The 66,324-nt window shown below is 50.6% G+C and overlaps 1 protein-coding gene across 3 annotated transcripts; it reads left to right on the plus strand.

The window, feature by feature from the left end:
• Nucleotides 1–20,910: 20,910 nt before the first annotated feature.
• On the plus strand, nucleotides 20,911–57,916 carry TNFRSF21 (TNF receptor superfamily member 21). Of its 3 annotated transcripts, none has more exons than XM_068402844.1 (7): nucleotides 20,911–21,010; nucleotides 27,808–28,462; nucleotides 30,182–30,679; nucleotides 46,176–46,441; nucleotides 53,059–53,112; nucleotides 55,456–55,675; nucleotides 56,579–57,916. In XM_068402844.1, the coding sequence occupies exons 1-7, from the start codon at nucleotides 20,936–20,938 to the stop codon at nucleotides 56,806–56,808; spliced, it is 1,998 nt and encodes a 665-aa protein (XP_068258945.1). In that variant the 5' UTR covers nucleotides 20,911–20,935; the 3' UTR covers nucleotides 56,809–57,916. The 3 variants fall into 3 exon arrangements, with proteins under 3 accessions (XP_068258945.1, XP_068258954.1, XP_068258963.1); XM_068402862.1 differs by lacking the exon at nucleotides 20,911–21,010 and adding an exon at nucleotides 23,981–24,020; XM_068402853.1 differs by lacking the exon at nucleotides 53,059–53,112.
• Nucleotides 57,917–66,324: the final 8,408 nt, after the last annotated feature.

Genomic DNA, 66,324 nt, shown 5'->3' on the forward strand with positions numbered 1-66,324 from the left:
TGAAGGATCAACGCTCCAGATAACCTGACAAAGGCCTCCTCCATGCTCACTCAGTCCCTTGGGGCTGTTACAGACCCAAGGCCAAGCTCAGATCCATGATGGTTGTGACACAAAAGTCACACGACCTTTTCCTCTACCATCTCCATTAGCCCATTGTGAACCTGATGCATTGCTGTCATCTGACAGTGTCCTCCTGTGCATGGCAGAGGCTCAGCCTCAGGACAGGAACCCTTTTTTTGGGCCAGCTCTTTGGTCCCTCAGCATTTTGTCCTCCGATACTGTCTTCCTCCCTCTCTCTATCACACACATTTTTGGCATTGCTGATGCTCATTCATTTTTAATGCTGAATACAATTTTCCTGCTCAAAGCCTTTCCTAAACATCAGTTAATGAAGCTTTCGTGCCCCCCTCGGAGTCTGGCATCGGGCATGATTATCCCCGTGGCAGGGATTTGCCCAAGAGCATGAAACAGGTCAGCTCCAGAGCTAGACTTGAGCTGGAGAGCCCTAGGGCTGTGCTCAGGCCAACCGTGTACCTCTGGAGCATCCCACCCCCTGGGAAGGGCACAGAGAAACGCTGGATAAGGCCTCCAGCCAGTGATGGGGTACACCTTTGGGCTGATTGCCTCTACAAGCTGAGCTTCACACCCAAACTGCCACAGCAGGTCTAAAGTCATATACAAAATAGGGGATAAGAAGGGTTGTCCTGTCTGTCTGTACCAACCTTGCCAACTACAATCACAGAGATGTTTTGTTCCTAGCAGAAGCCATCAATCGCCCAGTTTAAGGCTATAAACAGCAGTTCCTTGGTGAAGGATGTGTGATATGAGCCCCAAAGCCCCTGTGTCTGAAGGGTAAATTCATCTACCAGCCTGTCCAGGTTCCTGTTGCTGTGGTGTGCCTGGCCCAAGGAGCTTCCCAGAACCAGGAGCTATCTGCATCCCAGCACTAATCGCCTTCAGCAGAATTATTATTATTATTGTTATTATTATGGTCTCCTCTATGTCTGCCTGCAGTTTCCTAGAAATGGCAAGTGATTAAAGCACTGGAGGAACAGCACAAGCGGAGCTGGAGGGGGCGGGGGACCACCTCCGTGCAAAAATGCCTCCTACTTTCCAGACATCAGCTTTGCTCGCAAGTGACAGCCGGATCATGTAAGACAAAGCCAAAGAGCAGGAGCCTCTGCGATCTGCAGTGCAGAGCTGGTGCATCTGGCCACCGCAGCCCGGAGCCTCCCGGGGCCGGCTCAGCACAGAGGGATGCCTGTCTCCTCAGGCTGCCTTGCACACTCGCAGTCAGCCCCGTTGAAGGACGCCTTGCTCTTTATGCCAAGCTATTTCTTAATGTGTTTTCTTTCCTAGGTGGCGTTTCAGGGAATATGCAAATGTCACCGGTGTATTAAATGAAAGATAGAATCACGAATGGTTTGGGTTGGAAGGGACCTTAAAGATCATCTAGTTCCAACCCCCCTGACACAGGCAGGGACATCTTCCACTAGACCAGGTTGCTCAAAGCCCCATCCAACCTGGCCTTGAACACTGCCAGGGAGGGGGCAGCCACAGCTTCTCTGGGCAACCTGGGCCAGTCTCTCACCACCCTCACAGGAAAGAATTTCTTCCTAATATCTAATCTAAACCTCCCCTCTTTCAGTTTAAAACCATTCCCCCTCGTCCTGTCACTCCATGCCCTTGTAAAAAGCCCCTCTCATGCTTTCCTGTAGCTCCTTCAGGTACTGGAAGGCTGCTAGGTCTCCCCAGAGCCTTCTCTTCTACAGGCTGAACAATCCCAACTCTCAGCCTGTCTCTATAGCAGAGGTGCTCCAGCCCTCTGATCATCTTCGTGGCCCTCCTCTGGACTCAATCAAACAGCTAGATGAAATACATTGAAAGGCCCATAAAAATGAGATGTGTGCATGCCTCACCCCCCCTCTTTTCTACTTACATTTTTCTTTATTTACATCTAGGGCAGAGCAGCTACTGTAGGAACAAAAAACCAGTAAGGATGGAACTGGGCAGAGAGTAGGCTGGGAACAGGGCATGTCAAGTCATTTGCCTAAGCCCTAAAACCCCACAAGTTAGAGTGGGAAAATGCTTATTTCAGTGCCAGCACGACCCTGTTATAAGGTATTTTAAGGTTATAAGGTATTATTTGGGCACAAGCCAAAACATGAGAAGTTCCATCTCACTATGAGGAAAAAATTCTTTACTTTGACGGTGACAGAGCACTGGCACAGGCTGCCCAGGGAGGGTGTGGAGTCTTCTTCTCTGGAGACATTCAAAACCCGCCTGGACACAACCCTGTGCAACGTGCTCTGGGTGACCCTGCTTTGGCAGGGGGTTGGACTAGATGATCTCCAGAGGTCCCTTCCAACCCCAACCATTCTGTGTGTGATTCTGTGTGATTTTTAATCAGCAGCAGCAGGCCCAAACTGTCCTCTCCCCTCCGGGGCAGGGTGTGCAGGGCCTGGCCATTCCTGCAGCTCCTTGCCGCAGCCCCATGCACCTCCTGCTCTCCCAGGTGATGTCCACCTGCACCACTGAGGGACCACATCCCCCAGTCCCGTGTGTAACGAGGGGTGGCAGGGATGCACATGTGTTTGCCATGGTCCTCCAGGAGCAGGAAGGCTGTGGCCATCGTTCCTGGTGCTTGTCCCACTGGTTTTGTTTTCCAGGTCAGGAGGAGCAAACCTGCCCCACACCTGAGGCCACAGGGATGCGTGCCAGGGCTTGGGCTGCTTAAAATCCTTCTGAATCGGATGTTGTAGGGCAATATCAGCTCTGACACTGGTGCTCTTACTTATTCCAGAAGTTCTGCCAGTGCCTTGAGTCACACAATTTATTTGGAGCATTGATGAGAAGAAATAATACACATAGGGCCTTCTTTGATAGGGCTGTTTTGGGGATTAAAGCGTATCTATATATAGGCACTGCAGTACCAGGGGATGCTGTAACGGGGAAATGCAGACCCACAACCTTAACTGGCTGTTACCTGAAAACCAAACACACAAACAAAGACGTGCAGCAGATATTTAGTGTTCAGGTGATGTGTAATGATGCGGAGTTGTGTGTGTGCCTGGGGAAGCTGGAGGGGGGTCTGTAGCATTGCTTTCCTAGACCATATGTTACCCCAGATTTGCCAGAGAAACGCAGCAGCACGCAAGAATGGACACGCTTGGAAGACAACATTTATTCCCCAAAACCTACTTCACCCCACAGGATTATGCCCGATAATCCCAGGCTGGTAATGGCAGTGATTTTTGCTTCATCACTTTCTTTGCTTCTGCTTTGCTCGAAGGGGAACAGTTGTGTCACATCCTGACCTCAGCAAAGCAGGAACACTTCTGTTCTCAGTCATTGCCACGGAACTATTTTTCCCAGTTTTTTTTTGCTTTTATTTTCATCTCTTTGGCCTGAGATTTCTCTTACTGCAACGAGTCACTGAGTGCGTGTACAAGAGATAATACTTGGCTAAATTCACAGAGGAGCACAAAGGAACATTAAAATGTACCAGAAATCAATAGATTTACACTAGTTTTCAACCTGATTTCAGCCTGTTCACCAACCCAAACCTGACTTTCTCAATTTTGTACATAAGCATCTATAAAATCGACATGTACAACCTACAAGCAAGTACATGCGAGCGTGTTCCTGTGCCTCCACAATTTAGCACCTTCCTGAAATTGTCCCTCTGCGAGTACAAAACAGATGTCGACATTATACTTCAAATAAATTCATTGACCATCCAGTTTTGCATGCAGATATGCTGCAATTTTTTAGAAATGGGACAGAATACAGAGGACGAAATTAGTTATCAACAACACCTTCCAGAAGGACAGAGTGCGTGAAAAGCCAGAAGGCAAAGCGGAGGTGGGAACCTGGTGCCTTGGAAAGTCTGCAAGCAGTTTTATGTGTGAGTCTCATTTTACTGTCTTGTCCACTGTGACATGAATCTCTCCCCAAATTTGCATGTAAAAATGCCACCGCCAAATTATTAGCTATTAATTATATGCTGGATTCAAGCAAGAATTACCATAATGTGCCACAGCATCCATAAATGGGGCAGAATGGCCTTTTGTTTCCCTCTGCAGAATTATATGCATGACCCAGTTTTTCCTAATACTGCAGCAGCAAGAGAGACATAGCATTGTTTGTTCAACACAAAATGGGGAGGGAGGAAGGGCTCTATTTTGCAATGTACAGTAAATAAACTCTTGGAACTGCAGAATAAGACCAGAGAAAGGATGCTCGAATCTCTTTCTCCAGCCAGCAATATTTGCAGGGGCATCTCACAGTTAATTATAACATTTTCCTGAACTGTTTGTGGCCAACCTCCGACTCCAATTTCCATTTTAAATACCTGTCTCCTACATCCTGGGTCCCTTGTTTGTGATGCAAGTTGGCTTAACCTGCTGGTTTGGGTGGCAGATGAGATCTGTAAGCCCTAGTCCCTGGTGTCCGTGGGGTTTGGAGGGGCTTGGGGCTCCCCGGGTGGCCACAGAAACCAAGAGGGCTCAGTGCGTAGGCTTGGATGCCTCTAGGATATCAAAGCTGGGAGGTGTGTGGTCCTCACGCCACACAAAGAAAATTCAGCCTTCAGCCTGCATGGTCATTGGGACGAGCTCTGGCTGGGGACAAAGATTTTGGTGGCTGAATTTTCACAGCTGAGAACCCCCCGCCCTGGGTAGGGGTGCATAAATATGGGAGACGGGGGAGGATCCAGTTTTCTTGGAGAAATTCCAGTGCTGGGATAAGGGCAACCTGACAAAGGGAAAAGGTCAACACAGCGATTATCTACTATGTCCGTACAATCCCCTCAAGAGTCTAGGAAATAAATAAGTACAACGTGAATTTTTCAGACACAGCCACAACGATGACATGATGCACAACCAACTCACAGCACAGAAACCTACTTATGTCCTTACAGAGGTAACATGGGAAGAGCAGAGGAACAGGAGGCAGTGCTGGGAGGGCAGGCGGCTTTGCCTGGGATGTGGCCATGGCAGGAGACGTGAGGAGGAGGTGGAAGAGGTTCTTCCAATTACCAAGAACTGCCAAAGCAAAGGATGTTATTTTAATTACCCACAACTGGAAATAACAGGCAGGGACAGAGTCCACCATGTCCCTGGGATGCTGGGGATAACGTCTGAGCTCAGGTGGACAAACAGCTACCAGGGTCGGATGGTCACCACGAGGAGCTGCCTGGGAACTGGAGGGGAGAGTGATTTTGGGGAGAGTGATCACAAAGCGTCAGAATTCATTTTCTTCACAAACAAGGAGATGCGAGAGCAAGGGCAGAGGGACACTGGACCCAACCCGGCTGATTTCGACACACGCATGGGGAAGCCGTGGGTTGCTCCTGGGGAAGCAGGAGAGCCAGCACGGTGGCGGAGAGCCCTAAAGGCACCGGGTGGTTTATCCTGCCGGGAGGAAGGCAGCAAACACAACCACCGACCCCAACCCCAGCAGTCCTGCTGCAAATCCAGGGGCAGCAACACAGGGCGGAGGGAGGTGGGAACCGTGGGAGCTCGTTACACATTTGCAGCCAAAACCACCCCATTGCGAAACCACATGGGAAGGGATGAATGAGTTTCAGCTAACAAGGGTGGGAAGGCAACGAGAGGATCTATAAATACGTCAGAAGGAAAAGAAAGAGGAAAAAGAATAACCAAGGGATGACTCAGAACAGGTCAGTGCTGCGTTCACAAAAAAGGCTCCTCGTTGCCAGCTGATTCACTTTAATTACACGTTAATCAAACCAAGGAGCGGAGCAGAAAGAAACCGATGGGAGGGGGTTTAGGTGGGATGGAGGAGATGGAATGAGCACAGGTGGAGGATGGTCCTGCGGGGGGTGAACGGAGGAAGCAATCGCGATGCTCTTCCCAGCCATCTTGGGCTAGGAAAGGTCCCGTGGGGCAGAAACCGGCAGGCACAATATCTCTCTTTAAAAAGAGGGGAATTACACACCAGGAGCCTAACTTTGAGCCTTGGAAACTCCCAGAACAAATTATTAAGAAGAGAAGGTGAATTTTGTCAAGAATAAATTGCCCGAACCAGAGTAATGTTCAGCTCAGGTTCCCTCTTGTGTAGCTGAAACGTGTCTCGATTTAGGTAAAGCTTTTGAAATAGTCCTGTCTGACATTTCACAAATTCTCTCAAATTAAGGAATACGGGAAAGTGAATTTAGGAACAATTGAATGAAAGACACTTGGAGTCACTGCTGATGGTTTTCAGCCAGACGAGGAGGAGATTTTGAGCAGTGTCCTCCTGGATCAGGTGTAAAAGTGCTTCTATTCAATATTTTCATTTACTGACTTGAATGATGGCCCAGGAAACACACTTCTAAAATATGCAGGTGGTGCTGGACCACAAGCACTGGGAGGACCAGGTCAGAATTCAAAATGACCTTGAAAAATTGGAGAAAAAGCTTGAAATGAACAAGATGAAGTCAAATAAAATCCAGCACAAACTGTGGCTCTTAGAAGAGCAATATCAAACGCACGGTACCCACCAGGGAGCTCTTACCAGGTGATGGTATGGCAGAAACGGAGAAGGTAACGGCAAGTCACAACGGATGGGGATGAGAAATCTGCTGTTGGGAAAACACCAACAGAAGCAGCAAATTACTCTCCAGGATGCAATAACAAGACTGTTGTGTGTAAGCCAGAGGAGGTAATTATTCGGCTTTCTTCCATGCTGATGAGGTCTCAGTTGGACCAAGTCTCCTATTTAGGGTACAGTTTGAAAAACACCTTAATTAATTAAAAAAGATTAAGTTATGAAAAAGCAGAAAGGTTGAAGGATTTAACTTTGTTTTGCCAGGAAGGAGAAGCTGTGATAAAAGCTCTAGGACACAGCCAACTGTTACGGGGAGCAGATATTTGAGTGTTGCAAGAGGAAATCACATTAAATTCCAACCAGGCAGCTGCTCCATCCCTGTTAACCATGTAGTTGCCTTTTTCTGTCCCTTCTCCCCCCCGCGCACCCGCTTTAGGGTGCAGAGACTGGAGCAGCACACAGAGCTCACCATGTGGGTGCACCAAGGTTGCATCCAGCAGCAGAACGGTACCTGCTGCCCCATTCTCCATCTCCCTCCTCGGTGCCCTCTCCTGCCCAGGGTTCCCAGGCTCTGGCAGGGACATCTCACCTGGATGGTCTCAACCAGCGGCACAGAATTTGGCATTGCCTAGCACAGAAGCAGGGAAAACCAGTCATGTCTCTTGCAGCAGATGAAGCAGGACAGGGGTCTGGAGATGGATGGTCCAATTGGGATGGTCCAATGGCTGCCCAGGGAGGTTGTGGAGTCTCCTTCTCTGGAGATATTCAAAACCCGCCTGGACACGACCCTGTGCTATGTGCTCTGGGTGAACCTGCTTTGGCAGAGGGTTGGACTAGATGATCTCCAGAGGTCCCTTCCAACCTCAACCATTCTGTGATTCCGTGATTCTGTAATTTAAGCACCGGCTCATGGGTGTGTGGCAACCCTTGGAGTGGGTCTTCTAGCCCCTTGCCTCAGCTCTTTGGACCATAATCTGGGTTCAAGCTGTTGGATACGCATCAGTTGAAAATAAACCCAGCAATAATTAAAACACTGTGCAATGCCTTTCCCTTTGTGGAGGTAGCGGGGGAAGAAAGAAAAAGAAATCTGTTTGTATTTTTGGCTGGGGTTTCCTCATTTTTTTTGACACAGAAAACAATTCTCCTTAATGATGAGTGTTCCACGTACCCGCTCGTGTTCCTCGCTTTTGTTAATGTGAAGATTTAAATGCACCATTTAATGCTGACATGGGCCGATGGACTCGTGGTTACGCTCGCACTCCCAGCCTGCGAGGAGGATGCACGATTCTACGACAGGCAATTAAAAATCCTATTATGGGATCGTGGAATAAGAAGTAGATGATATATTAAAACAAGGAACATGTTTAATTTATAAATCCCAAGTTATTGCATGCTGTGAAGTGCTAGGGAGAGAAATGAATAAAGAAAGGACTTTGTAGTGTTGCTCGCTATTAAGTATAATAAACAGCAATATACGTCTGGCTGTCAGGGCCTCCCAGCAGCTCTGCATCTCAGGCAGCCCTGGCAACTGCCTCCCCGCCCCGGGGAAACTGGCTTCCTGTGTATCCAAATCCAATAAGAATTTTTGTTGCATTAGCCAGAAAAAAACCCCTAACCTCATCATTAGGGACTCTTTGATGCTAGCGACCTCGCCTTGGGGCCGGAATGTAAAGTGGAATTTTACAGTATCTCTATTAAAATTCAGCCCCAGTAATTAAAATTTAATAATAAAGACCAGCTCGGCGCCCAGATGCTGCAGGGATGAGTTTCTCGTGCATGTTCCTGTCCCACGTGTGCCCGGTGTGGTGGCCTGAGGGACCGTTCTTCTGGCAGCCGGCCACCTGGCTGGGAGAGGGTGGGCTGCAGTGGGGGCCCTGCTCCTTGTTTAATTTTCAGAGCGAAAGGGAGAAGTATATCATGCAAAACACACAAGTAATTGCATGGATGGCAATGGCGTGGATGGCTCTGTCCTTCCAAGAAGGGTTGACGCAGTAGAGTGCAGCTCCGGTGTGAAAACCCCTCCAAGCAGGGCTGTCAGGTCGGATTGAGCCAAGCCCCGACGTCCTGGAGAAGTGCCTGACCGCACCTCTCCCTTTTCCACAGAGCTATGCTCCATACGCCCGTGTTGCAGCAGAAAGTTATCCTCTGAAGGGCAACACCTCCAGCCACTGCAGCTCTGGTGACAGAGGGATGTTACAAGGGACACTAGCCTGGGATGACCCAGAGCCCAGCAGCTTGCTGAAGGGGTCAGAGGAAATCCCAGAGAGAAGAAGTCAGGGTGAGAGATAACGTGAGGGCAAGACATCTCTGACCCCACTGGGAGGGCTGGGAGAGGAAATGGTCCATTAGCAGCTCTCCGTCTGCGGGAATCAAAGAGCCATTGTGCATTGGTCTCTGCGTCCAGCTTTCTCAGCATGTTTCCACCTCCCTGGGGACAATGCTCCAGCCTCTCACCTACTTCTTACGTCAATGCATTTCCCAGCAGATTTCCCCATCTGTTTATCATCTCTGGTGGTGAAGGATCTCATGGGGAGCTCTGCCTGCTCTGCATCTGCTCTTGTGACAGGCTCCGTTCTGTCTGCAAGAGATGAATGAGCAGCCCTGGGGCGGCCAAGTCCTGGGAATACATGCTCTGGTCTGGGGAAGAGACCTTTCTATGGTGAGGGTGAGACCCTGCACAGCTGCTGTGGTAAGCTGGGGAAGAATGGGAGCTCCTTGTCAAAGGAGCCAAGGCGTCTTTGTCTTCATCCACAGAAAAGAAATGGTATCTTCCCACATGTCTCACTTCATATGGCCTTTAAAGATACTGTCACTCCTTGGCTAATTAGTGGAGAAGAATGTTATTCTGCCTTCCCTCTACCAAATGCAATGACCATCTTCCAACATACTTGTTGGCCAAAGGACTTACACACAGCAAAGGAAGATGACTAACAGATCATGGGCCAAACTCTCCGGGTCAACTCAGCCCAGGGGGACCCACGTAACAAGGGGAATCAACCAGCAAACAAGGACAGAGAAGTCCAGGCCACCCAAAGCCCAGCTCCTTGCCACACACAAGCCTGTGCCCCTTGCCTCCTCAAAATGGCTGCACAGACAAGATGTGTTGAGGGATATCCCACCTAGGCAGCCCACTGGACTCCCAAAGCCTGAAAGGACACGTTTTCCCTTCCTTCCTGAAAGTACTGTGGCCACTGGAGGACACAGAAGCCCCTAACTCCTTCTGAGGGTTTTGCAATGAAGCACTGGCAGGAAAAGTCCTATCTGATGTCCCACAGTGCTCCCACAAGTCCTCCCCTTGGCACTGGATGGTGCAGGTTTTCTTCTGAGACCTTGGTTATTTCATTGGCCCACATTGAATCACTGCCTGAGCTTCCAGCCATCACAACACCCCAAATAAACAGAGAAGTGAAACCAGACATTTTAGACCCCACCGAGATGCAGGTAGGTCCTGGAAGGGACTTTCCAAACGATTTCAAAGCAAAAATCCATGTGACTAGGGCAAACCCAGAAGGCACCTGCTGGCTGGTCACTCTCTTTGACTTGGTACTTCAAGGATACTTATGAACTTCAACAAGGACAAATGCCAAGTCCCACACCTGGGAAAGAACAACCCCATGGTACAACACAGGCTGGGGCTGACTAGCGGGGAAGCAGCTCTGCAGAAAAGGACCTGGGGGTCTTAGTGGACACCAGGTTGTCCATGAGCCAGCGATGCATCATCACAGCAAAGGAGGCCAACAGCCCCTTTGGGCTGCATTAGGCAGAGCGTTGCCAGCAGATCGAGGGAGGGGATCCTTCCCCTCTGCTCAACCCTGCTGACACCACGTCTGGATATTGCATCCACTTTTCAGCCCCCAGTACAAGAGAAACAGGCACACACGGGAGTGAGTCCAGCAAAGGGCCACCAAGATGCTCAGCGCGCTGCAGCATATGGCCTGGGAGCAGAGGCTGAGGGTGTAGGGCTGGAGAAGAGAGAGCTTTGGTGGGGAACTGATAGCAAGGTGGATATGAAGATGATGAAGGGAGGCTCTACACAGTGGTGCATGGTGGGAGGACAACAGACATCAGGCATAAGCTGAAACAAGGGAGGTTCAGAATGGATATGAGGAAAAACATTCCCACCATGAGGACAGTCCAGCAGTGATACAGGATGCCCAGAGAGGCTGTGCTGCCTCCAACCTCAAAGGTTTCCAAGACTCAACTGAGTAAAGCTCTGAGCAACCTGGTCTGACCCCAGAGCTGGCCCTGCATGAGCAGGACGTTGGATTGGAGACCTCCTGCAGTCTGCTCCCACATGAGCTATCCTGTGATCCCACAGTGCCCGAGGGCATCCTGTGTCCAAGACACACAGCGCATCTGTGGCCCAGTCGGTGCCAAATGCTGACCTTCCTGTCTAGGAACAGGACTGGTGACTGCTTCTTCTCCCGTGCTGTGGGACCTCCACCAAACCCACAGCTACCAGATGGCCGAAAGCTGCCTCCCCCCAGCACTAGCAGAGAGGGGGAGCGGGAAGCCTCCCGGCGCTCTCCCAGGCATCCCTAACCACAACATATTGTTCTGGGCATCGCACAATAACCTCAGACGGAGCAGGGCATCGTGGGGGGGTGGGATCTGCAGTCACGTCCGGGATGCTGCACGTCACCCCTAGGAACAAAGCCTTGGGGGAAAGGGCAGGGGGCTGTGCCTGCTACCCCTCCCTGCCTAACGCGGGGCGCAGGAGGGACGAGGAGTGCAGCCCTCCTTCCTCTGTCGCAATCAGCATTTGATTATCCAAAACCAGCGATCGTAAAAGTCCCCCATTCATCTGGTAACAATAACGAGCAGGGGAACAGCTCGTCCCTCGCTTGGCACCACGTCACTCATCAGGCCATGTGGCCAGAAGTGCGCTTCCCCATGCTCCCGCTCACGAGTCTCTCCTCTTCCACTCCTGCTTGATCGCAAGGTGAGCCTGGAGATGGAAACTGGAGGTCCATGAGCACTCCTGTTTCTGGGTCAAATTCCTCTCACTCATGACCTTGAAACTCTAGCTCAACACATCCACTATCAGAAATTGTGCATAACAATAGGCTGCCCTTGGGTTTGGACTTTATTTAGGAAGTCTTCTCCTGAGAGAGGACAATACGAGGCTCTTGCTAAGGACATCACTGAATAGCTAATGATGATTAGTGACTAATGGAGTGGGTGGATGGATGGATGGATGGATGGATATATGGATATCTGTTGCCTGGGAGAAATGCATAGCCTGAGGCTTGACACCAGTGAATGGAGCACAGTGGGAGGCCATGGGACAGAGGCAGTAGACAGTTTTCCTAAGAGGCCCCGGAAAAGCAAAGAGAAAGGGAGAGTTGAACATTTCTCTGTGTCCTTTGGATGGGGTGGTTGTTTATTGTTATATTATCTGCTTTCCTGTTTCCCTTGCCTCTCTTCCTTTCAGTGAAGCGCCGTTTTGTTAAGTTTCTTTGTTCACAAGTAGGGAATGAGAGTTGGGAAGGAAGGAGGGGAAGGATGGCTGGGGGATGGCAATCGGGGAAGGAGAGCAGAGGCAAGATGGTGGGTACAGGCTCACAGGGCAGGATAGTCCCTTGAATGGTTTGACTAACTTTTCTGGCTGAAGATTTCTGGCTGAAGATTAGTGATGTGTTTGTAAGGACCCTTAAAAATTAAGGGTTCCTTAATTGACCTCTTGTTGCCACCAGAAAGGGTGCATTTATTACAGCATTACCCCTAGACAGGGAAGCTGTGCCCTGGCTCATTTTCAAGGACGACTTGTCCATAGACACTTCAGAGCTTGAAGAGGAGGTTCCCAGAGGTGCAAATGGAAAGAACAACTTGGCTGAGAGTGGGAGCGTGGTGGCTACATGTCCAGCCCTGTGCTACCAGGCTTGTCCCATAGGCATGGCACTGGGCATCCCATCATCCCACCACTACTCAGCCAACAAGTGCCTTGCAGTGATGGGGCAGAGCTCAGGGTGAGGTCAGTTACAAGCAAAGCCTGGTGCAACCTCAGAGCTCCCATGGCACCTCCTAGCCACCACCATGACACAGCAGTCATTCCCCAGCTGTTGACACTCTCCCAGCAACCTGCCAACATCTCTGCCCAGTTCCCCCAGTCTCAGGCCTTTCACCTCAGTTATCACTGTAGCCCCAAAGGACCATTTCTGCTTCTCCTCTGGGAAGAATATGACCTGGGAATCGGCTCTGATGGCATTCACATCCATAGTGAGCATCCCCCCAGCAACAGGCAGCCTGGGGCCATCCTCCACCACCCTCCTGTCGCTCTCCCTTCCGTCAGCTTTGGTGTTGCACAGCCTCCACGCACCCAAACTACTAATCTGGCACAAAAATAACCGAGCAAGAAAAGGGAACAGGTTTCTGCTAAATCAACGCTGAATTGGGCAGCGTGAGAGATAAGATAGAGGGGAGGACTGGGGCTGGTGGCCTGGAGCTGCAGGAGAAAGGACAGGAATGACACCTCTGTGCTTGGCAGTGGCAAGCTCTTAGGTCGGTTCAAGCTGGCATGGTTAAGCCGTGGCTGAAGACGATTTGAGCTTGGGGAGTGGGACTTACCCTCCCTTCTCCTTCTCATCCAGCCTGAGTATAAATCCCTGGGGTGGCAAGGAGGACCAGAAACCACCACAGGAGAGGGTCTGAAAAGCTGCCAAGGGACCCGAGAAAAACTGAAGAGGAGAAAAACTGTCCTAGGAAGGACCTGGAGGCTGGTGAGATGGGAGGGACATGTCCTTCATGTGAGCTGGCCTGTGATATCTGCGCTGCTTTACACATCAAGCCCCGAGAGGGGACGTTATTCTCTCCAGCAATAATCTGCACTAAAGATGCTCTCTTCCAGAGTAATTTAGCACCAGGGCTAATACTAATTTTCCTGGAGGAGGATTTGCACGCAGTAAAAATGTGGGAGGGCAGGAGAGTGCCAGACCGCGGGGAGTTTCCTACAGGCTCTTCTTGCCTTCTAAACTGGTGCTTAAAGCAAGATCAACTCCCTTGTGCCAGAGGTCTTGCTCCCTGGGTCTTCGTCTCCATTGAAAGCTTTCCATGGCATAACCAGCTCTTTATACAGCCCACCAAGATACTCTAATCAAAGTTAAGTCTATACATTAGTCTTTAAGCTATGTCTGCTTATGTGATGATTAAATAGCCTGAACTGATTTAAATCGGCCAAACTTGGGCGAAGCTTCCAGTACCTGAAGGGGTCTACAAGGGACCTGGAGAGGGACTTTTTACAAGGGCATGTAGTGATAGGATGAAGTGGAACAGTTTTAAACTGAAAGAGGGTAGATTTAGATTAGATATTAGGAAGAAATTCTTTCCTGTGAGGTTGGTGAGACACAGGCCCACGTTGCCCAGAGAAGCTGTGGCTGCCCCGTCCTTGTCAGTGTTCAAGGCCAGGTTGGATGGGGCTTTGAGCAACCTGGTTTAGTGGAAGGTGTCCCTGCCCATGGCAGGGGGGTTGGAACTAGATGATCTTTAAGGTCCTTTCCAACCCAAATCATTCAGTGATTCTATGAAATAGTTGTGCTGGACTGCAGGAGCCCACGAAAGATGTGAACATCTCACTACCTCCAAGGCACTTTGCCCTGCTCCCCACGGTGCCTTGGACATCCAGCCAGTGCTTGGACCCCAGTCAGGTGCCTGCAGTCACAGCAGGCTGCTCCGCGCACGCTTTCCACCGCTGATCTCTCCAGGGAAAGGCTACTTTGCAGTACCCAGCCCATGAGGCCGGGAACACCCAGCGCTGCCGGGACTGAGGTTGCACAAATCCCGGTGATTCAGACACCCGACATGTTCCCAGGCTCTGTCACCTACGTATGCTGTGAGTGACACGTTACTAATTTCCCCGTCAGCTTTCTCTGTATCATCCATGACTTCAGCCTCATGACCCTCATGCTACGCCTTGTGCTGAGCCCTCCCCATCCAGGAGCTCCTCCACACCCATCACCATCCTCACACATGCAGGGGAGGCTGTTTGCCTTCCTCGCCCACCGCTGTGCTGAAACTTGATATGCGGGGGAGTCTCTGAAAGGCCCTGGGATCTCGTTCCTGGGTGGCAGTAACCCACGTGGAGGGACACCAAGTTTTACATGTGCTTGTATTGCCCCGTCGGGCGTTATTTTAAGCTCTTTGCATCTCTTTGCAGTCACGCTTAGTGACCGCCCTGGTCATATCCTGCCCAAAAATACGATGCACAGTGCAGGGCCAGCAGAGCCCCTGTGAGTTACTTCTCACCCCTGTGAACACGTGGGGTTCCCCTTACATCACGGGGGTGGGAGGAGACCTTAAGCTGTGGCGAAGATTATCCATGATCACTCGGCAATGAGGTCCGCCCCGCTGGGTGCAGCTGGGGTGGCTGAGCAAGGTCACTCGGGAAGTGACATTCTCCTGGGGCTCCAAAAAAAGCCCCCAAGGCTGTACAGCTGGCTTCGAGCTCTCGCTCGAGCAAAAAAAAAAAGTGTTCTGCTGAGCTGAGTGAAATGAAGCCTGCCGGGTGGGAGGTGGTGAGAGTTATTTGCTGGTCCGTCTCCGTACCAGGAGGATTTAGGCTGGATTAGGCGGTGGCTGCCTGTGCCACTCCAACAGTCCTTCTGCAGGCGACACGAAGCGCAAAGCCGGCAGCATCACGTGTGCTGGGTAATCTGACACAGAAGGAATCTTGTGTCCACTGCTGACATGAATCACAGATTTGTGCGTGTGAGGGGGTGTTTGCTGTCTTTTTGTGATATGGTACCTACAAGAGCACATAACCCTCTCAGGAGAGTGCTTGGCTTTGGGAAACTCATACTGGGTTTTGCAGTGCTGTCCCAAAGCTCTGCAAACCACCCCGACACCCTTGCCACCTCCCCGTCCCACTCAGGCTGTGCTGGGCTCAAAGGAGCAAGACAACACGTGGTCTTCTGCTTGGTGTGAAGCTCTCAGCTTTGCTGACAGCTCTCTGATCACGGCTATACTGCTTAATTCCCTGGTTTGATTTCTCCAGTCTAAGCTTAGGGACACTGCAAGACTTTCAGATATATGCAGAAAAATTATCTTCATATTTTTTTATTTCCAACTTCATGACCATCAAGATACCCCAGCTGAGAGCAAGGCTCTGCTTTGTTACACATCGTTCAAGCCTCAGCCCTGGAGCACTTGCACCCAAGAAGAAGGAAGGTGAACAAGTGGACTACATGATGTGGCCAGAGTCATCGTGGGTTTTGGCGAGGTTGAGATGAGCTTCCAGGCTTCAAAATCTGGGACTTGCTCCCCAGCTGAGCCAAAGGACCTCCTGCAAAACAAGAATCTATATAATTAAGGGATAAAACCCCCCAAAAGAGGCATTAACTTTACATACGTTCATTATTTTTCCTCTGAAAGGTACAGACATGACTGCTGGGCCTGCTCCACCTGCACTGAACTCGGCGCACAGGCAGACGTGGCTTTCAGATGGAGATAAACTGTTCTGCTTTACAGCACTGGCATTACTGCACTGCTCTGGGCGCACAGGCAGACGTGGCTTTCAGATGGAGATAAACTGTTCTGCTTTACAGCACTGGCATTACTGCACTGCTCTGGGGGCAGAAGGGAAACTTCTTTACGGCAGGCCACTGACCTGGAAAGTATTTCACGTGCCAGCCCCATGTGCCCCTCTCCCCTTTCTCACCAGGGGCGAAGGTGCAGCACCAGCTGTGCTTCATGGGCAGCCTCATCTCCCACCCTTACCTGCTGGTCATCTCACAGCAGTGAGTTACTCTGGGTGCAGGGTTAAAGTCGTGTTTCTGCACTTAGCCTTGCCATCTCCTTTCTTCAGGTCCTCTGGGAAAACATGCTTTTCAGCTGTGCATCAGCCTTTTCCAGAAGAGAGATCAGCTCAGGAGTGATGGCCACCAAAGCCGCATCCAACAGTGCTGCATTTCATTTCCCAGCTGCCACCCCTGGCTCCCCGGCTCCTTGCCCTGACATCCCATGGGGTACCTAGGCAGGAAATTCATCATAGAATCATAGAATGGTTTGGGTTGGAACGGACCTTAAAGATCATCTAGTTCCAAACCCCCTGCCATGGGCAGAGACACCTTCCACTAGACTAGGTTGCTCAAAGCCCCATCCAACCTGGCCTTGAACACTGCTAGGGAGGGGGCAGCCACAGCTTCTCTGGGCAACCTGGGACAGGGTCTCACCACCCTCACTGTAAAGAATATACAAAAAGTATTATCAGTGATAATACCCCTTCATTAAGGAAATCTCTCTCCTTCAAGTTGCTTCTCATTCAGTGGAATCAAAATAATATACAAAAGCAGCTTGCTGCTGGCAAAATTTTAAGGCAGGAACTGGATTCTCTACAGTGAGACCCAGACTCAGCTCTGTAATGGAGAACATTATTTTGTTTTCCCACAGTGTAAGGTGAGAAAAGTTCATTTAATAAGGAGACAGCAGAAGTGCACTCTGTCCCAGTCTGGACAAATGGCCATGGGGGCTCTGCTCTGTCCGCTGATCTGGAAGACATTCTCATACTCTTTTTTGGTTGCCATCCTACAATGGAAGACCAACTTTTTCTCATCTCATCTCAACCGCCTGAAAGACCTTCCTGCAGGCAATCCTGCATTTGCTATGGATCCTGCTAGAAACCACTGTGTTTATATGTGTGTGTATATATATATACACATATGTTCCTGCTGGGAACATCTGCTCTTGGTAGATGTTTCCCTTCCCAATTTCCTGGAGATCATAAGGAAGGCCAGAAGGGTGAGAACTCCCACTCAAACTCTCCTTTCCTTCACCCAGGGAAGTCTACGGGCTTTGTTGATTTAACTTCCCAATTTATGTTGATGCAAGTGATAATTGTGGTTTCTATATGAATTGGAGCTGCAAATTTTCCCAAGCAGTGGCTACTTTCCCATAACAGCAACAGAACATAGAAATGTTCTGTTTCTACGGGAGATGCGGAAGCGATGGTCCATGTACAGAGAATGAGAAAGTCCAAAAGTAAATTACATCTGCCTTGTTAGCCTGGCTTCTTTTATTGCAAATAAGTGATGAGAAATCCCTTCCCAGAACGCTTCTGGTTTCTACAGGATGAAGCAAGTGATGGTTCTGTAGCATATTCTTTTATATTTCCCAAAAAACTTCTTTTGGCAAAACAATTCCACCCATTTCATGAATGTGCTTTGAACAGCCTCAGATGACTAGGCAGGACCACTGGCTTTTCCTCACAAGAGAGGAGAACCTGCCATTGAAGAGAAGATGGTTTCTGGTGGCAAACCAGGTCAATGGATGTCCCTCCATTGCTCGCTCAGACTCCTGCCCACTGTCTTAGCGAAGACTCAGGGGTCTCTGGTCAACATGAGCAGCGACGTTCACCAACTCTGATTAAAAATACCCTTCTTCTTCTTTTTTTAACAGAGTTACCAGTCCACTGACCTGGTTGATCCCATGGGCCTGTATTTGCATGACTCATGGGGTGGCACAAGGGGAAAAAAGGAACCGAACGCAGGGGGGTGAGGAGGAACTTCTCGAGCTGCCGCTGCCCCCAAAAACACTTAACACGAAACTGCGACCTCCGCCACCCGCTTCCCTATTTTCCTTCCCAAGAGTGAGAAAAGTGGAGATGCAGTAAGTTGGGCATTAATAAGCAATTTATGTCGCAGCCAGTATGAACCAGTCTAGGCAGCGTGACTGGTGTTTGTCACTACAAGGGCTGCAAGGGGGGGTGGGATGGGGGATTTACAGATCAGCCCACGCACTTTTGGATAATCTGTGGACTGCCTTTAGGTTCTGTATAAATAATAATAATTAAAAGCGGATGTAACTAATTGGAATCTGTTCCACGGCAGTAACATGATCCATCTTATTGCCAATCCCCTGAGTCACTCCATCCTCCGGATGGTTATTTTTCTGTTTTTCCCTAATACAATCTGAACGCTGCCTTTCACACTGCTGATGGATCCAGCGTGGGTCGGCGCTGCCGGGGCGTTTCAAACCCTCTTCTAGCCTGGACACAACCAGCCTGGTTAGCTCTGCACCAGCGGGGCAAGGCTTGCCCTGTATTTCATCAGAAAGCTGCACATTTTGAAACTTGACATCCCCTCCACCATCGATAAGTCTGGTGTTGACCCAGTTGTGTTATTGCCTATTATTTGCCTGATTTATCTTGAATTAAAAGCAGCGATGGGCATCCCAGATTTCCTTCTGAGCAGCTTTACTGGGTCTTGGTTTGCATCGTGATCTCTATTTGTGATGCAGCTCCCCTTCCTTGACCTTGACCTCCTGGGAAGAGCATGTTATTCCTGGGTTTGGTGGCCTCGGGGGAAGGCAAAGCCCAAAGCAGGGTTCTGCAGGACTTGCGCAGCAGCACGGACAGCTGTGGAGGAAGGTCCTCTCCCTGCACATGTGACACCATCTGTCTCATCACCTCCTGGGAACAGCCGTCCTGCCACTGCCACCCCATCTCAGGGAGGGAAACTCTTCTCCAGGCTCATTCCCAGGCTCCTGAAGGTCATTGCTCCCTTCCAGCTCCCTACCAGGATTAGATACGGAGAAAGTATGAGGAGAAAAAGTCCAACTTGGGCAGGAGAGGAGCCTTCTATCTGGATTCAAACCTCCCTGAAATCAGGAGGAGGCTTCTTGTGTGCTTCAGAAGAGTTTGGATGAAACCCACACTCCTGTAGAACAAGAACACCAGGTTTTTTTTCTTTTTTTTTTTTTCTTTGAGATTTTCTGTCATTGATGAGGGTTCTGTGGTGTGTGCTTTGGTGTGGCACTGATACCCTGCCTTATTTCATCTGCCTACAGGATGCCTCCAGAAGGTGACTGTTGGTCAATAGGATTTCTGCAGGCTCTGGAAATCAGGTGTTTGAATGTTTTCCTCAATAGACAACCAGTAATGTAGAGAGAGTCACATAATGCCTTGATTTGGTGCACTCAGAGGGGCTGAGTGCCCTGAGGGCACTCATAGACCTTGAAGGCTATGATGAGCCTTACCTGGGGCCTCTCCCACCCCTGCCCCAGTCTCCTGGTTGGACCTGGGATCTACCCTGAAGCCTCATCTCTGTTCGTGTCTCCTGGAAGGACCTTGAACTTATGTTGCAGCCTTTCCAGTCCTGTCTCTGGCCCCATCTCCTGTTCCTCCTGACACTGGCTAGACCTGGACCTGCTTCCATCGCTTGCTGTGGCCGTTGGTGGTTGCTGTGAGCAGCACCCTGCTCTGCCCAGAGAAACTGGTGCCCAGTGACAGGACAAGGGGCCATGGGCACGAACTGAAACATGGGAAGTTCCATCTGAATATGAGGAAAAACTTCTTTCCTGTGAGGGTGCCAGAGCACTGGCACAGGCTGCCCAGGGAGGTTGTGGAGTCTCCTTCTCTGGAGATATTCAAAACCCACCTCGACGCAACACTGTGCAAGGTGCTGTAGGTGAACCTGCTTTGGCAGGGGGTTGGACTAGATGATCTCCAGAGGTCCCTTCCAACCCCAACCAGTCTGTGATTCCGCGAAACTGGTCCTACCCCGTTTTCAGGGAGGACAACGGAGGGAGATGCTAAAGCAACATGGGGTAGAGATGGAGCAAAACCACCTCCTTCGCAGCCCTACCCAGCGCGTCCACCCCCAGGGTCCCAGGCGGGTGGGCGGTGGTCACCCCCGACCGAGGGCCCGGCAGCGCAGGCAGCGGTACCGCGCGGGGCCCCCGTTCTCCACACGCTCCTCCGCGGACCCTCGGCACAAGGGTGGGTTTGGGGTGGTGGGGCCGGGCGCTCGCTCCAGCGCAGCCCCTCTGGGCATCGCCCCCAGCCCCGCGGCTGCGCACGCCCCGGGGACGGCGGGTCACCGCGGCGGAGCAGCTGGGGAGCCGCGGAGTGACGGGGCGCTGGAGGAGCCGGGCGGAGGCTTCCGCCGGCGCGGAGAGCCGCGGAGAAAGGGGTGGGGGACGCGGTGCTGTATCGCGCTGCGGAGCTTCCCGGCAGCGCGCGGGTCTTACGCGGCCGCGGATGGACTATAGGGGGGAAATAGAGGAAGGGCGGGGCTGTGCACTGCGCGGCGCTGCGCGGGGGGGGGGGGCGCCCTTCCGCGCGGGCTTGCGCGGACGGGTGACGCCACAATGGGCGCCCCGCCCCGCCGCGCCGCCCCACGTGCGCGCCGCCCCGCCGCGGCAGTGCGCAGCCGGCGGCCCCGCAGGCAGGTGGGAGCGCGGCGGGCGGCAGGGCCCCCGCCCCGCCCGGCCCCCGCCCGGCCCCGGCCCCGGCCCCGGCCCCGGCCCGCCGCCATGGGCGCCCGCCCCCGCCGGCCGCCGCCGGCCACCCGCCCCGCAGCGTGAGGCAGCGTGAGACAGCGCGGCTGGAGGGGCAGCGCCTCGCCCGCAGCCCCGCTGCGCGGCGGCCCCGGCTCCGGCCCCGGCTGCCACCATGGGGGCCGCCGCGGTGTGCCGGAGAGCCGCCGCGGTGTGCCGGAGGGCCGCCGCGTTCGCCGGCTTCCTCACGGTGAGTCTCTGTGTGTCTGTGTGTGTGTGTGTGTGTGTGTGTGTGCGGGGCGGAGGGGGGATGCCGGTCCGTCCCTGTGCGCTCCGCGGGTGCGGCGGTGCCGCCCGCGCAAGATCCGCGTGTCCGCGGAGGGGGGGTGGGGATGTGCTGCAGTGCGGGGCTGCCCGCCCGCCCCTCCTGCCTGGGGGGGGGAGGCAGGCAGGCAGGCAGGGGCGTGTTTTGGGGGGTTGTGCCTGTATTTGGGTGTCCTGCTGTCCCCCTCCGCGGCGCCGGGGGGTGTGCGGTGCTCCCCTGTGCCTGCCCCGGGGGGTGCTGCCCGTCCCAGCCCCTGCGCCCCAAACCCTGGCAGCGGACACCGGCTGGGTGCGGTATCCCCTGCTCCATCCTCACCGTCCCCATTTGACTGCAGGCGGGCAAAGGGCGGCATCCTGCCCGGAGCCTTCATTCAGGGCTGTGCCGCACCTCGAGGGCTGAGCGGATCCTTGCTTCGCCCCCGTGCCCTGCACCCAGAGCTCAGCACAGGGCTGGGATCTGTCCCTCCATCCATCTGTCCCTCCATCCATCTGTCCCCCACAGCTGCTTTTCTTGCCACCCTTTGCACAGGCAGCCAAACTCACCACCGCCGATTGCAGGCTTAACACAGAAATGTTTTCAGGCGGGTTCACCTCCAGGTTTCCCTTCTCAGGTAGGGCCCTTCCCAGTCAGCACATTAGGGTTACATCCTGCCTTTTTGGGGGAGAGACGGTAATTTGGTGTGTCAGGCACCCGCCGCAGCTGCTGCGGCTGAGTTGTGTAACCGAGGAGTGCACTTGCTCTTGAACTCAAGGTGGATCTTAGCGAGCTGGTGCTGGCTCGACAGGAATCTGAGTACACAAAAAATAATCTAAAGCTGGGAGAGCATTAGCCAGGAAACTGCCTCGTTGCTTTGAAGGCGAAGGGTAACTTTGTGCACGGTGCTGGCTGGGTGCTCCCGAGCGCTGGTTTCCCACTGGGAGAGGCGAGTGCTGCTGCACGTCTGGAAGATGAGATGCTGATGGGGAGCTTGAGATACGGAGCTCCGGCTGGGATCCTGGAGGTCAGTTGGGAATGGTGGGTGTAGAGGGAAGAGGAGGGGGAGAAAGAGTGACCTAAAGGTGTAGGGAAATACAACAGCAATTTTGCAAAATGAAGCGGAGACTCTGAGCAGACGCACACGTATGTTGCTTGTGTGTGCGTGTACTCAAACCTCTGCGTGAGCTGATGGTGCGAGCAAACGAGCCGTAAGACAAAATTCCCCTTTGCCTGTGAGCGGGCAGGGTGCTCCCTCGGCCGCGGGCTGGGGTTTCTTCATCTGACATCTTCATCTTCAAAATTTTGGGCGACTCCCTTTGGCCCCACAAGGAGTTAATGTCTCTCCAGCGCGATGGAGGTGCGTTCAAATCAATAGTTGTTGGGTCTTTCACTGGTGTGACAAACCTTGATCTGCCCGGCTGGTTGGTGTGTGAGCGATAGCCGCTTGGCAGCGGCTGTTTAAGGCTGGTGTTGGTCATGGTTTCCCTTGCTTGACGCGGGCTTTGGAAACCCACCAGCTACTGCAAGGTAGTTTCCACCATCACCCCGATGCCCTCACCTCGAACCAGCGTAATGTCACCTTGCTTCGGACTCGGGGCTTTCGGGAGCCTGGGGGTTTGCATCTGCTTAGGGCAGACCCGTGGCTGCCGGGGGTGCTTGCGAGCTCTGGTTGGCGCTGGCTGTGGGGATCGCTGCTGGGTTTTCCTTCGTGGGGACCAGATGTGCCGGTCGGAGCTGCTGTTTTGGCACACTCGGCTGCTTGCGTTTCGCTCTCGAGACGTAGTGAAGGAACTGCTGAGCGGGGTGAGCCCCGGACTCTCGGTTTCGCAAACCCCGAACCAGCTGAAATAGCTGGTCACGTTGCAAGAGGCAGAAACTTGCTTTGCTCGATACCCTCCTTGCAGGCAGCTTTTTCGGAGTCAGTAACTTGATCCTTTTTCCAGTGAACAGGGCAGGAGATGGGCTCCTCCCGGTTGCAAAGTTACCGTAAAACTTCCAGACCAGTTTATTTGCCTTTCTGGGTTTGTTTTTTATTTTTTTTTTTTTCCTTAAATGTTGCAAGCTGTTTCCCGGTGCTGGTTGGCAGAGCGTGCAGCTGGCCTTTGGGAGGGGCACCGGGCTGTGCAGCCCGTCGCCGACCTGTGCCAAGGCACCGCTGTGGAGCCAGCTGCCTTTTCTACCAAATTCTGCTGATTTTGCTCAGAAACGGTTCTCAGGGTATCAATTTAGCACTGTTGGTCCCTGCTCGCTTATAGCTCTCTGCCTCTGCTCCTGCTCTTCTCTACTGGGGTCAAGGATATCAGGACAAATTTCTTGGATATCAGGAAAAATTCCTTCACCGAAAGGGTTGTCAGGCATTGGAACAGGCTGCCCAGGGAAGTGGTGGAGTCACCATCCCTGCAGGTATTTAAAAGCCGTGTAGATGTGGTGCTTAGGGACTTGGTTTAGTGGTGGACTTGGTAGCGTTAGGTTAATGGTTGGACTCAATGATCTTAAAGGCCCTTTCCAACCAAAACTACTCTATGATTCTAAGTGCCCTGTGTTCAGATGGGTTTTGTCTTTTTTTCTTATTTTTATTTAGATTTTTTTTTTAATTTTTATTTTTATTTTTTAGGTTTATCGCTGCCTCCCTGCAGCGCTGGCGATGAGGCATCGCTTAGCACAACCCAAGATGTTGGGTATCTGGAGGTGTCACCCTGTTTCAGGACACAAATACCTGTTGATCCACCAACTTCCTGCTGGCACGTGGACTCACTGGGCCACTGAGCAGATTTGGGTCCCGAATGAGGCATTGTATTCCCAGCCGCATGCCTGGGAAGCTTGTGGCCCCCTAAAAGCTATTTACTGTGCAAATTGCCGATCAGGTCTCTCCTGCAGCATGCAATTACCGAAGAGGGTGATGGAGGCATGGCGTAGATGTGACCATTGAGATGAAGTCATCATGCTGGGTGGTGGTAAGGTGGGTCATGCCCACATCAGCTGCAGGGTGCTGCTGGCTCAAGGGCTTGTTTGTGGCCGAGCACGAAGGTGCCCTTGTCTGAGCCATTTCCCCAACGTGAGGAGGTGAAAAGGGGAGCGTTCCCCAGCCTGATTTGCTTTCCTCGTAGCGTAAAACCTCCATGTGTTGGAGTAGGTGGAGGCGGCTGGGAATTGCCTTTGTCTGTGTGGTGCAGGGCGGCAATGCTGAGCTTTTTGGGATCCTGGCCACCCTGTCCCGCTTGAGCCTTTTGGGTTCAGCGTTGAGAGCTGCTTCTGCATCAGGCATGGAGAGTAGTGCCGAAATGGCTTGAAACAGAATCACAGAATCAACCAGGTTGGAAGAGACCTCAGGGATCATCGAGTCCAACCATTGCCCTGACACCACCCTGTCAACTAGACCATGACACTAAGTGCCATGTCCAGTCTTTTCTTAAACACATCCAGAGATGGTGACTCCACCACCTCCCTGGGCAGCCCATTCCAATGTCTAATGACCCTTTCTGAGAAGAAATGCTTCCTAATGTCCAACCTGAACCTCCCCTGGCAAAGCTTGAGGCTGTGTCCTCTTGTCCTATCGCTAGTTGCCTGGGAGAAGAGGCTGACTCCCACTTCACTACAACCTCCCTTCAGGTAGTTGTAGACTGCAATAAGGTCACCTCTGAGCCTCCTCTTCTCCAGGCTAAACAACCCCAGCTCCCTCAGCCGTTCCTCGTAGGTCAGACCCTCCAGACCCTTCACCAGTTTGGTCGCCCTCCTCTGGACTCGCTCCAACACCTCAACATCTTTCTTGAAGTGCGGGGCCCAGAACTGGACACAGTACTCAAGATGCGGCCTCACCAGTGCCGAGTAGAGAGGGACGATCACTTCCCTAGACCGGCTGGCTACACTATTCCTAATAGAGGCCAGGATGCCGTTGGCCTTCTTGGCCACCTGGGCACACTGCTGGCTCATGTTTAGCCGCCTGTCGATCAGCACCCCCAGGTCTCTTTCCACCGGTCCGCTTTCTAACCACTCTTCCCCCAGACTGTAGCGCTGCATGGGGTTGTTGTGGCCCAAGTGTAAGACCCGGCACTTGTTCTTGTTGAACCTCATGCCGTTGGTCTCGGCCCATCTATCTAACCTGTCCCGATCCCTCTGTAGGGCCTTCCTACCCTCCAGCAGATCGAACCAGATCCAACCAGATCTGCTCTCCAGGGTTCTCTTGCACCGATTCCTTCTGTGTTACCCTGTACGCTTCCGTTGGTATTGGAGCAATGAACTGAAATCCAGTGGCTGAGCAGAGCTCACTTCATTATTCTGTTGCTTTTGCCACTGACACTGGGTGTATCAGCCAGAAAGGTCTAGTTTTGCATGCTGCTGGGCAGTCATGAGGACATGGGACCAAACCAGCAGACAGCCCTTTTTGTTGAAGATGTCCTCCTGCTCCTGGCCTTCTGTTTCAGAGATCTGAGTGGTGCCAGCCACAGAACCTGAGCAGCTGGATGTTTTAGGGACCAGAAACACCAATCTGAATAAACAGCGGATGCTCGACGCTGCTTAGCCTTCCCCCACTGGGACTTGCTGTTGTCCCTAAGCTTGGAAGTGCGTGTGCAGCTGAAGATCTGGAGATGTTCAAAAGCATCAGTGCTGCTTTGCTTGAGACAGGGTTTTTAAAAAACCCCAAAACCAGCCAACCAAACCTGATGCTGTTATGATAGTGCAGGTCCCACTGGCTTTAGTTACGTGGATGAGTGATGGAAAGACGCTGGAAATGGGAAGAAAAGGGAGAGCAGGATGGCACCCGTGGCGTGTGCTTGTAGCTGGGTTGTCCATGGGTTTCCTGGGGTCTGGCTTGATGCAGAGGGAGAAATTGGGATCTGAGAGGGCAGCATGCAGCTCATCCCTGGCAAGGCAGGAGAGCCGCTGCCTGTCCTGCCTCTCCCAACGTTCAGTCCTGCTCCATGCCTGCACGGGGAGGAGGATGAGCAGCGCAGGTGACCCCCCACGCAACCTCGGGAGGCCGGATCCTGCTGTGTCTGGTTTGCTAATTCAGGGTTGCGTCATGAGGATTACGGGCGGCGGGTTTCCTTAGAGCCAACTCAGCGCTTCGTGAAATCGTGTCTTAAGGGAGGGGAAAAATGAAACGCATCCTGTAAGCCTTTACTGCCTGCCGGGGCAGCCCGGCTTTTTGTTTTAATTTGACGTGCCGTAATTAGCCTGCCCGCTGCAGGATCCTCGTCAGCTCCTGCGGGCTTGCCTGCTTCTGCCTGCTCTGTAATTGCTGCTTCAGGAAAATAAATAAATAAATAAAAAATTGAAGCGTTTTGTACAAATCCTGAGCCGTAAATTGTTTAGCAGGTGAAACAGCAATGTGCTGTGTGTTTCCAGGAAGCAAGAGACTGCACCAAAAATGACGCGGCGCGGCGTGTGGCTCTGCTGCGATGTGCCTTCTGCAGAGTCATGGTGTTGGGAGGCTTGTATTGTTTTTTTCCCTTTCCCTTCTGACTATATTCTTGCTGGCTGATAGCCCAGCATAGGCAGCAGAGCGAAAACGAGGGCTTGTATAACATAGCCAAGTGATTCATGTGCCTGGCTGTGCTGTTGAAAAGCGTCGGGGTCTCTGGTCTCTTTACCTTCAGTGTCGCAAAGCACCTTTGGAAAGTCAAAGTGATATTGGCTCCTTCCTCTCTCTCCCTCCTAACTCAGCCTGCGGCTGTTTGAAAAGGTGTTTGCTGTTGCTTTGCGTGCTGTATGAGGCTGTGTCAGCCTTTCTTTTGATAACGCCTTTTGTTCTCGGTGTCTTATCGCTGCTGGCATAACTGATGTTAAATCCTTGGACCAGAGGTCTTCTGGAGGAGGTGGAGATCCTGCTTGGTAGATGGGGCTTCTCTTGGTGATGAAGCAGCCTTGATGCAAAGGGATTAAGGGAATAAAGCCCTGGGATTGGAAACAGGTAAACAGATTTGTAGTCATCATCTGGCCAAGCCCAGCTGGGCGCAGTTCGGTGTCTAAAATCCAGAGATATTTTACCTGTATCTGATGCAATGAGGACCTGAGTTACAGCAGAGCTCCTCAAAGAGCTTAAAAATAGCATCGTGTTTTCTCTCCTGTTGCTAATGCATCTGGTTTAAAGCGGGTTCAGATGTGGTTGGAGGCTCAAAGCGGAACATCCCTTGTGGTCTCGCCAAACCCTGCTCTTGCACAGGGTCATAAACAGTCATGGAAGGGCAGAAGGGCTGAGGAACAGTCCGGTAACGCCTGCTAGCCCGGATTTCATCCTGGTTGCGTTATTTAGAAAGGTCACTATTTGAACAACTGCAGATTAATAAATACAGAGGAGAAAAGTTTTACAGGTCAGAGCTGCCACCTGTGTGTGTTTTTTGTCTTCTCGGCAAGCGCCTGGCTCATGCTGGAGCCTCTCAGCCCTGAAATGCAAAGCTGGTCTGAATTCTCCTGGGGTGGCCAGGTAGCCCGTCCTGCTGAAAGCCAATTAGCAGTATTTACCACCCTGGCAGGGTTGCAGTGTAAATGATGCTTAGTCTCACCGAGAAGCGTGGTGTCAAATTTAAGGAATTATGATCATAGCTGGCAGTGTGTCCGGAGGGCATGCTGCCATCTGCACCGGTTCTCTTCCACCCCGACCTCGCTGAGCTCCTTCCCCTGCGTGTAGAAACATCTCTGTGGTCCCATGGCTCAGGGATGTGCTTCATGATCCTGCAAGGGATCGCCAGCAGAGAGGGCTCCGGTCGCGTGCTGTTGTTAACTAACACCTCCCATCTGTCTTGCAGCTGCTTGTGCTCCTTGGCACTGCTGACGGTCAGTCGAAGCTGACCTCCGAGCAGAATGCCATCAGCCTCTCCCCTGGCAAGTACCACCACTTCGACCGTGCCACCAACAAAGAGCTGATCTGCGACAAATGTCCCGCAGGAACCTACGTGTCTAAACATTGTACGAAGAGTACCTTAAGAGAGTGCAGCCCTTGTCCAGATGGGACCTTTACTAAGCATGAGAACGGCATCGAGCGGTGCCACCCTTGTAGAAAACCCTGTGAACTGCCAATGATTGAGAAAACTCATTGTATTGCCTTGACTGACCGCGAGTGCACTTGCCTGTCTGGTACGTTTCAGATGAACGATACCTGCGTCCCTTACACGGTGTGCCCGGTCGGCTGGGGCGTCCGCAAGAAAGGAACCGAGACGGAAGACGTTAGGTGCAAACCGTGCCCTCGTGGTACCTTTTCTGATGTGCCTTCTAGTGTGATGAAGTGCAAAACATACACTGACTGCTTTGGGAAAAACATGGTGGTCATCAAGCCAGGGACGAAGGAGAGTGACAACGTCTGTGGTTCTCCAGCGTCTCTTCCAAATACATCTTTGACTTCGTCAAGCACCGAAGTGGATGAAGATCCCTATGAAGTTCCACCAACCACTCATCTTCCCAAAGGTAATGTCCACCACTGAAACACAGATGTGTTTTTGGTTGTGAGGTTGCGTTCCTGCCTTGGTCAAGGCTGTTAAAGGGCAGCCTGATCTAAAGTGTGGATGGTGCTTTTGCTTCGTGGCCAGAAGGCAGCTCCAGAGTGCATCAGGTTGCCCTCAGTTGTGTTAAACCATGTTTAATAACCTTTTCGCAGAGACCGCAGTCACGATTGGACTCCTGGCTGTCCTACTGTTTGGTTTGAAAGGACACCACGTTCCACAGCCTCTTTTCCCGTCTGTTGTGTTGTGCTGGCACAAGGCTTTGTGCATTTGTGGCAAACCTGAGCAGAGTGCAGCACGAAAACCTTGGCAGGAGGGGAGCTTTGCTCCACCAGACTGCTTCCCTGATGGATTCACTGCTTTCGTGCCTGTGCTTTCCCATCTGCATTTTCCCCTGTACTGAGCCAGCGTATTGGCTTGAATGGGATCCATTGTCAGAACAGCCCTCCAGGAGCCTAGGCTGTGGTGTGAATTTTTTCTTTAACCTCTAAGATTTCTACTAGTTATCACTGGTGGGGAGAACCAGATTGGATTCCCCATTCTCTCATTTAGTTGAAAATGATACATCATCGCAGTCTTTAGGGAGATGCTTTAGCCATGGCTGGCTGCAGTGGTGCTGTAGGACCCTGTTTGAGGTGGTGCTTAACACCTCTGGGAAGCAGCCTCCTTACAGTGTCTCAGATGGGGCATTTTAATTAAAAAATGCAGCTTTTGATGGTTTGAGCACCTGAGCTGGTAAATACAATAGCAGGGAACTGTTGACAGTGGTAGACTCCCAGTGCTTCTACTTTGTTAGATCTCAAAGATTGATATGATGTTGATGTGTCATTGGGAGAGGATGGGAGGGTGTTCTCTGAACTTTGAAATCAACTGTAGACAATTAGATGAAAGTTAAAGCATTTTCCATGTTTGTATCCTGGTGAGAGTGTTTGGGTAACCACGTCAGAGGCAAAAATCAGGTTACAGGTGGTTACACTCACTCTGTGGCTCAACTGGGATGAGACCTCATCTTCAAAAGCCGAGTTTCCAAAGTAAGCTCTAGTTTTTGCCACAAAAGCTCTTCCTCTTCTCACCAGGCTTTGGTCATGCAGGTGGCTGGGACCTGAAAGCTGTTGGTTGATAAGAGGACTGAATAAAGATGGAAAGTAGCCCTTAGGGGGAGGTTGAGTTGGTTCTGTTGCTTCAGAAACCTGTGTTGTAGTTGATGCGTCCACAGCTGCTTGCAGTGCTGATAAAAAAGTTTGTGCTTCCTTTACAAAACCCAGTAGAGAGATATTAAGCCTGCAAATTTGCATGTGTTTCTAGCCCAAATACCACATTTTCCACATTCGGAATGAAACCCATGTTCATAAACCTAAGAAGCCTCAAAGTTGCAGGTTTTCTGAGAAGTACTGATTGTGGGACAAACACAGATTGACAACGTGCCTTTAATTGCTTGGGTTTTTTTAAACAAACAGCCACTAGCTTTAGCCAACAAGGGTCAGTTTTATCTTGAACCTACCTCTGTAACTGTACCCATCTGTTCCCAGAGTCAAACCTCAACTTCACCTCTTCGCTTTCTCGCTGCCTGGCATTGGGTTTCTGTCTGCTGGCCAAGCAGATGCTCAGGCAGGTCTTAGACTGTGACATGATGCCGTATCGCATCTCCTGTGGCATGACACTGAACTCTCCTCTCCTTTCACAGGTTTGAACTCTTCGGTTCCCGATTTTGTCCCCTCTCCTGCGCCACGCACATCCAGTGGTGCGGCGGAGCCAGTGGGCTACTACAACAAAACCTCAGCCAACGAGACGGACGGTGCCGGCGGGACCCTTGTGGGCTCCGGCACTGCTGGCCAGGCACAGAGCTACCGGCACAAGCAGACCAGCCAAGCGCTGGAAGAGCAGTCGTCGCTGGAGATGACGGGGAGTGAGAAGTCCAGTGTCCCGTACAGGCCCCCACGGCGAGGTCCACAGAACGTCCACCAGCACTTTGACATCAATGAACACTTGCCGTGGATGATCGTCCTCTTCCTGCTGCTGGTCCTGGTGGTTATCGTTGTCTGCAGCGTCAGGAAGAGCTCACGGACTCTGAAGAAGGGACCCAGGCAAGATCCCAATGCCATTGTGGAAAAAGCTATTATGAAAAAGTCCACCACCCCCACGCAGAACAGGGAGAAGTGGATCTATTACTGCAACGGGCATGGTGAGCAGTAGCGGCTGGGGGCTGTGGGGGGTAGTGTCCTCTCCACTGTCCCGCACGATGCTTTGGCGGAGCCACCTCCACGTCCAGTGGACTGGTTGCTTTTCTGACCTGCTGGGTCTTATAGCGAGGACAAAGCCCCTATACTGGTTCCTCAGATGCTTCTTCATCCTTGGCTTCTTCCCCTTCCTGTTCTCATGGTGTGTCCCTGCTCCTGAAGGAAGGGTTAATGGAAGGAATGTCACCTGCTTGCCCCAGCTCCTCTCCTTCTCCTTCCTGCCCATCCTTGAGTAGAAGGATCTTGAATGAAGGCTCCTTTTTTTTCCCCCCCTTTCCACTTCTGTTTCACGCTCCTTATTTTCTCGGTGACTCAGGCATGGGTCTGGTTGTCTTTTTTGTCGTCTTTTTTCCCCTCACTCTGTCTGTTTCTGGAAGGCTGAGTCATCCTTTGCCTCTTGGCAGCGCCTCTATTTCAGGTTCTTAGCCCTAAATCCTGACTGCTGGCTTGTGTCCCCAGCCCTTTGCCCATGCTGGAGCCAGGGAGGTTGTCCTTAAAGGCTGTGTCGTGGAGATGTACAGCTCCATGAGTGTCGTGAGGTCTTCCTGGAGGCTCTACTTTGTATTGTTTTCTGTTCTTTTGGTGGATGACTTGCTGTCAGCTTTTTGATGAGACTTTAAAGATGACCTGTTGTGGTCATTAAATTGAAATTTGTAAAAATCAATGATAAATTGATGGTGTTATGAATGTGAGCACCAACCAGCCATGATCTCCCTAGTGGGATGCATGGTTCTTCCTCTGCAAACTATGGCGGCAATTTTGACCCCCCTTATCCTGTGCAGACAGCACTGACAAGTCCATACTTTGGGTTGAGGTTACTCAACCTTAAACATCTGTTCACAGTTAGCCTTTAGAAAAGCACATTTAACAAGGAGGACCAAACAAAGAATGGATTGAAAAAAGACTGGAAGGTTTAAGAGAGATCAGTCCTTGATGAAAGTCATCCTTGAGTGCTTAAGCACAAAGCAAAGAAGGCTTTGAGTAGGGCGTCTTCTGTCATGTACTCTCTTCTTCCTGCTGATTAATAGACCTACGCTTTGTTTGCCTTCATGAATGCATTTATAGAACCAGTAAGGTCTTGTTGGAATTAGTTTTGTACCTTCTCTTGTGTTTCCTTTTAACTCTCTTGAATTCTTGGGGTGCGGTGTCTTGAGCTTTTTTCCATTTGCGTTAACTTTTTCCAATAACCCCTGCACTCCCTTGCCCCTAAAATCTGTGGTACCCAAAGCGTGGTCCTTGAGGCTATGGTGAGTGATCTACAATGGGGTTGCAGAACTTTATTAGACATCCTTATTTGTGGGCACTACCAGAAATACTACATGGCTCTGGCCATGGTTCATTGGCCAAAAGTGGCTGGTTGTTAGTAACTTGTAGTGACTTTTTCCCCCAAGACCTTAATTAGCAGTTGGCTGAATTTCTGATTCTTTCCGTTTTTTCGAAGCAGCTCGGAGGAGGGGCCAAGTTTCTACAGGGCAGGGAGTGCTCGAGGGCAGGGATCAGACCGAGTCGCTTCGAGCGGGTGCAGCTCTGATTTCTATCCTGGTGTTTCAGACCCCATGCTGAAATGCCCGTGCTGCAGCTGGCCCTTCTCCTGGAGGCCACGTTAGGGCTGCCCTTGTGGGCAGTGCTGTGCGTTTGGTCACCAAGCATGATTCAGGTTAAAGAAACCGTGCAGGTAAGAGAAGGTGATACGTGGTGAGCATCGAGGTTATGTTAGCCCATTTATGTATAACCCCACCTCCCAGATCTTGTCATCCTTTGAGGGACGGCATCATTCATGGGCCATCCTGTGCTTCCCAAGATGAGTTGTTCTGGTCTACTCTGTTATCCTTTAACAGCTGAATTCAGCTAGTGCATCAAATTCACAAGATATTTGCTAAGTTTTTCCCTTGTGTTGGGAAATAAGCTAAATATAACAGCAAAAACCACACTTAGCTGATAAACTGGCCCAATATCTTATAAAGCTGCTCAGGTCTGGAAGTGAAGTGCCCCGTTACTCTGGGCTCCTGGCTGGGCGGTTTTGCACGTCCCTCCCAGTCGTTCTTGCAATAGTCACGCTGGTTCCATGCTGGCGTGGGTGGCTTCGTGACTTCCTCTTGCCACTGAATGTCCTCAGTTGAACTTTGTGCAATGAAGGCAGACAGGCAAAGCACAAACTAATTAGTGCTTTGTCTTGCTTTTAGCGCAGCTCTGGTGTTGCCTCAGTCGCGTTGTGTTAGCTGGAAGGGCCTTGCTCATTAGTTCTTACTTGGTGGTGGTTCTCTGTCATGTCAGATATGGAAATTTTTCTCCTCTGCAGTGGTGTATAAATCCCCCTTTGGTTTTCCTATTGAAATGTCTGGCTCTTAAGACTGTTTACTTGAAATGAGGGAAGATGTAGTGCCATAGAGGAGTTGAGGAATTCTATTTAATAACTGGCCGTACAGCCAAGATGTACTGCAGAGCTGCAGCACCATGGCTTAGCTTTCTACTGCTCCAGCAGTGTCTGTACCCAAATGATGCTTCATCCTGAAGCAGCGTTTCAGACAAGAGTGAATATAGCCAGGAACAAACTTCAGGCTGTTGCAGCGAGGAAATCTTTCCCCTCCCCTGCTCCTAGCACAGATCTGGCTGGTAGGCAGCCAGAGCAAAGCCTCCATAGATGTGAGTACCACAGCTGCTCCCCAGGTCTTCAGGTGCCAGCCTGGTTTGTGGTTGCACTAGGGGTGTGGAGGGCAAGCAATGAGGTTTAAATCATCTTCTGGGGCTAGGGGTGAAACCCGGGGGTCTGGTGCTGGCAGTGTGGCGACATCCATGTGACCTCCCCACCTATACGTTGGCTGGCCACGCCAACAAGGACTTGGGGCGTGTTTATTGCCGGGGCGAAGCCTGCGTACGTAGCTGTTGCGCACGGTCTTCCCCCGCTTCCTCCTGGTTTACCATCTCCTCCCTCCTAATCCTTTTAGTAAACAGCTTTAACCTTTGAAAGGGAAGACCGGTCTGACGTAGGCGCTGCAGCGTCTGCTCGGAGGAGCTGTGCTTGGGTGGCTGCCCTTGCACTGGCACCCTGGGCACCTCCCGTGATGCCGGATGGGAGCACAGCTGGCATCCAAGGCTTTGCCCATTTGGAGGAATTTATTATTGATTTTTATTACCTATTTCTTTAAGCCCATCAGTTCTGGGTGAAGCGTGGTCAGAGGTGGACCAGCACTGCTTAGTGCTGGAGCAAAGTCATCTCACTGTGGTCGCGCTTCTTCCCAAAAGAGGGGGATTTTGGGGTGGAAGCAGTGGCTCAAACTCTTGGCCTCGTTCCTGATGGCCCTTGATACACTGAATTGCTTAAATAGTTGAGATGCGTGTGCGATCCTGAGCAGTGGTTGTTGTCATGGGGCATTTAGCTCATCCTCATCTTCCTGTGAGCTGGTGTCTGTGCCCCGTGCTCTCTCTGGTCATAATACGTGCCTTAAATAACAGCCCAAACCTAAAAATAACAATAGCTTGGGAGGCTGGTGTTAAAACAAGATCCGTGTCCTTAACATGGACGTGTTCCAGCCAAGACATCAAATTCCGATGATTCTCACTGGATTAAATGGTTCAGAGGTCTGGGAAGAGCTTGCGATGACTAATGGCCTGAGTTAGCAGCTAGCCTACCTCCGTGTCTGTCCCTGTGTCCGTCCACACGTCAGGGGCTCTCCCCAAAGCCGCCAGGTCTTATCTGTGCAGGATCTTGAAGGTGGAGGCAGCATTAGCAGTGCAGCTGTGGTTGGAGAAGTTGGACCTCTTGCTGCTTCAGCTGGCTTTTAATTTCTAGCCCCGCAGATGGGAATCCAAAGGGGAAAATCAGTTTGCCGAAGATTTCCAAAGAAATTATCAGTGTGGTGCCTGACCAATGTGTGTACTGGGCTGATAGTGCTCTGTGCTTTTAACCTTGTAGGACAACTTCCTGTTAGAAGATCAAGAACAGCCTACGCACTGGAAACACTTTCTTCTAAACAATACCTTTGTTTTAGGAAGTACCTGTTTCATTTCTTCAGCTGTTTCCAAAGGCAAGGAGTTGACCTTGTAATAAAAATGGAGAAGAGAAGCCTGTCTCTTGAATGTCTTGGAAATGCTGAATTTGGCATCAGTCTATGAAGATGGGCCTGAAATCATCTTGCAGGAATTGCTGATAGTGTTGTCTTTGACTTTCACCCATTGAGTAGCGGAAGATGAAAGGCAAGAGACTGTAAAATGTTACATTTTGGGGTAAAACCTCCAGTATACAGAAGAAGCTGCTTGCCATGATGTGCCAAGAGGCAAGAAGAGAATTTGGTGATTTTTTTTTTTTTTTGAGTTGAAAGACTGAAGAACAGATCTTGGCAGCACTGGCCTGGCATGAGATGCCACTTCCCTTTTATTTTTCTTCAAGTCTTGTAATTGCACATTATTGCAGTGGGTGGTGAGAGTGAAGCCAGGAAGCCTCTGGTTAAATAGTCAGAGAAATAAACTGTTCTGCAAAAGCTGTTTGCAGCCGAGATGGAGCTGAGGCTTGACTGCAGGTAGAAGAGCGTGTACTGAAAATGACTCAGGATCGAAAGCAGAGTGGGGAGTTGAGGGATGATGCTGGAAAGATGGGGAGTGTTGGGATTTGGGGGTCTTGGTTGCTCAGCTGTCGGGATGCCCCGTTATCATCACGTTGGGAGCCAGGATCATCTTGGTTGCTGATTCATAGGGAATAGTCCTTGGCTTGCAGCTCGGTTGCTGTAGGACCAGGGCTAGGCTTGAGCTTGGTCTGCTCCAAAGAAAGTCAGTAAGGGTGTCGAAGACAGACCAGAGCATCGCTGGAAAGCCCTGTGCCATGGAGAACCTGACCCTGCGCTGCAGCTCTGCAGCATCCCCGCGTGAACACAACCAGCATGCATCAGGACATCTTGGGTCATTGCGGGCTTGCTCACATGGAATCAGATACTCATTTATGGTTGGCGTTGGAAGATACTTATCGGAGTAAAATTACTTGATTTTTTTTTTTTTTTAAAGAGACAGCACATCGACTGAACAAGCTCACACATTAGCTGTAATCTTTTCTGTAGATCTGTCACCTAACAAAGGGAAGAGAGCACATGGAAACAACCCAGCAGTGGATATTCTTCTTCAAGCCTGGTGTCACTCCCTTCTCAACTGCTACCCGAAATCAGGAAACGCAGCTGCAGGGGTGTCGCAGGTCTATGGGTTGACTGTAGGTGCTACGTTGGGACGCCTCCTTAGTGGTTGTATGGTTAAATGGGATGAAAGCCACGTAGTGGTTTTGTTTTGTAGGGTTAGTTTTCCCTTTGATCAGCTCCTGAACGGGTTACAGTGTGGTGGCAGGAGCATCACGCTGGGAGGCAGGGCAAGGGTGGAGGAGCTGCTGTAGAAACGCACCCCTGGGGACTCCGTCTCTTCTGCACGTCTGCAGAGCATGGGGAGGAGTGATGGACTTAAAATCTTCACCAGTCTCAAACTGGTGGCCTCATGGTTTTGTGCCCAGACCCCAGGTAGGGCAGAGATGGCCAGCAGCATCCCATGAGGGCAGGTATGCCTATTGCTGTTGACATAATTTGGTAATTGCAGTTACGCCTGGAGAGGAGCAGCCCTGGGCTTGTGTGCAAACCCTAATATGACTCTGGCAGGCAGAGCATGAGATGAGGGATTAAAGTCTGTCTGCCTGCCAAAATGGAGAGGCAGAAGGTGTTTGGGTTTTGCGGTTTGTTTGTTTTTTTTTTTAAAAAAGCAGTCTCTCTTCTGGCATTGGCAGCTTGATGATCTGCAGATGACTGCTGGTCCTCTCATGTCGGCCTGTCCACCTCTGCAAAGTGAGACCCCCAAGCAGAAAGGGAGCTTGTTAAATTGGAAGGGGCAGGTATGTGCTGGGCACCACGAGAAATATGGATGCTGTTGTGCTGCTGAGCCTTAAAACAGGGGTGCTCCCTTGCTGGAGCTTGTTTGGCTGTGCGGGAGCTCTGTGTTTCATGCTACGTTTGCTCCAACACAGGTGTGGTGCTCCGCTTCAGGGTGGGACGAAGCAGCCATCGTCTGCAGGGCAAGCCTCTGCCGTGGAAGCTTTGGGGTGACATCTGCTGAGTTCAAAACATCGTCTTCTTCAAACTGCTCCACTTAAAACGTTGCTCAGGTTTTCCCCAAGCTCATCCTTGACCTGTTGGGAAGCTGAGTGCTCTCCAGAGGGCTTATGCAGGAGCTGACCAAGGCTTCGTGGTAAAAGGGAGCCTTGGCAAACGCAAACGAGGGAGACTGCTGTTCTGCTTAGAGAGGAGGAAACCTCATCACGGGCAGGTTTATCATATCTTGCTCCCGAGTGTTATTGTGTGCTTGATCACCTTTAATGCGTGTTGCTACAGGAGCCGTCTATCTGCAACGTGCGCAGGGCTGTGCGGAGCTGCCCTGGGAAGCTGGGACGGTTGCTCCCAAATCTGCTTCAAAAAAAAAAAATAAAGAAGAGAAAAACTAAACTATCCCATGGTCAAAATTCCTGGGTGGCCCCTGGATTAATTTAGTAAGGGATTGGGATTTGTGCCTGCCCGTTAAAGTGTAGGGCTGAGCGTTGGAGGCAGGGCAGCTCTGTGGGGAGAGGAGGGTTGTCCTTGTGGAAAAACACACTGAGCCCAGGTGTTTTCTGCACTGGGAGGGCTGTGGTTTCTCATGTCAGTAAGGCACCTAAGTCCTCCAATAACAAGGCAGATTTTTTTTTGTTCTCCCTTGCTCACCAAGTCTTTGTCTGGGGAAAAAAAATGCAGGAGGCAGATTAATTCTGGTGTTGACATCTGCAGGTGTCTGCCTATTTATATGGCCCTGCTTGCTCAGGACTACCAGCTGTCCAAGAGGGTTATAACGAAGATTAACTCTGCGAAAGCCATTTAAAATCTAATAATTACGTAAAATGCTTATGCTGGCCGTTGCCTTTTAAACCAAAGGAAGAATAAGTCTGATGATGAATATAAGCTGGCTGAATATGAGTCAGCAGTGTGCCAAGATGGCCAAGAAGGCCACCAGCATTCTGGCTTGTATCAGCAATAGTGTGGCCAGCAGAACTAGAGAAGTGATCATCCCTCTGTACTCAGCACTGGTGAGGCTGCACCTCGAGTACTGTGTTCAGTTTTGGGCGCCTCGCTACAAGAAAGACATTGAGGTGGTGGAGCGAGTCCAAAGAAGGGCAACGAAGCTGGTGAAGGGTCTGGAGCACAAGTCTGATCAGGAGCGGCTGAGGGAACTGGGGGTGTTTAGTCTGGAGAAAAGGAGGCTCAGGGGAGACCTTATCGCTCTACAAGTACCTGAAAGAAGGTTGTAGCGAGGTGGGGGTCAGTCTGTTCTCCCAGGTAATAAGTGATAGGACAAGAGGAAATGGCCTTAAGTTGCGCCAGGGGAGGTTTTGATTGGATATCAGGGAAAAATTTCTTCACCGAAAGGGTTGTCAAGTGTTGAAACAGGCTGCCCAGGGCAGTGGTGGAGTCACCATCCCTGGAGGTATTTAAAAGACGAGTAGATGTGGTGCTTAGGGACATGGTTTAGTGGTGGACTTGGTAGTGTTAGGTTAGCGATTGGACTCGATGATCTTTCAACCAAAATGATTCTGTGATTCTAAGTCTGCTCTGCAGGTCCCCAGCACCAGCATATGAAGACATGCAGGGAGAGTATCCTATGCTGGTGGGCAGGAGCTCGCGTGGGTCACGGGAGAGCTGGACCAAAGGTGCTGTTATAGGGGTGACTTCCACATAGAGTGTGGTGAGAAGGGAAGTCTTGTCTTGTGCTGACCCTCAAGTTCCCAGGTCCGAAACACGCTTGTAACCGCATATGGCTGATCAGAAGTTGTCCTCAGCTGTCTGATTTCGTTGAGTTATTTTCCAGAGAAAGTGTGGGAAGTGTTTGTCAGGAGTCGGTTTCCTGCCCTACTGCCCAAACAGCACTTGCTGAGGATGTGAATCACTGGCTCCTGGGAGGGTCTGATACCAGCACTGTCCTCCATGGGACAACTAGCAAATTGCTAACAAGTCTTCATAAATGTGTCCTTTCCACCTGTCTGGATAAAGGCTCTTGTTAGAATCATGGAAAGGTTTGGGTTGGAAGGGACCTTCAAAGATCATCTAGTCCAGCCCCATGGACTAGATGGAAAGGGCAGGGACACCTTTCCACTAGACCAGGTTGCTCAAAGCCCCATTCAACCTGACCTTGAACACTTCCAATGATGGGGCAGCCACAGTTTCTCTGGGCAGCCTGGTCCAGTGTCTCACCACCCTCACAGTAAAGAATTTCTTCCTTATGTCCAGTCTAAATCTACCCTCTTTCAGTTTAAAACCATTGCCCCTTGTCCTGTCACTACAGGCCCTGGTAAAAAGTCTCTCTTTGTCTTTCATATAAGCCCCCTTTAAGTATTGAAAGGCCACAACAAGGTCCCCCCAGAGCCTTCTCTTCTCCGGGCTGAACAGCCCCAAGTCTCTCAGCCGTTATTCACAGGAGAGGTGCTCCAGCCCTCTGATCATCTTTGTGGCCCTCCTCCGGACCCGCTCCAACAGGTCCACGTCTGTCTTGTGCTGAGGACCCCAGAGCTGAATGCAGTGCTCCAGGTGGGGTCTTACAAGAGCAGAGTCGAGGGGCAGAATCACCTCCCTCGACCTGCTGATCATGCTTGGTGTTATACAGTTGGCTTTCTGAGCTGCAAGTGCACATTGCGGACTCATGTCCAACTTTTCATCCACCCGTATCCCCAAGTTCTTCTCTGCAGGGCTGCTCCAAACCTCTTCATCCCCCAGCCTGCGCTGATACTGTGGTTGCCCCTACCTAGGTGGAGGACCTTGAGCATTTTCCAAACCTTCTGATTTAGGACCTGAAATATATTGGGGGGTGGGGGAAATTGAGTTTCCAATAATCTTCCCTTTTTGGCAGAAGCTGGTGAAATTTTCACATTTTGGAGGGGTATTTGTGTCAGGGATTTGGGATTTCTAAATCCTGGTTTGCCTGAGCCATGGTGTCTTGTGAGCTGGGGTTTAGATGTGCCGTATCCTGCCTCGCTTGTACATGCAAGCTCTGGATGTGTGCTCAGGGGTAAAAATAGGCTGCTGTGGCTGCTTCGCATGAGTCAGGAGGATGTTTGGAGGAGGTAGGTGGGCTGAACTCAGGAACAGAGCTGGGCTTGCAGTGATTCAGAGCTTTTATCTTACTGTAGGGTAGGGTTGGGCTGCATCACTGTGGTTCTCCTGTCTGGCTTGCATGTGCCCTTGGGCTGTGCTCTCCACCTGTGATGCTTCATCCTTGAGGTCTCTGCAAGTGTTGAAATCCAGCCAGCTTGTTACAGTTAGGATTTGTCACTGCATGTGGTGTACAAATTAAAATTGCCCATCTCTGGGATACCTGTGTCTGTAGGTAGGTGCTGGAAGCTCCAGGTGATCCAGCTCAAGTTGGTACTGGGATGGTGGTGGTCAGTTCCTGCAGGTGTCATGGATGGACTGGTGGGACCTGTCCCTGCTGATGAAGGGCTGGAGCATGGAGTCTCCTGAAATCCAGCCTTTCTGAAAATGCATGAAGCTGGCTCTGGAACCCTGGACAGATGAGCTGCTCACTAGATGAGACCATGTGTGCCACAGGTTCTGGAGGATCTCCTGAGCTTTGCTTCCCAGCTGTATAAGACAGCTTATAAGACTTGAACTTATGTTGTGTTAATCCTGTTCTCTGTGCTATGTCCCTTCATTATTAGTGGGATGGGAGGACACATGGCTTGGGAGGGCTTTGTAGACTTGAGGAGGAGATTTCCCCTTAAAGGCAGCAGCTTCCCAACGAGCACTTTTCTAAAAATACTAAATGACGTTTAGCTTGAGCTCCGAAAATGAAAATAATGACAGCTTTTTGTTTGTGAGAGGGTGGGGAGAGGAAGGAACCAAAACTCCTCTGTGGCTAGAGTGTGGTTAGACTTTACCGTATCTGCTACCAGGTGCTTGGGTGTAGTCTTCTGGTGGGGTAGCTCTTCCACTCCTCTTGAGTTTGCCTGAAGATGTGAAGAAGTAATGGCAGAGAAGAGAAATGGTCTCTTGCAGGTATTATATGTAAGCATGCCAGCACTGCCAGTCATGGCCTCGCGCTGCACTGGCTTCTTGCCCTGCTTGAGGCCAAACGATCGCTGAAGAACTGGGTTTGTGTCCAACCTCTGAATAGCAGGGCTACGGGAGATGAGTGAGGTTTGTCCAGAACAAGTTCAAGAGAGTCATTAAAGCTCAGCCAAGTCCTGTGCACTTGTGTGATGACCACCTTGGTGATGTTCATGAGTGGAAGGAGTGACTGGTCTGTCTACACCAAGCTGTGTACTGCAATGAGACAGGAGACATCCGAAGGAGCTGGAAACGGGTGGGAAAAATCTTGAACCAGATTCAAAATAAGCAAATCGAAGTCACTGAAATAAATTGAAATGGTGTTTATGGGGAAGACTGGGGTGGAGGTGAGCAGTGTGCTAGGAGGTGAGACACCTGTCTGTAGACCTGCCATGCCTCTCCAGGAAGGTCCTCCCTTCAGCTCAGCATCTTTGTAGATGAGCTGGACATGTATTGAGCGGTGCTGTTTGCTTGTGCCTCTCTGCAGGCGTCTGTCCGACTCTGGACTTGTCTCCGTTTGTCTCAGTTTGGCTGCAGAAGTGCCTGGTTGCACCCGTGTTCCCAAGTGTGTACATCCACCCCTGGGCTTCGCATTTGCCTGTGCACAACATGTTGGTCTTGTCCTGGCTTGAAGGGGAGTTCTTAATTTCTCCAGGGTTATCACCGCCTTAAAATATTAGGTGGTTACATGGAGTAGCCCATCACAACATTTAGAGAATTGCAATATTTAGATAATGGCAATTGAAATGCCACCTGCCCAGGTACCCTGGACACGCATGGATGTCCTGAGTCCTTCAGATGCTGTCGTTGCCTGCTCTGGGATGGCCGGGGCACATGCAGCTCTGCTGGATGCAGCTGTGGGGGTTTCACAGCAAGGGCTCCTCTCTGATTCCAGTGTTTGCGGCAAGCAAAGCTGGGTGATAAATGCTGATAGTCCCTGCTGGTGGTGACGGAGAGGGTGGTGCCTCCTGCATTAGCAGCAGGTGGTGGCAGCTCTGCCAGGCTGTTCCTGTGGCCTGTGTTAAAAAAGGAGGAGGACTCAGTCTGTTCTCCGGTATTTGCAAGCTCGGAGCAGCTTTAGCATCACACTGACATGGCTGTGACCTGCCTCGCTTGGGAAGTGGGAAACGGGTGGGTTAAAGCACCATCCCCGCTGAGCTCAGCTGTTTTACTTGGGATTGCTGGGGTCTGGAGGGCTTTGGGCATCATCTCTAGCCTTGGTGTGCAGGTGAGCGTGGTGGGAGAAGGTCCATGTGGTTCGGTGGGTGGGGAGGACCCAGGACCTAACGTGGAGCTGGGGTTTTTTGCTCCATGCACCCTGATGGGCACCTTCCCATCCCAATGGGACACTCCAGCACTATTAGTGCTCTGCAGAGGAACTTGTAGGGCTTCTGGAAATATGGAAATAGTAGGACTGTAAGCTTATTATAAGCATTAACATTTTATTTTAGTTTTGAACAAGTGAATTAAGTTACTGTAAATGGCTTGAGCAGTAATACTTGGCAGCATGCACCCGCAACTTGTCATGTAATGGTTTTAATCTTGTTTTCCAAGAACAGAGGGAGCGATGGTTTTCTGACTGACTGGAGCCAAATCTGCGCTCGCGTCTGTGGCTCTTCCATATCTCTCTGGGGTTTTGTTTGCACAATATTGTAGTGGATGTAGCGAACATATGGGGCTTAAATTCGTTTAATAGTTGCAAGAAAATGAGTTTAAGGTTCTTATAGTATTAAGGTAGACATTTCCAAATTCGTTTTTAATGGAACATTTGTTCTCCAAAGATTATTACGCGCCATTAAGTCCTCTGCTGCCTGGTGCGTTCTGGGATGTTATTGCCAAGGGATATAAACATGTTTATGGGCCACTTTATTGAACGGTGAGATTAAATATACTAAACTTGAAAATGTCAAGAGGAGCATGAGCGCTTTGTCGTAAATCTTGTGCGAGAACATTGGGGCGTAAATGTCATGCCACCACATAAAAGTGCTGCAAATCAAGTTGCTGCCAGCTGAGAACTTTTCTCACCAGCACAGCAGCAGTAAATACCAGGGTTTATCAGCACAGGTAGATGGGAGGAGGTAGTATATGGGTTTTTCCTTTCCTGGGAAGACTTGATGTGCCACGCAAGGGTCATAAAACAGCAAATTATGTTTTAATGCTTCTGTATGACTGATGTGCGTGGGAGTGGGTGTGGGCAAAGCTCCCACCCAGCTGTAATGCTTTGGCTCACCGCAGAGCAGCACTGTTAGGGGGACCTGGCTCTGCTCATTTTATATATAAAAAGGGAAGCATTTTATTTTTATATATATATTAAAAAATGGGCAGCATGGTGACTATATGTCACTCAACCCAGGAAAAAAAAATAATCCCTGAATACGAGGGTAGAAAAAGCTCTGAGATAACAAATTATGCCCTGAGCTATATCTATATATAGATATATAATGGGCAGCACCAGACCTGCTCGTCCCTCTTTGTGTTGCTGTTGTTACCTTGGTGCACAAGCCTTGCAGAGCGTTTTCTACCCTCGAAGTCAGGGATTATTATTTTTTTCCTGCGTTAAGTGGTAAAATCAAGCTTTGGCTGCATAAACCTAGTGTTTTGCTGGTTTTGTGCCAAAACTAGTTAGATTTGCTGGTTTAAAGGATCTGATCCCAAACCTGAGTTGGCTTTTGGGCTTCTTACCGACATGGGTGTGTGATATCCAAAAGCTTGGGGCTTGAATGCTGGCGTGATCAGGGCAGCGTGTCCTTCCTGCGCAGGACTGACAGCCAGCCTGGGCGGGTACAGAGGCATCGAGGGAGAGGGATTTGTCTTTGCCTGAGTAACGGGAGGAGTTAGCAAGACCAGGCTTAATTCCTGCTACCGTGTTGAAATGCTATGGGTGACAGCATATATTTATATAGCTATCAGATAATTAGCCCCATCATAAATCTCAGCAGCATATTTGCAGCTTTTCCTTGTTCCTTAATGCTGGGGAACATTTTCTTTGTTTTAGGCTTATTTTGAATAATGAAGAAGGCTTTTCTTTTTTCCCTTGCTGTCTCCTGAACCTCTCCATAGTTAAAACCAAGCCCTGTGGTTGGTTTGGTTTTTGGGGGGTTGCATCCCCTATGCTGGGCTGGTGGGCTGAGCTTTTAGGGTAGGAGAAACCCCGACCCACGCATTTCCACGTGAGATAGTATGTGCACATCGCCGTAAATCAGCTGGGGAGGGAGGGTCGGTGGTTACGGTGGGAGGAGGGTAGGGATATGCAAAATGTGGTTTGTGCTTTGGCGTTTCTGCTGTAGAGCAGGTCAGATGCCAGCTGTGGATGCTCTGAGCACCGTGGGGCCGTGGCTGCATTATCTAGTGTGGAAGTGAAAGCTGAAGCTTTTATATAGCAGGTTGTGATAAGCTTGGTTTAATAGTGAGAAGGGTTTGGGTCAAGAATGTCTATATGAGGCTGTATAGTTTTTTTTATGTATATCTGTGTGGATATACACATATGTGCATACCCATATAAAAAACCTATATCAGGCTGTATAGCTATTTTTGTGTGTGTGTATATATGTATATGTACACACATATATAAAAAATATCTATATCATATGTATATATATAAAAGAATGCATATATACACATATATAAAAATCTTTATCAGGTCGTATAGCTATTTTATATATATGTGTATATATGTACACATATATATAAAAATATATCATATAGAGATATATAAAAATATATCATATCTGTGTATATATACATATACACATGTATAAAAAGATATCATAGAATCATAGACTGGTTTGGGTTGGAAGGGACCTTAAAGATCATCTAGTTCCAAACCCCCTGCCACAGGCAGGGACACCTTCCACTAGACCAGGTTGCTCCAAGCCCCATCCAACCTGGCCTTGAACACTGCCAGGGAGGGGGCAGCCACAGCTTCTCTGAGCAACCTGGTCCAGTGTCTCACCACCCTCACAGGAAAGAATTTCTTCCTACTATCTAATCTAAATCTCCCCTCTTTCAGTTTAAAAGCCTTAGCCCTCATCCTGTCACTATATATCAGGCTGTATAGTTTATATATAGAGAAAAAGAGATCAATATAACTATATCACCCTTTATGGTTTATATATATACAAAAAGAGATATCAATATATCTGTATCACACTGTATGGTTTTTATATATATATATAAAAACGGATACCAATATATCTTTGTCATGCTGTATAGTTTTTATATATGTGTATGTATGTATTTGGCTCTATCAGGGCTGTGACCTGAAGGTGCAGTTGAGAGGTTTGGTCTAAACCCCATTAGAAATGGTTAAAAGTCAGGCCAGCAGGGAAGGCCCTGGCTCTGATACTCCTCCGTAAACAGCTGGTTTTGCTGACACGGCTGTCGTGCCCACAGAGGGAAGGAGGAATAGCCCCTGTGGCGATGGAGGTGTGCTGGCTCACGAGGAAACCCGAGGGGTGGTTACCTCTCTGGAAAAAGTGAGTTTCTCTTTGCAGCTCACCTAGGCCAACTGTTCGTGTGGCAGTTTGAAACAAGGTGTTGCTCAGCTTGATTCAGCGGGGTTAATTGGCTGTTATGGCTTTATTTGAAGGTTTAACTCATGACCTCTGAGTAGACGTGAGGATGAGTGTGCTGTTTGTGTTGCTGCCAAAGCTGAAGGGAGGAAACCCTCACCATCCTGAACCAGTGTGTCTCAAGGGCTTTTCTGGGGGAGGCTCTGCCTTCTTGTTCTTCAGATCCCATAGCAGACCTTCCGTTCACCCAACACTCGCCTGGTGCAGGGTCTCCTGTCCCGTAACTGAGTCATCCCACCAGTCTGCACTGGAAATGGCTCTACATGCGATCGTAGCTGCTATAGGTGCTCTGTTATGGAAATACTCATCTTTACAGAGGTGCTTTGGTGACTCACCTCTTAATCCAGCTCCTGTTCAAAGTGGTGGCTGCGATGCAGGCGTATCGGCGAGCGTGTTGCCATCTCCCCCGCTGCTGCAGCCAGGCGGTGGGTGAGTACCAGAGTACCAGGGTTTTTCCTGTGCTGAAGAGCACAGGGAATTTTACAGTTAAATTAACATGGTTAATTTAGAGTGCCTGTGCCTCAATTGGAGCAACCCATGAGTCTGTCACCCCTTACTTACATAACAGGTGTTGAGCACGTTATGGTTACTGCTTGTCTGCAGAGCTCCTTGCAGCCTGGACTCCTGAAAGGTCGTTAAAAATAAATTTCCAAACAAAGACCACCCAAAGAAAAGCAAAGCGTGGTTATTTGGGGATGGGAAAAGCTTTGCTAAAGCTTAGAACTGCAACGCTGGGAGGTTGCAGACCCCCATGCCTCACCTGTAGCACTTCTTCCCCACAGGCATCGACATCTTGAAGCTGGTGGCAGCCCAGGTGGGGAGCCAGTGGAAGGACATCTACCAGTTCCTGTGCAACGCCAGCGAGCGTGAGGTGGCGGCTTTCTCCAATGGCTACACGGCCGACCACGAGCGCGCCTATGCCGCCTTGCAGCACTGGACCATCCGCGGGCCCGAGGCCAGCCTGGCCCAGCTCATCAGCGCGCTCCGCCAGCACCGCCGCAACGACGTGGTGGAGAAGATCCGAGGCCTGATGGAGGACACCATGCCGGTAACGACGGGCTGGGCTTCGCGTGCTTGTCTGATGCGTTCAACGTGGCGAACGCGTGGGTGCTTGGGACCCAGCTGCGGCCTTGAGCTTAGCTGATAGCCAGGTAGCTGGACTCATTCTCCCCTTGGAGCTCCTCAGGGGCTTATATTTAAGCCTTACATGGCTTTTGAGCAAAGCTTTGCCGAAGTTTTCTCAAAACTTTGTCAAAGTTTTGACGAGCTCGAGTCCCGCGTGTGGTGGTCTGCATGTGTCTTTGAAGGTCACGGGGAGAACTTGGCACTTGAGCCCTTGCGTTGAGGAGGTGGATGCCCCTTTCAACTTGCTCTGAAATGCTGTTACTAAATCCCCAGGATTTTGTGAGAAGGGCCAAGCATCCTTGAGCACTAAATGTTGTTGTAGAGCAGCAAATCGCTTCCTCCAAGGTGGTGACTGGTAGCATGGGGGTTCCATGCTTGCCATCCTCCAGTGTTGTTGCCTTTCCATGACAGCTCTGGCCTTAAAACAAGCTATCCTGTATTTTGGGAGAATAAATAAATTGCTGCAAAGTATCCTGCAGCAGGGTCTCAGCTGGGTGTAAGTTGTCAGGTGGTGCCATGGTGACCTTTTCAGATTGTTTTGGCCACCCCTGCATTACCCGTCAGTGTGCTTTTGGTTTTTTTGGCTCTGATAATTCAGTGGTCTTCTGGAATTGGTTGTAAAGGTGATGAATGGGGCTTCTTCTGAACATGGAAGCCAATGGGACAACACATGGATGGAGTTGGGGTAGTCGAGGAAGGGCTCTTCTCCCTAAACCAGTTGGTGAAATATCTCCTGTCAGTCTTAGCAGTGACCCAGACCCAAAGGGGAAGGGGTGGGTGCCTGCAAACCTCCGTGGGCACTTGGTGGGGACTGGCAAGGTGGACCTTCACGTGTAGCAAAGACTGTGGGGCAGAGCGTTTGTCAGGGCAGGGGATTCCCAAATCCCATTTCAGCCATCCCAAACTTCCCCCTGTAAGAGGGACCGCGGTCCCTTCACAGTGTCACGTGTCCTGCGTGACTTCATGTAACATACTGAACATCTTGGTGCCTCATAACCATAGTGTGAAATCACAGCTTTTGATGCGTTCACAGGAGTCCTGGGCTTGTGTTTTTGAGAGACCCTGAGTCAGGTGTGTGCCAAGCATCGCCCATGTGTCCTGCCCATATTTTGGATAGGTTCACCTTGCCAGCTGCCTGATGGTTCCTGCTCCCATTCAGTTGCTGTTTTCTTCCTTCCAGCTCCTGGTAATTAAGCAGCGTGTAGTTTCCTCATTTCTTACCATGCTCCAAGATACTTCTTTTTTTTAATATCAAAGATGGAAAAAATTAAATGAAAAGCCTGAGACAAAGCTATGGTTAGGAAAAGAAGAGAGGCAGAGAAAATTGTCATTTTGCTCACGTGAATTCAAGTTTCCAGTATGTGCAATGTCCCAGAAGGATATGTTGTCCTCTTGCTCTCCTGGAGCAGGTAGTAACCTCTGTCCTCCTAGTTACTGCTTTAACTTTGGATACTACAGCAAAGCGCTGGGTTAGGACATCAGATAAAACGTGGGGCTTGTCCATCAACAGACACCTAATTAACGGACGTGGGTTGTGTGGTGCTCAACGCTCCTGAGCATTGCGCTGTTTCGGCTGAGACTATTGGGCGCTTCTTCTCAAATAGCACAAAAAGACGGGTGGTAGCTTCAAGAGCGCAGCTTACTGGGTGACCCATCGGGATGGTGGACTCCTGACAATGGAGTAAACACGAGGTGTTTCCATCTGTGTGCCCATAACTCTGAAAATACAGCAAGCAGATGCTCCGGAGAATGAGCAAACTCAAATCTCATGGATACTTGTAGGCAAGTCTTCTTGTGGACTTCCCGACAAGCTCTCCTGGAGGACGTTTCTCTTTGTCTTTTAAAACAGTATGTTGTGTTCCCCAGTGTCCAGCCGCACCTGGAGCTGGGTGGTCCCCTGTGGCTTTCACTTGCTTTCCTAGAAATTGGTAAAATTGGTTTGCTGATCTTTTCAGAAGGTGGCTCCGGTGGGTCCACATGAGAAACAGGGGTTGTTTCAGCAAAGGAGATGTGTTTAAAAATTCGCCCGAGCTGGCACATCCTCCTCCTTAGTGCATCCGATCAGGCTTTTTTGAACGAGCATCCCTCATGATCAGCCTTAGGTATTGGCCATTCCTGTGCAGTCCCTCTGCCCCGAAGGTCCCTGGCCAGTCGCTGAACCGGTACATGGGATGTCACCTTGAAAGCACCCCAGGGTGCAGATTCAGCACGGCAGCACGCTGCATTTCTGCAAGGTATTACCTGCTGTAACCTGTCTACCTCCTCTCCCTGGACTGGATCCTGTTCTGTGGATGCGGGCGGTGATGGAGTAGCCCTGGGAGGGATGCAGAAAGCTGTGGGAAGCAGCTTGTGCAAGGGAAACCGAATCCCTGGAGCCTCGTGCTGGCAGCTGAGCTGCATCATGGTGGTCCGGGCCACGAGCAACACGGGGAGCTGATTGCTCAATGCCAGGGGCAGGTGTTGAGGTGGTTTTGTGTGGGGTTCTTCTCATGTGTGCTGGTTGGAAAGCCTTTAATTAGAGCTAATCCAGGTTTGTCTCTCAGTGGTTTCTCTGTCCAAACACAGACAAATCGAGGCGGTTTTGCTCCATACGGAGCCAGTTTGATCCTAAGGAACAGGTCACCCCATGGGTGGCAGGCGTGGGTGCTGCACTGCACCTCTCCAGCAACTGGCCCCGCAGAAGTGGTCTTGCAAAAAAAAAACCCACCAAACAAAAAATAATAAAAAGAGCTTTTTTTGTGTGTTGTGGAGGGAGTGAGGACTCTCATAAGCAATGCAAACGCATGCATCCTCCCTGCAGCTAACGGCGTGATGCCCTTGGGGTGACTCGAGCCAGCAGTGAGCATCCAACACATGCTGGTGCGTCCTAGATGAGCCCAGGAGGGATGCGTGGGTGGCTGTGCCGTCCGTGATGCCTTTGGCCTTTGCCGAGCATCCCTGGGTGCACACGGGTGTTCCTTCATCTCTCCCCATGACCGTGTATCATAAGAAAGCACTGACACCTCCAACTAATAGGTAGAAATTGTGTTATTGGGTGACATAGCTCTTGGGCAGCACATTGGTACCCTAAACCCAGCCAGCCTCCCTTCGCCATCCCATCCCACCCGCTATAGCATCCTTGTCCCAAATCCTTTCTCTGGTGTCTGTCTTCAACCTGCGGAGATAAACCTGCCCCATTCCCCCCACAGCCTCTCGGGCTCCAAAATCCAAATATTTACAACCCCTGATAGGAATAGGGGAATTAAAGGGAGTCTCTGGAGCGTTACGGTATGTGGCAGGAACATATTCCTTCGGGGAGGGAACTGCTCCGCTGAAGGCTCGCCGGCTTTTTTAGCTGCGGGAGATTAGGGGGGTTTTGCATCGCGCTGAATGAATTTAGGTTAAAACGAGATTAGCCCTCTGAATCGCTTCGCTGGAGGGTTTTCGCAGCTGATCCAGAAAATATGGTGAGCGCAGCAGCTGTGGGAAGGTTTCTTGGGGTGCGTTTAACTCGCAGGGCTCCCGTTAAAGGCTGGCCCCGGCCGCAAGCGCTTCTCCAGCTCGAGGTTTGCACAGTCTCTCCCCTTGCAGGCAGGTTTGCCGGGCAGCGGCATGCGAGCCTGGGCGCTGCTTAGCGAGCACGGGCACACCCCAGATTAGTAGTGCTGACAGCAACAAAAATAGGAGGTGAAGGGGGGAAAGGGAGAGGTTTTTCACTGCCATCCCAGCAAACTGCAATATTCTCCATCTTGGGGTTAAAAGCAGAACAGTTCAGTGCGGTGCAGGCACTGGGTAATGGGATTTTTTAGGGGTGCATAACAGCATTTTTGCAGATATCAAGGGGGGTGTCTGTGCTCGCCCTGCGGTGTTGCTGGCATGGCTGGCCACATTTGCTACCGTAAGTGTCCTACCGTGAGCAATGCTTTAAGATCTTATCTTTTTATTTATGGCTCGGCTGAAATATCAGGGAATAGATGGAGGGGAAGCAAACAGTCTTGCTCGGGGTGTTCAGCAGTGCAGCCTCAGCAAAGCTTAAAAAAAAAAATATTAATAAGGGAGATGATGAAAATGGAGAGGGGGGGCTGCAGCCCCGAGCCCAACGAGATTTAGGTCTGTGGCTAATTGCACGCTGTGGATAATCCTGTGAATCAGCAGATATGTCAGGGCTGGGTGTGGTGTGAGGTTAAGCTGTGGGGTTTTTGGGGGGTGCCGGAGAAGAGGATGTGAAAGCAGCCCTGTGTCCAGGCACGCGGCTGTTGCAGCGCCTTTTGGTTCTTTTCCTTCCTCTTTTACAGGTCAAAACCCTGGGAGGGGCGTCAAGGGTCTGGAGCAGCATTCCCCAAATCCCACCCCAACAGCTCCTGCCTGTCCCCTTCATTTTCTCCTTTGGCAAAGCAGAACTGGGCTGGATCTGGTGATCAGCAATTAGTTTTGCACTGCCTTAACCTTGCGTGTCGTTGGCCGAGTGAGGGTGAAGCTGTTGGGTGGGTTTCCCAGCCAAGGGGCTGCAGTCCGAGGGCAGGGAAATGCCCAGGAAGCCAGGAAAAACACAGTTGCGTGTAACTTTTTTCCTTCTGGGCTTGCATCAGGCTTTATTTGAGGTACAAAGCTGGAGGATAAAGTGGCCAGAGCCCCAGGAAAGGGGTAGGGCTGGTTGGGTTTTGCTGGAGTGGGCATCACTGTTTTCCTCCAGGTTTGCTCTAAACCATGAGTTGGTTTTTGGCAAACAAAGGTTGGGTTTGAACCAGGTTGGAGAACGTGCAATAAACAAAAATTTAGTAATTTATAAAGTACTACAAATATAAATAATATACAAACAAAAATAGAAACTTTATAGTAGATGTGGTTATAATTGAGGTTTCCCTGCTGTGGTAGCCACATCTCCTTGGGTCTGTGTATTTGCAGTATATTGGGCTCGGAAGCATAAGATGAAACTAGAAGAAGGTGGGGTCAGAACAAGCCGAATTTGGTACTGACTTACTGAGCCTGTAGTTGAGTTTGGAAACTCTTCATCACGGCTTCATCAACTCTTTATCATGGTTTGAGTTGAAAAAGTGAGTGGGCAAATCCATAGAAAGGAGAAGCCACCAGGAGCTCTCATGGAGACACCGTCTCCTGCTTGGAGAAACACTTGGTCCACGAATGGCTGGGGCCGGTGGGGAAGAGGATGGATGGCCTTCGCATCCAAACCCTCCCCAGACCCAGCATTGCCCATACTGGGTCATGTGAGGCTTGACTGGAGTAGCTGTTTTCCAGGGCTGCCTTGTGTTGAGGGACACCAGCCCACGAGAGAGGTGGTGTCGAGCATTCTTCTGAAACCTGGCCAGTGAAGTGAAGGACATAGAGAGGACATTTGGATTTTCCCAACACAAGGTGCTGAGCACCCTCATGCCCTTCCCGTCCTGGCGAAGGGTTTGCCTGCTGCTCTGCAGCACCTGCAGACCATCACTGCATCTCTCTGCTGCCCCGATGAGACCTCATGGCCTGGCCAGTGGTCTTTCACCTTCCAAGGTCTGCTCTGCCCTGAAGGTGGAACCCCAAACACCATGTGCACCATGAAGCTGCTCATCCAAGCAGATCCTCCCTGTGCCTGTGGGGACCATAGCTGGAGCATCCCCCACTGACACCACCCTGCGTCTGCAGCATTGCCCACCCCACCCTGCCCTGTGTGCTGGGGTTCTCCCACCTCATCCCCGACAGAGACGTAGCAGACCTGGGAGTAGGGCTGGTGTCAGCCAGGTGTCATCTTTGAGCAGGGAATCTGGGGAACGGTGGCCTTGGTGATAAATTTATCCCCGACCCCGAGAGGGTGTGGAGGGTGTGCAGCCACCCTCTGCGGAGGTTGCTCCTCTGAACCCAGCTCCCTGACGAATTTTCTCATTCTGTTCTTTTAAAATCAGCAGTAGATTGAGTCATGTTTGCGTTGGGGCAAGAAAACCCGACCCAAGCACGGCTGCACAAAGCCAGGCTGATGCAGCAGCAAACCTGCCACCGGCTTTTATTACCACCCAGTTGCTGCAGGAGGAATTACAGGGAAGCATCACCCAGGGGAGGGTTTGTTTTTAACGCCCACGGTTGCTGCTTCCTAACATCAGCACAGCAGCTGCCGTTTGTTTGTCTGAGTTCAGCTTTTATTGCGGTGCAGTAAAATGAAGGCAGAAAATGGGACCAGCAGGTTCAAACAGAGCTTGGCAGCAGCTGTGAGGAGAAAACAAAGCCGTGCCTGTGTCACCTTCTGCGTCCATCCCCTTCTGTCCCTGGTCCTTAGGAAGGACCTTCAGACACCCTCGGCTGCTTTGAGCATCCTCCCAGGTGCGTTGGGATCCAAGAGGACGTCAGTGCTTGAGCTGCAGCCTAAAGGGAGCTTTTAGGCTATTTTTTTCTTTTTTTGGCATTGCAAACCCCTTGCTGCAGTGCTCAAAAAAAAAAAAAAAAAAAAAAAAAAAGAAAAAATAATGAATTGGCGGAGCACCCCGGTACGGCTGCTGGCGCCCCAAAGCCAGCTCGGGTTTTCGTGCCGGTCCGTGTGTCTGACAGCGTGCCGTGTGTCTGTCTGTGCAGGTGCAGATGCAGCCGCAGTGGCAAGCGCAGGAGCCCTGCAACGGCGACGGAAAGGTGAGAAGTTGGCTCCCGAAAGGCAGAAGGGCTTCGGAGGAGGGTTGGTTTTTTTTTTTTTCCCAGACAGAGCTCAGTTTTGCTCAGGCATCGCCGTTCCTAAAAACAGGACTGGCCAAGGTGGTTTCAAGTGAGTCATGGGCTACAAATAGTGTATTTTTACACCACAGGCTTCACCTCGCAGCAACCTTTTTGCTTTCCCCAGCCTTTCAAAGCCCTCATTACCACTCGCTTTCTTCCCGTGGTTTAAATATTAACACGCGTCCGAGCATCCTGTTTGCTTTGCCTCACGAGCTCGCGGCCGTGCAGCTATTTGGAAAGCTTTGGGCTCCCGGGACACCTACAGTCAAATAACCTCGGGTGGTTTTTTTTTTTCTTTTTCCCTAACATACTTTAGCAGCTGTTTAATTAAACTCCAGATGACTCGCACGCTTCTGGGAAGGGTTTTTCCCTTCTGCTGGGAAGGCAGAGCTGGGGCAGCCAGCTGCTCCCTGTAATTGCTCCTCTGCCGTTGAGCCCCTTTTTGGAAACCAGGAGTTGGGTTTGTGGCTGGATGTTACGTAGATGAGTTGCATGGGGAAAAACTAACCCCTAAAGCCTGTTTAGTTGTTTGGGGTTTTTTTTTTAAAGGGGAAATTGGAGCATGTTGCAGTTTAGGAAGCGGCCAGCTGCTGTTCTGGTCCTTCCCTTCCTTTTCCCCCGTTAATGGCAATAGGCTGATTCTCGTTGATGAGCTCTACTGGAAAGGGAGTTTCAGAGGAGAAGGCAGATTCCTTTAATTAAAAATTAAAGCTGACTTTTATTTCTAACATCCCTTTTGCGTAACATGCTGAGCTAGAACAAATCCTCCCCTGTTTATTTTCAATGAGGGGGGGAAAAAAACCCTTTTATTCTACCAGGAGCAGGCTTCAATGTTAATATAATGTGAACTAATGGGTGTCTCAGCAGACATGTGATTTGTGGGTGGCAAATTCCTCAACACGGATGAGGAATGCGCAGGCACATCCATGCCGACGCGGGGGTGGCTCAGCAGCTCCCTGTCCCACGGCCTTTAATCCCAATTTTGCATTTTAATCTCTGGGTAGGAGGCAGAAGTGTGAGCGCAGGAATAGCCCGGTCTTCCCTCTGTGGAAGGAGAAAACAGGATTGCAAAGTGCTGTTGGGAGAGGGGGTTGCAGGTGGAAAGGGCTTGCAAATCTGTGCTGTGGGAGGTCGAGCAGGGGGGTGGGGTTTGGGAAGAAGTTAAATATTAGGTGGTCCTTAGAGCAACCTGCTTGGGGGGACCTGGTCACCTGCAGAGGAGCCCAAGTTGCCAACCAGGGACGTGGGGACGCTGCCCCAAGCCTCTTGTCCCTTCGGGGAATGGAAACCAGAAATGCTGTGCTTGAGGTTTGCACCCTGAGGGGATGCTGAGAGAGAGAGGAGGGTAGATAATGTTGGCTGCTGCCATGCAGGGGGGAAGGAGATGCAAGAAGGAAGATGCAGAGCCCGGTCAAGTTAGGAAGCGGGTTCACGCCGGCACCCAAACAGCACAGCTTCCCAGTGCGGCATGTCCCAGCAGTGCTGGCTGCTCCCTGTGACTTCGGGACCGTGGAGCCAAACGCTTTGCCCTTGGCTTACATCAGGGTAGCAAAAGGCAAAGGCGCTGGGGTGGTGCTGGGGTCAGTGCTGGCCCCTGCTTGTCCTTCCGGGCCCTGGACTCGGGGTCAGGTGGGATGGATTTCTCCATCACACGTTAATGGGTGCTTGTGGGAGCAGGGGCAAGATGGAGCAAACAGATTATTAATGGGAAACGTTACCGGCTGCACCGGGGATCCCCGAGGAGTGTCGCAGCTCTTGCCCTGCAGCCTCGGCACCGGTTGGAGGCGTGGAGCCAGGCTGTGCCTTGCTTTTAGCAAATGGTAGCTGTGGAGCAGGCTGTTAGGGGAGCTCACCTGCTCAGGTATCATCACCCTCAGCCCCCGAGAGTGGTACTTGGGGCTTTGATAACCTGAGAGTGAGAAGGAAAGCGAAGTTAAAATGCTCTGCTGTGGTTGCGTGCACCATCCAGGCGCTGCGGTCGCTCCTACCAAGAGGGCAGTTTGCATTACCCCTCCTGCCTGTTGAGTGCTGGCGTACCAAATGCCAGGCTGATGTCCACCCTGGGTCACCTCCGGTGCCCGTTCTGGGTCAGCAGGTCCCCTGGGAGGAGGAGGAGGCCGCCCGAACGTGGGGACCGCTCACCAAGGATGGGCTGGGGTGCACTGAAAACCGCTGTGAATGCCCGTGGGGATGGTTTTGAGCACGAGCCCGCTGCGTAGCATCCCCTCCAAGCTGACTTTCCCTCTCTTTCTTTCCCGCAAGCTGGAAGCTGACAGACTGGCGCTGCCCGTGAGCCCCAGCCCGCTCAGCCCCACGCTCAGCCCCAGCCCCAAGCCCCCCGAGGCGACCATCCTCACCGTGGAGCCGTCTCCTTCGGAGAAGAAATGCTTCTTCGTCGACGAAGCGGAGCCCCTCCTGCGGTGCGACTCGACCTCCAGCGCCTGCTCCGCGCTCAGCCGGACAGGCTCTTTTATTACCAAAGGTACCAAAATCAGCCCGGGGGGGAGGCGGGGAGCGGGAGGACCGAAGGGATACCACAACGTGTCCCCTGTGGTCAGCACAGAGCTGCCCGACGTGATGTCGTTAAATAACAGGGAAAACCGGCTCTCCAGGATACATTTATCCCATCCTCATTCCAGACCAGAATACCCTGTTAGCAAAGATGATACAGATTTGAGAGGGGAAAACACCGCTGAAGGCTTTTGACTCTTGGAAGTGCTGCCAGAGAAGTTGTAGCACCCCTGGATGGTTGGGGGGGTTTCTCCTGACTTATGGCCATTGTGTTGGCCTGTGGGTTATTGCATGAGATGAAACTAGAAAAATGTCATTTCAAGATTTAATTTTTTTTTAATTTATTTTCACCGTCAGTCCTGCTTGCTGCAGAGTGTGGCTTCAGATGTAAATCACCATTAGTAACCCCCCTCGCCCCCTTTTTGAGGGGGTTTAATTTACTGCATTTAATTTGCTGCATTTAATCTCCTTTAACGTCTGATGAAGGTGAAACACTGAGCTCAGTCAATCTACCGAATTTGTACTTGGGTGCAGAAATGAAGCTGACCCAACGAAAACAACTCAAAAGAGCAGAATTCAGCTCTTTTGGCTCCTCTCCTGCCTTCACTTTTTCCATATTGGCCATTCAGCATTTATAAATGCTGTGTTTGCTCTAGTGGGATCCTAGATTAGGTGCCTCAGCAGCGCCGGCTTCTCCATCTTCTCCTCTCCCCATCACTCATCACCCTCCACCTTTTCTGTCAGTTCTTCTTGTGTCATGTCCCTCTCCAGAGGTAGCACCAGGGGATGGACCAGGGTCTCCAAGGAGAACAAGCCCTAGTTAGTAGAGGTTTCTTGAGGGGTTTCGTGACCACCTTCTCCTTTCCTCCTACAGAAAAGAAGGACACCATCCTGCGCCAGGTGCGCTTGGACCCTTGCGACCTGCAGCCCATCTTTGACGACATGCTGCACATCCTCAACCCTGAGGAGCTCCATGTGATAGAGGAGATCCCGCAGGCTGAAGATAAGCTGGACAGGCTATTTGAGATCGCTGGAGTCAAGAGCCAGGAAGCCAGCCAGACCCTCCTGGACTCTGTCTATAGCCACCTTCCTGACTTACTCTAAGCACTGGGTCACCACGCACTCTCCGAATATCTGCTAGAGCTAGCTTGGCACCCGTTAAGATGACCGACAACACACAGGCAGGTTTTGTTGTAGAATATATGGCCAGTATTTTTGTTGAGGTGTCCTTGGTTTCTGGGGGGGGGCAGTTTGCCAGCGTTGCACCCCTCCACCTTAACTCTTATCGCTCAGTCCAAGTCTTTGCACCCTCTGCCCCCTTCCTGAGCATCTCTCCTTGTTCTCCTTCCAATCAGATCAGTCGATGCACTTTAAAAACATAAAAACAAATGCAGTTAATGAACTAAAAGACCACGAATGTGGTGTAATTTAACACATCGAATTGGGGATTGCTCTGTAACCCACTTCTTCTGTCAAAGCTGTTGCTCGGAATGACCGTCTCCCACCACCTCCCTTTGCCTCAGAGCGGTAAATGGCAAAAACACACACAAAAAAACCCCAATTGTTGCTGGTTGCTGTCTCTTAACGCAGCTGAGCTTCCCACCTGAGCTGACTTTTATTTTTTAATGTACTATTGTATAGCTCATACCCATTGCTGAGATTTTACTAGCACGGTTATTTATTGTGTGGTTTTCACCTGGACAGCGCATCGCGCTCCTATAAGCTAAAGCAGAAGCGCTTTAACAGCGAAGAAAAGGGTCGGTCCCACCAACCTTTGAGGCGATGAGAAGGTCCTTTGCCTTCAGACGAATGTAAGGAGTTGTCTTGCCTTGCCGCTTGCGGGAACGGCGGGGCCCTGAAGGGAGCCGGTGCTGGATGTGAGGAGGCGAAGGCTCCCATGGTCCTGCTCTCCTCATGGTGTAAGACATAAACCAAGCTACGCTTTTACACTCATGTCTCTTGTTTTTTTTTTTTATACAGACGTGGCTGATAGGTTGTCCAAAGACCTTACGCGGTCTGAAGTCTCTTCAAATCACACTTCACTTTTTATTAAAAGAAAAAAAAAATAAAAGAGGGCAGGGAGGGGGGGGAAGCTGCATCGTAAGGAGTCTGTCTGATGATATTTGCAACTGTTATGCTCCCGTAACGAACGGTCTGTACTACGCTCAATTTGAAGAAACTATGATACGAGGGTGGCACGTGCCACCCCATGGGAAGGGGTGGGAGTGGGGGAAGAGGGGAATGAATTGAAAAATTGCCTTCCAGTGTACTAATTTATTAATAAATACTAGGTGTTTGTTACTTGACCTGATTCTGCGTTAAACCTCCTTAACACCTGCCTCTGCTCAGGGACACCTGGGTTGGAGCAGGGGCTGCTCAGGGTGCCCGTGGTGGGGTGAAGGGGGAGATGTTGGGGTTTGGGGGTGGGTGGTGAGGGGGTTGTCTCGGCTAGCTTTGAGGCCAAAATGTGGTTGCTTTCTGTTGACGGCACTGCCTTGAGTCCCCACGGTCGCTGCTGGAGCTCTCTGCAGCCGGGGGAAGATGCTTCCCCGTGCTGGGGTGGGGGACTTGCGTTAATCCCCGTAGCGGTGAGCAGATCAGATGGCTTGGTGGGGCTTCCAGGGTTGGTTTTCACAAGCTCTGAAAGGCTTTGCAGGCATTTCGGGGGGGCTGGAGTATTCATTTTCCAGAATGCAGCTGCTGTGCTGAGTCACTCCTGAGCGAAGGTCTTGCAGTCGCCGAGTTTCTCTTGCCCTGGTGCATTACCAGTGTCCTTAAAATCTCCGCTTCCAAATAACTCATCCCTTGTTATTCTGTCTACAAATGGAAACCTTAAGGGACAAACGCTTCTGGTTTATGATACTGTCATTTTGTATACTTAGCTGCAGAGTGTTTTCTGTTAACTAGGGTGCTGTGTTTTCTTTCTGGCTGGCATTGAAAATTACTGTTACAGGACTATACGTAGGTACAGGATTAAAACTTTTCAACACACAGACAGATGAAATACAGTGCAAAATAGCAAGAGCCTTTACTGGGAGTGCTGGGGTGGGGTTTTCCCTCGCTGGCAATGGAGCATTGAGCTGCAACGTGTCTTCAAAGCATCACAAAGAAACAGCGTGACTCGTGTGCCTGGCATAGACCAGGTTCCTAAAAAGCAGTGTTTTGAGGTGGAGCTCAGTACCACCCTGTTGGTAAATAGGTTTTTTAATCTCCATGTTGGGAGTGGTGGTGGTTGCTGTCTATCTGTCCCGGCAAGAATTGGCAAGGGGAGGGAAGGCGTGCGATCGTGGGCTCGATCAGTAGCTTAAGGCAAGCACAAACTGCCGGCTTTAAATTATCCTTAACAGGTTCTCAGAGTGAGTCCGGCTGGGAAATTGGGGATGTGTCCTTTTCTAATGGCCCAGGTTGCTCCCAGCTAAACCCATGTGTTGTAAATGCTGGAGCCATCAGAGCCAGCCCTGTCCCGCAGCTCTGCTTTCCATCCTGGCAGCCACGTGTGTTTTCTGATGGGGTTTGAAGGTAAAGCAAAAAAGAAACAATCCTGCAAGAGGATTTAGCATCCAGCTGAAGAAACGCCACGAAGCAGGCGTGTCGTGGAGGTGCCTTGGCCAGGAGATGCCGAGGAGGCACGAGGAAGCTGTAAAAGCAGACTCAGGTGGGTCCCTGGGCTGTTTGGACATGTTTAACTCATCTTGGTGGCAGGTCATGGGACAGGCCAAGATTTGGGCAATCCTTGGCTCTATCTGTGCTGTGCACCATTCCAGCATCACTGCCCCCTTTGCTTGCACCTGAATGTTGGTCTTGTCCCTGGCTCCATCGTTTCCTATTCCCTAGCTGTGACCTATAAGCAGCCCTTTGCTGGATGCGCATGTGTGTGTGTGTGCAATATATTTATTTATTATATGTATTTAATATGTACAAATATATGTTAATATATACCACAAATCTTTTTTCTATATTATGTGTTAGTTATATATTTTAAAATTATTTTATTATTATGTATTTCTATATGTGTATTATATATATAAATGTTTTATGTATCTGGGGGTGTGCAGGGGAAATGTCTGAGAGCAGCTGAGCCACACACAGGCAGGGTTATTTCCTGGTGGTGTAGGAGGTGTGAGGAGCCGCAAGCCCAGTTCTCCCACCCTTCCTCTGAGCCCACTCTCTTACAGCTTAAGAAAATAAACCAGGCATGGATGTGTTTGTGACCTGGAAGCATAACTCCGTGTGGGGAGAGACTGTCCTTGTCCTCGTAGGTGGCTTATTTGAGGCATTGAGGGCAATGCACAAACCTTGCACACCGCAGCACCAGTTGTGTGCAACTCAAACAGGTGAAGTTTTTGGCTAAATGGGTTTAGCCGAGGCAAAGCTGTGGATATAAAGACCTTGACAAATATATGCATGAAAATGCATTTTGCATTTTACAGAAAATATGCATTAAAAAAGTACTTTCGGGTCTGCATCGTAGGTGAGAGGCGCAGGTTTGAAGCATGTGGCTTGGCTTTGCCCCTTGCCTGGCCGCTGTTTGCTCCTTGTGCGCCTGGGGACAGCCCGGAGGAGGGGGATGTGGGTGCTGGGGGGGCAGTCCTGGATGGCAGAGCCTGGTAAACCAGAGGGGACAGACAGCACGATGAGAGTACAGCCGTGCTCCCCTGCTCTGCCTGCTGTGGGCATCTTGCATCAGGGCAGAGACCGAGATTTCTCCTGTAGGTCACACAAAACATCAGCCGCTGCAGTCCGGCTTCTGCAGGCTTGGACGCGAGGCGTGAAAATTGCATCTCCCCCCAAGCTCACAGTGTTTGCTGGGACAAAACCCTCTGGAGACGCCTCCATCGTGGCCTGGCATCGTCAGGACTGGATGGCTCTGCTGTTGCAGGGCTTTTTAATGACTCCACAGAATCACAGACTGGTTGGGGTTGGAAGGGACCTCTGAGGATCATCTAGTCCAACCCCTTGCCAAAGCAGGTTCACCCAGAGCACCTTGTACAGGGTCGTGTCCAGGTGGGTTTTGAATATCTCCAGAGAAGGAGACTCCACACCCTCCCTGGGCAGCCTGTTCCAGTGCTCTGGCACCCTCAGAGTAAAAAGTTTTTCCTCACATTTGGATGGAACTTCCCATGTTTCAGTTTGTGGCTGTTGCCCCTTGTCCTGTCACTGGGCACCACTGAGAAGAGTCTGGCCCCATCCTCTTGACACCCACCCCTAAGGTATTTGTAAATATAGTAAGTCCAGTGTAAATGAGGTTTGTTTTGTTGGGGTTTTTTTTTAATTCTCTTTTTTTTTTTTCCATGAATTGCAGGCACTCCCTGCAGAAGAACAAGGTATCTGGTGCGCTTTCCTCCTACGCCAGCCCAATTGGAATTTATCCTAATGAGAAATTAATTGTAACCCTCTGACATGACTGCTCTCATTACAGGTTGGAAAAGCACCTGGGGTCTTGTGGGAGGTTATTGAGCCCTCCGGCTCCTTTTACATCAGCTAATTGCTGGTGAATTGCAACACAAGTCTCCGTGTAGGAGGAAACATCTGTGCAGCCTTTGTGTGAATATCCTGCGGGGAGATCATGGCAGTGCCATCCAAGGATGCCCAAGGCTTGGCGTGGGTTGCGGGGAGGTTATTTGGGGGGGTCCGTTCCCATCCCTGGGGCTGCAGGGCCGAGCTGTGCGGCGCGTGGGAGGGGGACGCGTTGGCACAGGGACTGCTTACACAGAAATCCTCCTCTGGCCTTGCTTGGCCGTGAGCTTTAAGTCACGAAGGCTTTGTGGCTGGGGTTTTCTTCTCTTGGACTTTGCTCCTGTGAGTACCGCGATGGGGAAGTTTCCAGGGCAACTGGTAGGAAATGGGAAGGTGAAGAAGAAATAAAAGGAGACATCATTTATGTATTCATTTACTTAAACAATATAATCCAGAAAAAAAAAAAAAAAAACACAACAAAATTAAACCAGAATCATCTGAATAACTCTGCATTAGCTGTTGATGAAGATGATGGCCAGCAACTCAGGCAGGGGCTTTAGGGGTCTCCTAAACTTGCACCAGCCTTTGTGGATTTAGGTGCTGTTACAGCCAGGCAAGGTTCTTGTGCCTAAAATGCTCTTGGAGTGTCTGGCTCTGAAGTCACTTAAGCAATGTTAGAGATGTTCCTCTCCCTGTTTCTCAGATTTGCTTCGGTGCAGGATTAACCCAGAATAGTGATCTAATTCAAAATCAGAAGTTAGTTTTCCCTCTGATATTTTTAGGAAGGAAAAACATAAGTTTGAAAAATGTTGCAACCTTGCAAGTTTTACTTTTTTTTCTTAATTTTTTAAATTTTCTTTTTAATTTTTCTTCATTCCTTTTTTGTTTTTTTTCTTCTTATTTTCCTGATGCTGAAGAAGGGATCTCTTGCTTAGGGCATGGCTGAAGCCTTGCTAACCCCCACGTGATTTAGTGGTAGTCTTGGCAGTGTTGGGTTAATGGTTGGACTTGATGATCTTAAAGGTCCTTTCTAACCAAAATGATTCTATGATTCTATAGACCCACAGTGGGTGATTTACAGACACAAATGCACAAATTACGGCACTTTCCCTTTGGGTTTTTCTTCACTGGATGCACTTGAGTCCCTGACCTGGGGACCTTACCCTGGGAATGGCTGGGAAAGGTGTGGAGGTGGGGAAGAGCCGTAGGATTGACCCTTCTTACTCCTGACATTGGTAGTAAACTGCCCTGCACAGGCAGGAGCTCCTTGGTCAGTGGCAGCAGGTCTTGGTGAGGAGCTGATCCAGGCAGGGCTCCTGCCCAAATTTTTGTATAAAATGTGCATGGTTAGACTACAGGGGAGGATGGGGGAGATGTATATTTACATCCTCCTTAGCCCAAGGCGGGTGGCTCAATAACGTCCAGGCCAAGCATCCTCTTGTTTTCCTCTGGCAATCTTCTACCCTTGCAGGTCCATGGATCCAGCTTCAGCACCATGAGGGGAAAATGCCCTTTTTATTGTTGGAAACGTCATCATTCCTCAGCTCACCTCATTCCTAACCTCCGAACACCTCGTATCTAAGATGAAAGGCTTCTGTTTTGCTGTAAAAATCAGGCATGCTGCCTTGTTTTCTTCCCTTCTTCTTCAATAACAGGTTTGGAGGGTGTTGAGCTTGTGCTCCTGCTACTCCTTTTCTGCTCCGAGCCCCGCAGGGACCCCTTGGCTGCGATGCCAGCTTCACCTGTCTGCTCCCTTCCCGCTACGGACAAGATTAAGTTTGCTTTAATTTGATTTGCAGGGAATGAGTTACTCTGCAAGCATGCTAGTCTCAAAATACATTTCTGGGCACAGGAGCTTTTGCCAGGACCTGTCAGGCTCGGTGGGAAAGCAGAACTGCAGGCAGGACATTGATCTGCCTGACTCTTTCTGGCAACTCCAGTCTCTCCAGGCTAATACTTGGCGAGGATTAGATTGATTAAATTGTTGATCTTCCAGGGTGCTTCGATGGGCTGATGAGTGCTTTTCGTGGTAACCACTTTTTCTCTTTTACTGATAATATTGATTTACTATAGGAATAACTTGTCTTACAGCTCTCACAGTGAGCAGAGGCTAGGAGCATTATTACTGTGAGGGTCATGAGACACTGGCCCAGGTTGCCCAGAGAAGCTGTGGCTGCCCCCTCCCTGGCAGTGTTCAAGGCCAGGTTGGATGGGGCTTTGTGCAACCTGGTCTAGTGGAAGGTGTCCCTGCCCATGGCAGGGGGGTTGGAACTAGATGATCTTTAAGGTCCCTTCCAAGCCAAACCATTCTATGATTCTATGATCATTTCTGCAGCAGGAGGATGGAGGAGTAGGGACTGGTAGCAATGGGAAGAGGATGGACTGGTGCTATGCCAGCCTCCAGGATGGGGGGCACCTCCAAATGCTCCTGTGGGAAGGGAGCACCCACCTGCCAACCCCCTAACTCAGACGAGCTCTGCGAGCTTGTTGGCAGCTTGCAAGTTGACCTGCACCAAACCCAGGCTGGGGACCGTCCAAAAAATTTTTTACTGGACAGTGAAGATTAATTAGCCACACCAGAAGCAGTCAGACCACCTAAAGGAGGTGTCAGGATGCAGCGTCAACAGCAGGGGTGGGGGAAAGGGTTGATATCTTATATAATTTCCTTTTTTAAAATGACATTTAATTGTGAAAACAGCTTGCTTTTTTCCCCTCCTCACCTCTGCTCTCTTCTGCTCTAATGGCTGGGAAGTTTCCTCTAATTAAATGTATCCATGGACAGATAATCCTGTTTTGCTCTTGTGTCAATATGGTCCTTTAGCTAAATTAAATATTTCCCCTGCTTGATGTTTATCCTTCCCTGTCTGCCCCTTGGCTCCCTCCTGGAGGTATTATTTGAAGACTGTGTTCCCATTCCCTCTCTTCTTTTATTTTTCTGGTCTCAAGAAGTTAGGTTTTCTCAGGGTTTTGACTCATGTCTGGTCATTTAAGGGGTTCCCATCCCCAAGCATCTGCTCTCCTCCTCTGGATGTTTTCACCCCTGTAGCAGAGGTGGGCAGGAGTCAGTCATCTCCCCAGCTGCCACAGCTAAACCCATCAGAAACCAAGAGCCAGAGCCCCTTTTCCTTGGGTGAGCGAGTCCATCCTTCCCCGTCGGACCCCCTGCAGCTCAGACCAGCTGCGGTGTGGGAAACCAGGGCTGTGGCTGGCACTGCTGCTGCCCCAGACCTCAGGGTCGTCCTCGGTACATCCAATGCATGGAGACAGCCCTGTGCCATCAGCACACACCTCTAATTAATGAAAGGTGAAATAACATCCACCTCTGCACTGACCTCAGGGATCTTCTCCTTGCAGCTTCCCTCCAACTTTCCTCCCTCCTTTTGCTTCACTTGGGTCAATGGATGGCAATTTAGGAAGTTAAATATTTGTTGAATGCCTGCCCTTGTTTTGGGACTGCACCTAGCTTTGTCTTGAGCTGCACATTTCTGCATGGGGTGGTGGGTCTTCCTCCTTGAAGCTCTTTGCTATTCAGTGAGCTCGACTCCTGGTTGCTCCCCTCTCCCCTCCCATTGTGGACATCCAAGGGAGGGCCCTCACTGCGCAGAAACCCTGGTTACTTTAATTCTTTGCAGTCTTGTTGTGTGTTCCTAATATTCTTGAGATGGAGAGTAAACTCAACAGTGTCAGGGCCAGCTGGTATGGTGTGACCCCCCCCCATCCAAACCACTAACATCCTCTCGCCCGGTGTGGCCCTGTCCAAATTCCTCCAGGGACAAGGCGATGGCCCTGTCCTACCCCAGGAGCAGTGCACAGGAGACCTTTGGGAGGGTGTGAGCTCTGCTGGGCCAAAACTGGGCCAAGGATGATCCTCACATTGGTGGCATTTGCAGCCAGGCTCTAGTGATGCTCATTTTGCGAGCTTTGCCCTTGTGAAATCAGGAGCCTTCATCACAGTCCTGCGGTTGCTTATGCTTTCACTTGACTGGCATCAACCACCCTGTCTGGACTAATTCAGCCTTTCTGTCCTCTTAAATTTCTGTGATTGTGATAAATAATTTATGTAACAGGCTGAGTCAGGATTTGTTGCCTGGCACAAAGCACACAGGCTTCTGCAAAACCTGCCTTGGTCTTGCTGTTAGCCTAGAAATAAGGGCACTAATATAATAAACATGTAATAGTCTTGGCTCTTCTCCCTCTTATGGTGACATAAATTGGGGGTGACACTCACTTGGTGACTGCAGCTATTTGGTGGTGCCATGAGCATGCAGGATGAAGTGCCAAAGAGATGAACTCACAAGGTTTTCTCGATCTGGCAGGGAAATAAAAGCTGGTGCAGCAGGGACTAAATCCTGGCAGGTCACTGGCAGACGTAATCTTTGAACTCACGAGCATGGGCACGTGTTATGGAAGAAGCTCAGCACACCCCTTGGATACCCAAGCGATTTCATGGTGGGGGAAAAAAGCTGTTTTGATGGGAAAAATAGAAGTAACCTGTTTACTGCAGCTTCACACTGAATGTCGCCATCATCTTTACCATGTTTTCCCACTCCCTTCGTATTGCTCCACTTTCCCCCCTTGTGTCCTACAGCAGCACCACTGGAAGACCTCAGTGTGGATGGATGTGGGATGGGAATTGTTGGGACAGCTGTTATCCTTCATCCATCCCCAAAGTGATGCACTTCTGTACGTCGTCCCCATGGATGAATAATGCCAACAATGCTTTGCTGCCGTGAATGGCCATCTGGGTCTTGGTCTGAGCCTGACATCCCAAGCCTCAGGTGCTCTGGTCCAACTGAGACCCTTCTGGAGGAACCAAACTGGGATGGCATGCCAGATTTTATACGAATACGCAGGTATCTGTGGAAGAGGCAGTGATACAGCAGCTGGCTTGCATCCTAAAATAGCATTCAGTGTCACTGATGTTGGGCGCTCGTCCCAGCATACAATAGCTGAAGGGGACTCGACCCTCTGGGTTGGGTTTGGATGTTTTCAGGGGTAAAAACACTTCCCCTGAGGGCAGCAAACCCTTCCTTTGGGGTTAACCCCTCTAATGCCACCCTGGCCAGGTCCCAGCTCCCTTCTCAAGTGCCATCCACTGGGGTCTCCGTACAAAGCCCACTAATCAGACTGGTTAATCGCTGTAAAAATCCAGCATTGCCATTA

Source organism: Nyctibius grandis, chromosome 1 (genome assembly GCF_013368605.1).
Source record: "Nyctibius grandis isolate bNycGra1 chromosome 1, bNycGra1.pri, whole genome shotgun sequence".
Taxonomy (NCBI): domain Eukaryota; kingdom Metazoa; phylum Chordata; class Aves; order Nyctibiiformes; family Nyctibiidae; genus Nyctibius; species Nyctibius grandis.

What these genes read in the sequence shown, in the direction of transcription:
- TNFRSF21 (XM_068402844.1), top strand. Translation starts at nt 20,936, where the DNA reads ATGGGGGCCGCCGCGGTGTGCCGGAGAGCCGCCGCGGTGTGCCGGAGG. An exon ending in AACCACTCATCTTCCCAAAG is followed by an intron (nt 28,463 to 30,181) that starts GTAATGTCCACC and finishes CTCCTTTCACAG; the next exon opens with GTTTGAACTCTTCGGTTCCC. An exon ending in CCTGCAACGGCGACGGAAAG is followed by an intron (nt 53,113 to 55,455) that starts GTGAGAAGTTGG and finishes CTTTCCCGCAAG; the next exon opens with CTGGAAGCTGACAGACTGGC.